At 36.0% G+C, this 72,089-nt stretch overlaps 1 protein-coding gene across 1 annotated transcript; it reads left to right on the top strand.

The window, feature by feature from the left end:
* The first annotated feature begins 24,073 nt into the window (after window positions 1-24,073).
* LOC139897635 (T-complex protein 1 subunit epsilon-like) lies at window positions 24,074-29,181 on the top strand. The gene is made up of 9 exons (XM_071880330.1): window positions 24,074-24,393; window positions 25,050-25,368; window positions 25,453-25,801; window positions 25,885-26,017; window positions 26,137-26,189; window positions 26,361-26,463; window positions 26,624-26,790; window positions 26,961-27,074; window positions 28,801-29,181. Exons 1-9 carry the CDS (start codon window positions 24,195-24,197, stop codon window positions 28,969-28,971), a joined length of 1,608 nt encoding a protein of 535 aa, XP_071736431.1. The 5' UTR covers window positions 24,074-24,194; the 3' UTR covers window positions 28,972-29,181.
* The last annotated feature ends 42,908 nt before the right edge of the window (window positions 29,182-72,089 follow it).

Below are 72,089 nucleotides of genomic sequence, written 5' to 3'. Positions count from 1 at the left end.
AGCTTCAAACATAGCCGCAGTACAGGCTGCGCTACATACCAACAATAACCTTGGATCTAGCAGTACAGGAAATCGTGTAGGATGCACCTACAAAGAATTCACTGCCTGCAAACCTTTGGAATTTGATGGAACCGAAGGACCGATCGGATTGTAACGGTGGACCGAGAAGGTCGAATCGGTGTTTGCCATAAGTAAGTGTACTGAAGAGGACAAAGTGAAGTACGCTACGCATACCTTCACAGGTTCTGCGTTAACATGGTGGAATACCTATCTAGAGCAAGTGGTTCAAGACGATGCGTACGCACTACCGTGGTCAGCATTCAAGCACTTGATGAACGAGAAATACCGTCCCAGAACCGAGGTCAATAAGCTCAAGACAAAACTTAGAGGGTTATGAACCCAAGGATTTGATATTACCACGTACGAAAGACGATTCACAGAATTGTGCCTATTGTGTTCGGGAGCATTCGAAGATGAGGAAGAGAAGATCGACGCGTTTGTGAAAGGATTACCGGAAAGAATCCAAGAAGATATAAGTTCACACGAGCCCGCCTCCATACAACAGGCATGTAGAACGGCTCACAAACTAGTGAACCAGATTGAAGAAAGAATTAAAGAACAGACTGCTGAAGAGGCCAATGTGAAGCAAGTCAAAAGAAAGTGGGAGGAAAACGGTGATAAGAATCACCAATACAACAACAACAGCAATTACAAAAATAATCGCAACAATTATCCCAAAAATCGCAACATCAATCGCAACTACAACAAACGGCCCAACAACAACAACAACAGCAACTACAACAATCATCCCAACAACAATAATAACCGCAACAACAACAACAATCAGAAGCAGCTATGCCAAAGGTGTGAAAAGTATCACTCGGGGTTCTGCACCAAATTTTTCAACAAGTGTAAAAGAAATGGTCATAGCGCGGCGAAGTGTGAGGTCTACGGACCAGGGGTTAATAGAACGAAAGGAACAAATGGTGTCGGAACGAGTAATGGCAGAGCAAGTAGTGTCGGAGCAAGTTATGCCAATGTAGTTTGTTATAAATGTGGAAAACCGGGCCACATTATTAGAAATTACCCGAACCAGGAAAACACGAATGGACAAGGCCGCGGAAGAGTTTTCAATATTAATGCGACAGAGGCACAGGAAGACCCGGAGCTTGTTACTGGTACGTTTCTTATTGACAATAAATCTGCTTACGTTTTATTTGATTCGGGTGCGGATAGAAGCTATATGAGTAGAGATTTTTGTGCTAAATTAAGTTGTCCATTGACGCCTTTGGATAGTAAATTTTTACTCGAATTAGCAAATGGTAAATTAATTTCAGCAGATAATATATGTCGGAATCGAGAAATTAAACTGGTTAGCGAAACATTTAAGATTGATTTGATACCAGTAGAGTTAGGGAGTTTTGATCTGATAATCGGTATGGACTGGTTGAAAGAAGTGAAAGCAGAGATCGTTTGTTACAAAAATGCAATTCGCATTATACGAGAAAAAGGAAAACCCTTAATGGTGTACGGAGAAAAGGGCAACACGAAGCTACATCTTATTAGTAATTTGAAGGCACAAAAACTAATAAGAAAAGGTTGCTATGCTGTTCTAGCACACGTCGAGAAAGTACAAACTGAAGAAAAGAGCATCAATGATGTTCCCATTGCAAAAGAATTTCCCGATGTATTTCCGAAAGAATTACCGGGATTACCCCCACATCGATCCGTTGAATTTCAAATAGATCTTGTACCAGGAGCTGCACCAATAGCTCGTGCTCCTTACAGACTCGCACCCAGCGAGATGAAAGAACTGCAAAGCCAATTACAAGAACTTTTAGAGCGTGGTTTCATTCGACCAAGCACATCACCGTGGGGAGCTCCTGTTTTGTTTGTCAAGAAGAAAGATGGTACATTCAGGTTGTGTATCGACTACCGAGAGTTGAACAAACTTACCATCAAGAACCGCTACCCACTACCGAGAATCGACGACTTATTTGATCAACTACAAGGCTCGTCTGTTTATTCAAAGATTGACTTACGTTCTGGGTATCATCAAATGCGGGTGAAAGAAGATGATATTCCAAAGACTGCTTTCAGAACACGTTACGGTCATTACGAGTTTATGGTCATGCCGTTTGGTTTAACTAATGCACCAGCTGTGTTCATGGACCTTATGAACCGAGTGTGTGGACCATACCTTGACAAGTTTGTCATTGTTTTCATTGATGACATACTTATTTACTCAAAGAATGACCAAGAACACGGTGAACATTTGAGAAAGGTGTTAGAAGTATTGAGGAAGGAAGAATTGTACGCTAAGTTTTCAAAGTGTGCATTTTGGTTGGAAGAAGTTCAATTCCTCGGTCACATAGTGAACAAAGAAGGTATTAAGGTGGATCCGGCAAAGATAGAAACTGTTGAAAAGTGGGAAACCCCGAAAACTCCGAAACACATACGCCAGTTTTTAGGACTAGCTGGTTACTACAGAAGGTTCATCCAAGACTTTTCCAGAATAGCAAAACCCTTGACTGCATTAACGCATAAAGGGAAGAAATTTGAATGGAATGATGAACAAGAGAAAGCGTTTCAGTTATTGAAGAAAAAGCTAACTACGGCACCTATATTGTCATTGCCTGAAGGGAATGATGATTTTGTGATTTATTGTGACGCATCAAAGCAAGGTCTCGGTTGTGTATTAATGCAACGAACAAAGGTGATTGCTTATGCATCTAGACAATTGAAGATTCACGAACAAAATTATACGACGCATGATTTGGAATTAGGCGCGGTTGTTTTTGCATTAAAGACTTGGAGGCACTACTTATATGGGGTCAAAAGTATTATATATACCGACCACAAAAGTCTTCAACACGTATTTAATCAGAAACAACTGAATATGAGGCAGCGTAGGTGGATTGAATTATTGAATGATTACGACTTTGAGATTCGTTACCACCCGGGGAAGGCAAATGTGGTAGCCGATGCCTTGAGCAGGAAGGATAGAGAACCCATTCGAGTAAAATCTATGAATATAATGATTCATAATAACCTTACTACTCAAATAAAGGAGGCGCAACAAGGAGTTTTAAAAGAGGGAAATTTAAAGGATGAAATACCCAAAGGATCGGAGAAGCATCTTAATATTCGGGAAGACGGAACCCGGTATAGGGCTGAAAGGATTTGGGTATCAAAATTTGGAGATATGAGAGAAATGGTACTTAGAGAAGCTCATAAAACCAGATACTCAATACATCCTGGAACGGGGAAGATGTACAAGGATCTCAAGAAACATTTTTGGTGGCCGGGTATGAAAGCCGATGTTGCTAAATACGTAGGAGAATGTTTGACGTGTTCTAAGGTCAAAGCTGAGCATCAGAAACCATCAGGTCTATTTCAACAACCCGAAATCCCGGAATGGAAATGGGAAAACATTACCATGGATTTCATCACTAAATTGCCAAGGACTGCAAGTGGTTTTGATACTATTTGGGTAATAGTTGATCGTCTCACCAAATCAGCACACTTCCTGCCAATAAGAGAAGATGACAAGATGGAGAAGTTAGCACGACTGTATTTGAAGGAAGTCGTCTCCAGACATGGAATACCAATCTCTATTATCTCTGATAGGGATGGTAGATTTATTTCAAGATTCTGGCAGACATTACAGCAAGCATTAGGAACTCGTCTAGACATGAGTACTGCCTATCATCCACAAACTGATGGGCAGAGCGAAAGGATGATACAAACGCTTGAAGACATGCTACGAGCATGTGTTATTGATTTCGGAAACAGTTGGGATCGACATCTACCGTTAGCAAAATTTTCCTACAACAACAGCTACCATTCAAGCATTGAGATGGCACCGTTTGAAGCACTTTATGGTAGAAAGTGCAGGTCTCCGATTTGTTGGAGTGAAGTGGGGGATAGACAGATTACGGGTCCGGAGATTATACAAGAAACTACCGAGAAGATCATCCAAATTCAACAACGGTTGAAAATAGCCCAAAGTCGACAAAAGAGCTACGCTGACATTAAAAGAAAAGATATAGAATTTGAAATTGGAGAGATGGTCATGCTTAAAGTTGCACCTTGGAAAGGCGTTGTTCGATTTGGTAAACGAGGGAAATTAAATCCAAGGTATATTGGACCATTCAAGATTATTGATCGTGTCGGACCAGTAGCTTACCGACTTGAGTTACCTCAACAACTCGCGACTGTACATAACACTTTCCACGTCTCGAATTTGAAGAAATGTTTTGCTAAAGAAGATCTCACTATTCTGTTAGATGAAATCCAAATCAACGAAAAACTTCAAGTCATCGAAGAACCCGTCGAAATAATGGATCGTGAGGTTAAAAGACTTAAGCAAAACAAGATACCAATTGTTAAGGTTCGATGGAATGCTCGTAGAGGACCCGAGTTCACCTGGGAGCGTGAAGATCAGATGAAGAAGAAATACCCGCATCTATTTCCAAAAGATTCGTCAACACCTTCAACAGCTTAAAATTTCGGGACGAAATTTATTTAACGGGTAGGTACTGTAGTGACCCGAACTTTTCCATGTTTATATATATTAATTGAGATTGATATTTACATGATTAAATTTTTCCAACATGTTAAGCAATCAAACTTGTTAAGACTTGATTAATTGAAATATGTTTCATATAGACAATTGACCACCCAAGTTGACCGGTGATTCACGAACGTTAAAACTTGTAAAAACTATATGATGACATATATATGGATATATATATATATATATATATATATATATATATATATATATATATATATATATATATATATATATATATATATATAGTTAACATGATACTATGATAAGTAAACATATCATTAAGTATATTAACAATGAACTACATATGTAAAAACAAGACTACTAACTTAATGATTTTTAAACGAGACATATATGTAATGATTATCGTTGTAAAGACATTTAATGTATATATATCATATTAAGAGATATTCATACATGATAATATCATGATAATATAATAATTTAAAATCTCCTTTGATATTATAAATATTGGGTTAACAACATTTAACAAGATCGTTAACCTAAAGGTTTCAAAACAACACTTACATGTAACGACTAACGATGACTTAACGACTCAGTTAAAATGTATATACATGTAGTGTTTTAATATGTATTTATACACTTTTGAAAGACTTCAATACACTTATCAAAATACTTCTACTTAACAAAAATGCTTACAATTACATCCTCGTTCAGTTTCATCAACAATTCTACTCGTATGCACCCGTATTCGTACTCGTACAATACACAGCTTTTAGATGTATGTACTATTGGTATATACACTCCAATGATCAGCTCTTAGCAGCCCATGTGAGTCACCTAATACATGTGGAAACCATCATTTGGAAACTAGCATGAAATATCTCATAAAATTACAAAAATATGAGTAATCATTCATGACTTATTTACATGAAAACAAAATTACATATCCTTTATATCTAATCCATACACCAACGACCAAAAACACCTACAAACACTTTCATTCTTCAATTTTCTTCATCTAATTGATCTCTCTCAAGTTCTATCTTCAAGTTCTAAGTGTTCTTCATATATTCTACAAGTTCTAGTTACATAAAATCAAGAATACTTTCAAGTTTGCTAGCTCACTTCCAATCTTGTAAGGTGATCATCCAACCTCAAGAAATCTTTGTTTCTTACAGTAGGTTATCATTCTAATATAAGGTAATAATCATATTCAAACTTTGGTTCAATTTCTATAACTATAACAATCTTATTTCAAGTGATGATCTTACTTGAACTTGTTTTCGTGTCATGATTCTGCTTCAAGAACTTCGAGCCATCCAAGGATCCGTTGAAGCTAGATCCATTTTTCTATTTTCCAGTAGGTTTATCCAAGGAACTTAAGGTAGTAATGATGTTCATAACATCATTCGATTCATACATATAAAGCTATCTTATTCGAAGGTTTAAACTTGTAATCACTAGAACATAGTTTAGTTAATTCTAAACTTGTTCGCAAACAAAAGTTAATCCTTCTAACTTGACTTTTAAAATCAACTAAACACATGTTCTATATCTATATGATATGCTAACTTAATGATTTAAAACCTGGAGACACGAAAAACACCGTAAAACCGGATTTACGCCGTCGTAGTAACACCGCGGGCTGTTTTGGGTTAGTTAATTAAAAACTATGATAAACTTTGATTTAAAAGTTGTTATTCTGAGAAAATGATTTTTATTATGAACATGAAACTATATCCAAAAATTATGGTTAAACTCAAAGTGGAAGTATGTTTTCTAAAATGGTCATCTAGACGTCGTTCTTTCGACTGAAATGACTACCTTTACAAAAACGACTTGTAACTTATTTTTCCGACTATAAACCTATACTATTTCTGTTTATATTCATAAAATAGAGTTCAATATGAAACCATAGAAATTTGATTCACTCAAAACGGATTCAAAATGAAGAAGTTATGGGTAAAACAAGATTGGATAATTTTTCTCATTTTAGCTACGTGAAAATTGGTAACAAATCTATTCTCACCATAACTTAATCAACTTGTATTGTATATTATGTAATCTTGAGATACCATAGACACGTATACAATGTTTCGACCTATCATGTCGACACATCTATATATATTTCGGAACAACCATAGACACTCTATATGTGAATGTTGGAGTTAGCTATACAGGGTTGAGGTTGATTCCAAAATATATATAGTTTGAGTTGTGATCAATACTGAGATACGTATACACTGGGTCGTGGATTGATTCAAGATAATATTTATCGATTTATTTCTGTACATCTAACTGTGGACAACTAGTTGTAGGTTACTAACGAGGACAACTGACTTAATAAACTTAAAACATCAAAATATATTAAAAGTGTTGTAAATATATTTTGAACATACTTTGATATATATGTATATATTGTTATAGGTTCGTGAATCAACCAGTGGCCAAGTCTTACTTCCCGACGAAGTAAAAATCTGTGAAAGTGAGTTATAGTCCCACTTTTAAAATCTAATATTTTTGGGATGAGAATACATGCAGGTTTTATAAATGATTTACAAAATAGACACAAGTACGTGAAACTACATTCTATGGTTGAATTATCGAAATCGAATATGCCCCTTTTTATTAAGTCTGGTAATCTAAGAATTAGGGAACAGACACCCTAATTGACGCGAATCCTAAAGATAGATCTATTGGGCCTAACAAACCCCATCCAAAGTACCGGATGCTTTAGTACTTCGAAATTTATATCATATCCGAAGGGTGTCCCAGAATGATGGGGATATTCTTATATATGCATCTTGTTAATGTCGGTTACCAGGTGTTCACCATATGAATGATTTTTATCTCTATGTATGGGATGTGTATTAAAATATGAAATCTTGTGGTCTATTATTATGATTTGATATATATAGGTTAAATCTATAACTCACCAACATTTTTGTTGACGTTTTAAGCATGTTTATTCTCAGGTGATTATTAAGAGCTTCCGTTGTCGCATACTTAAATAAGGACGAGATTTGGAGTCCATGCTTGTATGAAATCGGATATACGCCGTCGTAGTGAAACCGGGGGCTGTTTTGGTTTGGATAATTAAAAACTATGATAAAATTTGATTTAAAAGTTGTTCTTCTGGGAAAATAATTTTTCATATGAACATGAAACTATATCCAAAAATCTTGGTTAAACTCAAAGTGAAAGTATGTTTTTCAAAATGGTCATCAAGATGTCGTTCTTTTGACGGAAATGACTACCTCTTTAGTAATTGACATATAACTTAAATTTCCGACTATAAACCTATACTTTTTCTGTTTGTATTCTTAAATTAGAGTTCAATATGAAACCATAGTAATTTGATTCACTCAAAACGGATTTAAAATGAAGAAGTTATGGGTAAAACAAGATTGAATATTTTTGATCTTTTTAGCTACGGGAAATGTTTAACAAATCTATACAAATCATATCCTAGCTAACTTATATTGTATTATACATGTATTCTAATATATTATGTAATCTAGGGATACCATAGACACGTATGCAAATGTTTTGACATATCATATCGACCCATGTATATATATTATTTGGAACAACCATAGACACTCTATATGCAGTAATGTTGGAGTTAGCTATACAGGGTTGAGGTGGATTCTAAAAATATATATACTTTGAGTTGTGATCTAGCCTGAGACGTGTATACACTGGGTCGTGGATTAATTCAAGATAATATATATCGATTTATTTCTGCACATCTAACTGTGGACAACTAGTTTAGGTTACTAACGAGGACAGCTGACTTAATACACTCAAATCTTTAAAACATAATAAAAATGGTTGTAATTATATTTTGATCATACTTTGATATATATGTACATATTTGTATAGGTTCGTGAATCGATCTGTGGCCAAGTCTTATTTCCGAGGAAGGAAATATCTGTGAAAGTGAGTTATAGTCCCACTTTTAAAATCTAATATTTTTGAGATGAGAATACATGCAGGTTTTATAAATGATTTACAAAATAGACACAAGTACGTGAAACTACATTCTATGGTTGAATTATCGAAATCGAATATGCCCCTTTTTATTAAGTCTGGCAATCTAAGAATTAGGGAACAGACACCCTAATTGACGCGAATCCTAAAGATAGATCTATTGGGCCTAACAAACCCCATCCAAAGTACCGGATGCTTTAGTACTTCGAAATTTATATCATATCCGAAGGGTGTCCCGGAATGATGGGGATATTCTTATATATGCATCTTGTTAATGTCGGTTACCAGGTGTTCACCATATGAATGATTTTTATCTCTATGTATGGGATGTGTATTGAAATATGAAATCTTGTGGTCTATTGTTACGATTTGATATATATAGGTTAAACCTATAGCTCACCAACATTTTTGTTGACGTTTAAATCATGTTTATTCTCAGGTGAATACTAAGAGCTTCCGCTGTTGCATACTAAAATAAGGACAAGATTTGGAGTCCATGTTTGTATGATATTGTGTAAAAACTGTATTCAAGAAATATATGTCGATGGAATATATTTCTATTGTAAACCATTATGTAATGGTCGTGTGTAAACAATATATTTTAGATTATCATTATTTGATAATCTACGTAATATTTTTAGAACCTTTATTGATAAAATAAAGGTTATGGTTGTTTTAAAAATGAAAGCAGTCTTTGAAAAACGTCTCATATAGAGGTCAAAACCTCGCAACGAAATCAATTAATATGGAACGTTTATAATCAATATGAACGGGACATTTCAAAAGTTGCGCAAGCACGCATCTTTATGGTTCGAACATGTGAGGAAAGATAGGGTTGCTGCCCGAAAATCAAAAGTAGACACATGGGAGAAGATGAAAAAATTACTAAAACGAACATTTTTACTTGCAAATTTTAGGCTGGACACTTTCATTGAATATCACAACTTTCTCCAATGGTAGTTGAGCGTTGAAGAAACTATTCAAGAGTTCGAAAGATTGCGCATGAGATGTGATGCAAAGAAGGAGGAAGAACAAGTTATTGCACGATTTTTTGGAGTTCTCAACCCTGATATATCCAACGTTGTAAGCTTGCAACAATATTGGACATTCGAGGACGTTTGTAGCCTTGCTTTGCGGGTCAAAAAATAGCAGAAAAAAGGGAAAGCACGTGTTCCTTTCCCCATGCCACTGATGCAATCAGGCCCAGGGCTGCAATCTGACAAAGGGAAAACTGACCAACGTAACTCCTCGCATTAGATAGGCAGTAAAAGCAGGGGTCCGAAGTGTTTTAACTGTCAGTCCTATGGTCATTATTCATGTGATTGTCCTAACCGCATAACTGTGGCCATATGTGATGATGAGGAGGAACCAGTATATGATACCGAGGGCGAAAACAAATAGCAGGACAACAATGAGGTCATTCATGCTGATAAAGGAGAAGCACTCCTTGTCCATCGCGCACTTAGTGTTGCGGTTGATACAAGTGATGAAACTCCTGGCTCCGTAATAATATATTCCGAACAAAAGTAGCGACTAAGGGTAAAATTTGTTCGATGATAATTGATGGTGGGAGTTTCGAGAATGTAGTATCCACGGAGATGGTGGAGAAACTTGGACTAAAAACCGAGGAGCACCCGAAACCGTATAAACTCACTTTGCTCAAATGAGGTAATAATGTCAAAGTAAACAAACGATGTTTAGTGCAGTTTTTTATTGGTAAAAAGTATAGTGATGAAGTGTGGTGTGAGGTCATCCCCATGGACGCTTGTCACTTACTATTGGGACGACCTTGGCAATTCGATAGAAAAACGTGACATGATGGGTTTCGTAATACTTATAGTTTTTTTAAAGATGACGTAAATATCACACTTGCACCTTTGGCCCCGCGCAGGAAAACAGCCATCGACTCTAATGTATTTCTTAGTCGTACCGAATTCGAATACGAGGCAAAACCACCTGATCTTATAAATGCACTAGTTGTCGCATCAGGTGATGGTGAATTATGCAACTTTCCAACTGAAGTTAAACCCTTGTCCATGATGACGATCTTGACTAGGTCGAGTCTCTCTGAAGAGGGGGACGTTGATGCAGGTGCAATTAAGGATCGACAATATGGGTATGTTTACACATGTTGGGCCAAAATCCAGTAGAATGGGCCACAAGCTATTAATATGCTGCAATTTGGTAATGGGTCTGAATGAGATAACATCATTTTTGGGCTGCCTGTTAGCTGTGTGGATCCAGGCTGATTAGCAGCTTGAGGAACAAGCAAAAGATATTAGAATTTGAATCACTTTCTATTTTATGTTTGTGTATTTAAATAAGGACTTGATCCATCGTATTATTTCCTAATCAAATGTTTTATAATCCTATATATAAAGGACAGTAGAGTTTGTTTTTATTCAGTTTTTATCTTTGAATATCAAATAAAAGTTACAGGCCGAGGCCTTTTTTCTGGTTCAGTTTCACGTGTTCACTTTCATCTCATCATTCTTCTTGTTATTCTCTTTATATTCAATAAGACATTAGGTCCTGTGCATTAATCTCATATGAGATATGCATGAGGAGTACATGGAAGTTGATTAGGGTCTATCATAGGGATGAGAAGTGCTTCCTCCACAGGTGAACTTCACTAAGAACTTTCCTATTAGTTTGTAGGTTCGTCGATTCTGATGATGAAGCACATCACGCTGGATGGGTGACAGTAGGGAGATGAACAGATCGTCCTCTACACTTTCTTTAGGCCCGATTGTGCTCCATGCCGGTGTGTTTTCATCTTTAGTCACTTCGTTGAATGCTCTAACTGAATCATAGTTGATTGAAGAGGTGGTTAGATTATCAAGGTGTAATGCTTGAACATTCAAGTGCCTGAAGAGCTTGGTGAGACGAACTCCGTACGGAAGAGGAAGAGAATCATCATGAGCAAGTCCATTCATCCTATTTGCCATGAAGAATGCCATGTTGACCGGAATATGGTGCTTGAGACACCATAGGAGAGCAGCTTCACTGGCATGTACTTGAGGGAAGAGGCTTTCAGCTTTGCAAAACACATTCTTGCAGAACACATTCTTGCTTATCGAATGAATCAGAAACCGATGATGTTAGGTCGATTAGAAAGTGATCATTAGGAGATTTGTTTGAATGATTCATTGTGAAGGATATGATTGTGAAGAACTTGCATGTTAGTACCTTCCTTATAAAGAGAAGAGTCTTCTAATCATTTTTCCTTTTTGAAGTAACTGAATCTTTTAAGGAAATGAATCGTAGTTAAGAATGATAGTTTATGTTCATTGAAGTCAATTATGATTCAGCCTACTGATTGCACTCAAATCCTTGTTTGAGAATTTATTGTGCATTAAATTCTTCTCCAAAAGAAAGCACAAAAAGTTGACAGGTAGTCTGCGGCTCAGACTGCGGTCGACCATGATCTCGACCACACACTTTCTGTCTTTGTTCAAATCATTCATTCAAGTAATAACCGTTTATTGAAATAAACTATTGAATGTTTATAAGAACAATTAGTCATTACATTGATATAAATCATGATTTTACTATCTACGTCTTCGGCTTCTTTCTCCCACATGCCTTGAATATTTCACATCATTATTCCTTTGGCATGATATGTCCTTCATGACTTTCTTTACCAACTTATTAATCTTGGATTGGTATTTTTCAGCCTTGATTTGATTCAAATAAATTCTATCTAATTTTGAATCAGGGTCTAAGCCATAGAATGAGTCTCTTGACTCTTTCAAGATTTCTTCCTCATCACTATCTGATATGTTGTCCATATTGACACGAACATTGACCATTTCTTCATACACTTGCTCGATTACATCAGAATCATCATCTTCATCTATATGTCCTTCTGACTCATATCCCATTTTTGAGATTGTACTTCGGTTAAACGGTAGATGAGATGGAGGGTGTTGATCATTATAAGTGATCTTAAATTGAGCAAATAACTTGTTGAGATGCATCCCATATGGAAGGGCTCTAGAAGTATCCTTGGGAACATTGCTCATTCTTGTTTCCATGAGATAAGCCATGTCAATTTGTTCTCTGTTTTCCAGGCACCAGAGAAGAGCAACTTGAGTGGCATGGACATTTGCGTGATTTCCCAGTTTACAATAGATGTCGTAATCAATCTCTTTGTTCCAAATGTCATACCTTTGACGTAAGTGTCTCCCAAGAACTCCACGCTCAAGTATCTGTAACAACCCAAACCAAACCACGACAATTCCCGTTAAATTTTACAACAAAAAAAAAAAATTTCTGGCGCAGTTCAATTGCGCGGCGCGCCAGGTGGGTGCGCGGCGCGCCAAACCACCTGGACAGCCCGCTGTCCCCGGAAGTCAATTTAACGAAAATGTTCGACTAGTTCCCGACATTTTTAGCCAAAACGCTTTCAACCATGAATTCATATATATAAAACTAGCACGTTTAATTAATAAAATTAAGTTTACGGAGTGGGTCCGACATCGACCCATATTACCACCTTAAGTACCAAAAATACAATTTTCGACTTTAAGATTTTAATACAAAACAAAGCCGAGCATGGCGATCGGGAATACACTACCCAATCCTAAACAATCCAAAAGCAAGTCACTAAAGCAACTATGCAAGTCTTCTAGTCCTCGCGCTTACCCGAGCCACCATCCGCATGCAATCTATAAAAAGAGTCAACAACGAGAGGGTAAGCTAATGCTTAGTGAATGATAATATACTACATACATATATATGTATAAAATGAATACGCCACACAAAACAAATACCGCATACCGAAGCATCCAAGTATAAAGCATCTACACTAAGCATACCGTACGATCTAAGCAACGAGCTAAAGATACAACACAAAAGATAGTCCAACAACGACAAAGTAAACATCGCCAAATAGCTACACCCGGAGGGTTAGCTACAACACAACAACACATTAATATAATACAATAATAATAATACACAAGGTTAACCCCTTAACCTCAATCACACGAACATTGGCCGAACAACCCGAGCCTTGTGAATTCGCACAACCCGAAATTCACTTCTCAACCATAAGATGACCGAACAACCCGAGTCATCGTGAATCCGCACTACCCGAGATCCACTACCTCAATAAGGTGACCGAACAACCCGAGTCACCATGAATCAGCACTACCCGAGATTCATTTCTCATTACTAAAGCCCACGGTCACGGGATTATAAAATCCACCACATCGGGGTCATCCACAACACAACCATATCAACCCTTCGCCATTAGGGTTATAACAACCAAATCACAACCATGTGTGATAATGTGCACACAAAATGTGCACCTCGCCAAAGATGGTCAACCAAAACGCACAACCGTGCCAATTGGACTTATACACAAGTCCATCAAGTCCACCTATATGTGAAGTGAGCTCTATAACCGAGAATCACTTCACCCGACCCGCACCCATCCTACGCATACATATGCACATAAGATATTATCACTCACCTTAAAGTCTTGAAGAAAGCTTCCAAGTAATCCGCAACTCGTCAATGGAAAGTACCTATTCCATTATCACAAATATCACAACACAATTAGGATGGATTTACAAACCACCCAATTCGACCCTTAGTGCAATTTCGACCCAAATGCACTTCCAAGCACAAACCGTATCCGAACTAACCAATAATCACTAACACAAGTGAGAATGGTCATAATATGCTAAATAAACCCGAACTCAAGTGTTAAACACGTGTCATACCCATTTTGACACTTAAACCCTAAACCCATAAAGGTCAAAATCTCATCCTTTACAAGTTTGACACCAAAACACATTTAACTCGGTTTAATACTTCAACTTAATCCATTTTAAGTTTATAAACCTCATTAATTCGCCAATCGGGTCATAATTACCACCAAAATCTAATTTGACCCAAAGTCACAATTAGTCACCCAAATTACCCTAAATGGGTTCCAATACTTCCATAATCACTAATCCAAGTGATTAAACTCCAAACCAAAGCCTAATCAAGGCCAAAACGTCATCCAACCCAAAACCCGCCAAGTGACAAGAATAACTAGTCACCATAAACCCATTTCATCACCTAAGTGGGTTACTCAACAAATTAACTCAAAACCCTAAATTGAATATCAAGTTAAACAAATGAAATTCGGAGTTTGAGCTTACCAATACCACCACAACGTAGCTAGGAACGAGGAGAACAACTTTAAAACCCGAGACTTTGAACGATTCGAGCTTCTTCCTCACCAAAACCTTCAATCTCTCTCTAAGCCTCTCTCTCTCTCTCTAAGAATGGATGAAGATGATGAGTGGATGTGAATGGGATCCAAAACTGATCCAAACTAGCTCATAAGCCTCACAAATCCGGCCCCATGTGATTTTACCCTTTTACCCCTCATTAAAGCAATTAAAAATAAAGAGGGTTCTGTCAGCAGCAATCGGCGCGGCGCGCCCCAACCCTGCGCGGCGCGCAACACAGCTGAACCAGATTCCTTTGCATATTAATTCCATATAAATATTAAACGAAGCCCGATCTCATATGTCTTTTATAAACAAGTATACAAAATAAATATTCGGGTCTTACAACTCTCCCCCACTTAAACTCGATCACGTCCTCGTGATCCTCATCACTTGACCAAACGGACTCCACTTTACGGTCCTCAACATAAGTCCAATCCGACTTTCCTAAGCAATTTTTCCCAACGAATCGCCTTCCACAACTAAATCGTCACCCGTGATTTATCAAATCCACAATCCGAGCACTAACACCATGCTCATTCCCTAACACTGGGAAAAACCCAACCAATCTCATACTGAGATATTAATTCCTTAGTGTACTATTACCGAGTACAACGCTAAAAGCAACCAAGTCTCAACCTAAAGTCAACAATCCGAAACGATGAAGACCGAACCAAACGAATCCTTGCGGATAACACCAATCACTAGACATCCTTTGTAGTGCGCTATACGACCAATACGCCACTACTGTAACATCATAATCCAACGGTTAGAAACCGATAGCGTCCAAAACGACTATGGCAACGCTAAACCCGAAGGTGTACAAAATCAACTCTCGTCACACCCGTGACAACATGTGAGCGAAACACGGCTATCGCATCACTAATCACACAACATGGTCCTCACGACCCCACTACCGGCGTATAAAACAACCAATAGATCAAACCACACGGTCCTCATGACCCCACCATCGGTGTATAAAACAACCAATAGATCAAACCACACGGTCCTCATGACCCCACCATCGGTGTATAAAACAACCGATAGATCACAACTCAACATGGCCGAAACAACCCGAGCCAAAACACATATGGAGGATGGTCGAAACAACCCGAACCTTAGTGAATTCGCACAACCCAAAATCCACCAACCCAATCCATATATCTCACAACAGAATGACCGCACAACCCGAGTCATCGTGAATACGCGCAAACCGATATTCACTACCACTGCCACATAGTGTAACCGAGGATGGCCGTACAACCCGAGCCTTAGTGAATCCGAACTACCCGACATTCACTACCTCAAACTATGAGCCCAACCAACAGGGACAATCGTACTACCCGAAATATTGTGAATACGAACAACCCGATATTCACGTCCCACAACACAACTCTCTTGATGAAGTCAGCGGACCCCGAAGGTCATGCTCCACCAATCTCAATACCGGATGAAGTCAGCGGACCCGAAGATCATGCTTCACCGATCTCAACACCACGCTCATGACGAAGTCAGCAGACCCTAAAGATCATGCTCCATCAATCACGTACTCCCATGATGAAGTCAGCGGACCCTAAAGATCATGCTCCATCAATCAACCATACCATAATGAAGTCAGCGGACCCGAAGATCATGCTTCATTAATCGTCAATCCCATGATGAAGTCAGCGGACTCCGAAAGTCATGCTTCATCAATCACATACCATAATCGAGCAAGAACCACCTATATCAAGCATAGGTACCGAACAAGAATTCTCCAAAAGAGAACCCGACACACACCTTCCTTAACCGAAGGATTTCACCTTGCTCACCAAACACGTCCATTATCTCTCAATGAGATTTACCACATTACCACCTCGGTGGTAATTCCAATCCAAACCGAAAGGTACAATTTATCCGAAATCGTACCCTACCACAAATCGACCAAAACTAGGTCTCGACAAAAATTTCCGGATCTACCAAAAGCATCATCTGAAATATCACACTAAAACTTCCTCGTGCGGGAGTGCGACTCCCCCACTTGGAACCACGTTCCTATCTCACAACTCGTACAACCGTACAATGCTACCAAAGGTAGACTTTACCGACGATTGGGTACACACGACCCATCACTACACCTTGCTCCAACCTTGAGCATACAAAGGATTTCAATCAATCCTTAAACACTTCGAACGAAAAGTGTAGCACGATTACACAAACCATACCCTCGCAATTATCCAATTGCTTTAGTTTGTCAAGTTTCACTTAGTCACTCATGTACCTAAGGGTTTCTCCCGGGACCCTAAGTACAATGTAACCACAACACAATCGGAGTCGACACCATGCTAGTAGGTATAAAAGAGGCACCTAATGTCGTGTCATAAAGACTCCATTACCAACATACGTCAAGATTTTAAACACTCGATCTCAAAGGTTCCAATCACCCGACGAACCCCATGGTTCATCACTTCAACACAGAAGCGAACACGCGCTTAACAATCGAACACCAAATCCATTTCCGTGGCTTGGTAGTAACATTTCCCAAATACTAAGGAATGCTTGGTTGCACCAAGTCTTACGCCCTTCGTCCCAAAAATCAAACATCGTCACAGGGTACTTCCATTAGGAACGTCACCCTTAACAATAACATGCACAACACAATGCATCTAACAAATCCGAACCTAAACGCCACATAAATAAATATTCAAAAGACATATTTATTAAAACGAAACGTACCTCAACGTCTCCTTGCGGCATTCGCCGCCGCCAACTCGGGACAATCCGGCTTGCGATGTCCCTCTTTATGACAATAGTAGCACATTCCGTCATCACTTCTCGGCATTGTGCATTCCCACAACTTGTGACCCCTAACGCCACAATTGAAACACCTAGGCGCACGAGAATCCACCGCGCCCTTTACCACATTACTCGTACTCGCACTCGGACCCTTAGTCCTCTTACTCGGAGCACCATAAGAAATAACCCTTCTCTCACTTGAAGGTTCGGCCTTTTTCGATCGCGTATAAGACTCGAAACCTCTAGCCACCGCAAATAACTCCGCAAACGACTTCGCGTAACCCCGGCTAATTTTTCTTTTCAAGTCATCGCTCAAAGTTCGATAGAAATCCTCCATCAACAAACGATCGTTCCCCAAATATTCCGGGCAAAAACGAGCCTTCGACATAAAAGTCATCTTTAAAGTATTCAAGTCCATAGAACCCTGTTGCAAATTTCGCAACTCACAACACAATTCCGATAAATCGGCTGAAGTTCGGAACTCCTCGAAGAATTCCTCCTTAAATTCATCCCATGATAATGCCATAAACGTCTCACCACCGACAAGATCAATCTTGCCATCCAACCAATCCTTCGCCCTACCTCGCAACAAACTAGTAGCGAGTCTCGTCTTTTTCTCGGGTGGGCATTCCATAGTACGAAAACACCCTTCGACATCCGAAACCCAAGTCGTACTCACCAAAGGATCCGGTTTCCCATCATACATAGGGGGTTTAGTCCTCATGAAGCTCTTAAGACAACGCTCCATTTCACCCCTATTTTGGAATTCGGAATACTTCCCATCCATTTCTTCTCGAAACGCCCTCATTTGCTCCGCAACGGCGGCCGTAACTCTAGCGTTAAATTCCGTGTTGTTCGTCTCGGTCTCGTTTCGCGTCGTCATTCTAAAGAATGCAAAACGATTAGTCCACGCACGTATAAAACGACACGCACAACACCCTTCCATCTTGCTAAACACTCGTCGTACATCACTTGTTAGACACGATTTGCACCCGTAATAAGGTCTGCAAGTTCTTATTACGCACGCACGCTGCATCGACTCGTTAGTACAACGACCGCCTCGCTCGATGCTATAAACAAACACAAACAAAATTCTACGCGATAGAAGCACACGCGAGAATTACACCACAACACAAATAATATATTAATAATATCCGCATTACTAATATAAACGTCAGTCGACCTATAAACAAGGCACTAACTAAACCCGTTCCTGACCCGTAATCCTACAAGTCCCGCAACAAATTACGCGCACACAAAAGTCTAAGTCTAGGCACCTATCTCAAGTCACCTAAATCCCTTAGACCATGCTCTGATACCACTTGTAACAACCCAAACCAAACCACGACAATTCCCGTTAAATTTTACAACAAAAAAAAAATTTCTGGTGCAGTTCAATTGCGCGGCGCGCCAGGTGGGTGCGCGGCGCGCCAAACCACCTGGCCAGCCCGCTGTCCCCGGAAGTCAATTTAACGAAAATGTTCGACTAGTTCCCGACATTTTTAGCCAAAACGCTTTCAACCATGAATTCATATATATAAAACTAGCACGTTTAATTAATAAAATTAAGTTTACGGAGTGGGTCCGACATCGACCCATATTACCACCTTAAGTACCAAAAATACAATTTTCAACTTTAAGATTTTAATACAAAACAAAGCCGAGCATGGCGATCGGGAATACACTACCCAATCCTAAACAATCCAAAAGCAAGTCACTAAAGCAACTATGCAAGTCTTCTAGTCCTCGCGCTTACCCGAGCCACCATCCGCATGCAATCTATAAAAAGAGTCAACAACGAGAGGGTAAGCTAATGCTTAGTGAATGATAATATACTACATACATATATATGTATAAAATGAATACGCCACACAAAACAAATACCGCATACCGAAGCATCCAAGTATAAAGCATCTACACTAAGCATACCGTACGATCTAAGCAACGAGCTAAAGATACAACACAAAAGATAGTCCAACAACGACAAAGTAAACATCGCCAAATAGCTACACCCGGAGGGTTAGCTACAACACAACAACACATTAATATAATACAATAATAATAATACACAAGGTTAACCCCTTAACCTCAATCACACGAACATTGGCCGAACAACCCGAGCCTTGTGAATTCGCACAACCCGAAATTCACTTCTCAACCATAAGATGACCGAACAACCCGAGTCATCGTGAATCCGCACTACCCGAGATCCACTACCTCAATAAGGTGACCGAACAACCCGAGTCACCATGAATCCGCACTACCCGAGATTCATTTCTCATTACTAAAGCCCACGGTCACGGGATTATAAAATCCACCACATCGGGGTCATCCACAACACAACCATATCAACCCTTCGCCATTTGGGTTATAACAACCAAATCACAACCATGTGTGATAATGTGCACACAAAATGTGCACCTCGGCAAATATGGTCAACCAAAATGCACAACTGTGCCAATTGGACTTATACACAAGTCCATCAAGTCCACCTATATGTGAAGTGAGCTCTATAACCGAGAATCACTTCACCCGACCCGCACCCATCCTACGCATACATATGCACATAGGATATTATCACTCACCTTGAAGTCTTGAAGAAAGCTTCCAAGTAATCCGCAACTCGTCAATGGAAAGTACCTATTCCATTATCACAAATATCACAACACAATTAGGATGGATTTACAAACCACCCAATTCGACCCTTAGTGCAATTTCGACCCAAATGCACTTCCAAGCACAAACCGTATCCGAACTAACCAATAATCACTAACACAAGTGAGAATGGTCATAATATGCTAAATAAACCCGAACTCAAGTGTTAAACACGTGTCATACCCATTTTGACACTTAAACCCTAATTTTGACCCATAAAGGTCAAAATCTCATCCTTTACAAGTTTGACACCAAAACACATTTAACTCGGTTTAATACTTCAACTTAATCCATTTTAGGTTTATAAACCTCATTAATTCGCCAATCGGGTCATAATTACCACCAAAACCTAATTTGACCCAAAGTCACAATTAGTCACCCAAATTACCCTAAATGGGTTCCAATACTTCCATAATCACTAATCCAAGTGATTAAACTCCAAACCAAAGCCTAATCAAGGCCAAAACGTCATCCAACCCAAAACCCGCCAAGTGACAAGAATAACTAGTCACCATAAACCCATTTCATCACCTAAGTGGGTTACTCAACAAATTAACTCAAAACCCTAAATTGAATATCAAGTTAAACAAATGAAATTCGGAGTTTGAGCTTACCAATACCACCACAACGTAGCTAGGAACGAGGAGAACAACTTTAAAACCCGAGACTTTGAACGATTCGAGCTTCTTCCTCACCAAAACCTTCAATCTCTCTCTAAACCTCTCTCTCTCTCTCTAAGAATGGATGAAGATGATGAGTGGATGTGAATGGGATCCAAAACTGATCTAAACTAGCTCATAAGCCTCACAAATCCGGCCCCATGTGATTTTACCCTTTTACCCCTCATTAAAGCAATTAAAAATAAAGAGGGTTCTGTCAGCAGCAATCGGCGCGGCGCGCCCCAACCCTGCGCGGCGCGCAACACAGCTGAACCAGATTCCTTTGCATATTAATTCCATATAAATATTAAACGAAGCCCGATCTCATATGTCTTTTATAAACAAGTATACAAAATAAATATTCGGGTCTTACAGTATCTCACTTTTTGACACGTAATCAATCTCTTCAATTTTGATCATCCTTCATTCTGCAATTTTCCTTGTGCTTATGAATTTCCGATTATACATTGACCTTCTTTCATTCGGAGGAGGATTGTAGATTCCCTTTCCTTTGCTCGTCAATATAAAGTAGCACTTCAACTTAATTCAAAGTGTACGTACACATGACTCAATTGTGTAACAATGTTTTACAAACTTAGTTAATCAAAAGCACAAGAGTGTTTTAATGTTAACTTCATTCACATTCTCACCCTCTTTTGGTGGAAACATTTTTGCAAATGTATAAATGCTTATTTTCACAACGTTCATAAATGAGAATGATTTGCAAACTAGTTTATCATCAATACCTAGTGTTTTGATGTTAACATTCTCACCTAGGGAGTTTACTCCTTATTTATTCCATCCACCAATGTGGGACAAGTAACCATATCATTTTTCTATCAAAAATAAAACTAACAGGCCTAGGAAGGTCCATGGCGAGGAGATGAGAAAATTCTATGTTGAAACACTTCGATTTGGTTTCTTTGGTTTCCTCCGGGTGGGTTGGTTGTTATGTTTTGTTTTTTAGTAGTCGGTGTAGTTTTTCCCTTAATTTGGGTTTGTTAGTGTGAATTTCGTTCCAATTGTCAATTTTTCTTTTACTTTACTTTGGTAGTTTTGAAGTGATTTTGTCAGTAGTTTGATTTTGTGTGCTGTTCGTGTAGTGCTCGGTTCATTTGTATCTTGTCTTGCTTTCACCTTTATCCAAAAGATGAGGTGCGTTAGTTTATGAAAAGTTTAGTTTTTCCTAGGGGTGAGGGGTTGGGGCAAGTTGAGGCCAAAACCACACCCATAATCGTTATTGGGGTTAACTAATTTTTTTAACCTTTGGGTGCGGTTAAAAGCGGTTTCGTTAATTTGATTAACGATTAATTTTAAAATGGTTAATTTGGTTAACCATTTACGGAAAAAAATTAATTTAATATGTCTGTTTCTATACTACATAAATAACATTTTAGTATGAGACTAGGTCATTGTCTCATATTTCTAATAAAAAATAAGAGTAAATCAATGTCGTTTTTACACTTCAAATTGATGCAAAAGACAATAAATAATTAGACAAAACATAAGTTCACATAAATTTTTTAATAAATAAACTTTCTTTCAAACTTTATTCTCCCTCTATTCGAGAGTCATAGATCAAAGTGTCTTTCATTGATGTGTTTCCGTTTTGCATAATTTATATGTATGCTTAACTTTTCCTAACTTAAAAGTCAAAATATTGTTACACATTGATCTACAAGGTTTAATATTTTAACATGTTGATCATCTTCCATAAAAATGATCATATATAAAATATTAAATGGTGCGGGTGCGGTTAATTCGGTGCGAGTACCTATTATTTCCATAACCGACCCACAAAGTGCAGTTAATTCAAAAGTGTTAACCAAACAAGCCGTTATCCATTTGATTTGGTTATTTTGGTGCGGTATTATCGGTTAATATAATTACAGTTTGGTTAATGTGATTTTTTGCTCACCAGTAGTTTTTTCAAAAAAGAAAAATCATACGAATTTTAAGGGAAAAGTATATGAAAATGCATTGAACTTTCACCAAATTTCTATTGTATGCATCCAATTTTTAGATCTCATATTGTATGCATTCAACTTTTAAATTTCTGCTATTGTATGCATTTAACCTATTATAGCAGGTAACTTTTAGGTCACCACAATTTCAAAATTACATCTTTGGTCCCTCACGTTTGTCAAATATTACATCAATTATTTTTTCTAGACAAAATTACATCGTTGATCCTTCTTCACCTTTCTTCACATTCTTTCATCTTCTACCCTTCTTCATCCTCTTTCATTTCCATCCTTTTTTCCAACTTTTTTCCAAGATTATATAAAGAATCGTAAAATCAACTTCTTTACCAACTAAAAAATCTGAGGTACATTGATTTTATGATTCTAATTATAATTTTGGATACGTCTTCCATGGTGTTCAAAAGCCTCAACCACGTCACTAATTATGTCTTGCCCAATCTTCTTAAAAAGACAGTCACCATTACCATCTGTGGCGGAACTTGAATATATTTCTTGAAGGGGCGAAAGTGATTTTATGTGTAAAACTTATTTAATAAACAAAAGTATAATTATAATTACACGGAGTAATACATACATTATATTAATATACAGTTAACTCTATAATACTCTATAATCACACTTAGAAAAACATGGTTTTGAATCTGAAAGAGATTTTTTGAAATTTACCAGAAGCATTTTTGAACCCAAGAAGATGAAAATGGATGAAAATGAAAGAAGATGAAGAAGGGTAGAAAATGAAAGAAGATCAAAAATCACACTTAGATCAACGATGTAATTTTATCTAGAAAAACAATTGATGTAATATTTGACAACATGAGGGACCAAGGATGTAATTTTGTAATTGTGGTGACCTAGAAGTTACCTGTTATAATAGGTTAAATGCATACAGTAGTAGATCTAGTGAATGCATATTTGGTGAAAGTTCAATCCATTTTCATATATTTTTCCAAAATTTTAACACCCTGCTAAGTTTTGTAGAAATCGACCTGGCCCGAATATAACTTACGGGTAGTTTGAACCCACGCCAAGGGTTTAAATTTCGGGTGCTGATTCGTACACAAATTACTTTTAGCCCTACATAACCAAATTAATATTTTGAACCATTTTATCCTTCACAATCATACACTATCATTTTACCCATACATAACTAGGAGGGTAAAATAGTTCAAAATATTAATATTAATATTAATATGGTTATGTATGTCTGTACAAATCAATACCCTTAAATTTCTAGGGCAAACACCAGATACTTCTAGCGCGCGCACAAACACAGTCCCTCTGTGTGCCGATCTCACATTCCATTTTCACTCGATTTCATTTTATCGATCTAAAACCCTAATTAGGTCACATATTCACGAAAATGGCGCTAGCGTTCGATGAATACGGGCGGCCGTTCATCATACTGCGTGAACAAGAAAGCAAAAGTAGATTAAGAGGTATAGATGCTCAAAAAGCTAACATCGCCGCCGGCGTTGCAGTTTCTCGCATCCTCCGTACATCTCTTGGCCCTAAAGGCATGGACAAGATGCTTCAGAGTCCCGATGGCGATATCACTATCAGTATATATACTAATTCCTATATTTCATTATATATGTTTATACATTTATATTTTTTGTTTACTATGCGTGTGATTAGTATAGAATATAATGTTGTGATTTTGGTTTATGTGTTGGTATATTATTAGGTATTTGTTTGGTTTGATTGCGTTTGGATCTTATATTATTTGATAGGGTTCTAGAGCTTTATTTATGTATGTAGGTTTACCTGAAATTTAAATTGTTTGTTTTAAACTTTAAATCAGGCTATTACATGTATTCAGCTATCTGTTGTTTTAAGTGTATGTATGTATATTTATTGCCCTTAAAAAAGTGTATGTATATGGCTTCTTCTGACTCTTGAAATAGTGTTTTGAAGATGTGACATTTTATATGGTTGCCAATTCAACAACAAAATCATATATGTGATGAAAAAGTAACCGGATAATTGTGATAGTAATAACTGAAGTTCAATACATACAATAGTTAGTTTTCAAGTAGGATACGTACAATAGAATTCTGGTAATATATTACTTTACATTTAGAAACACTAAATTTATGATTTTGAGAGTGTACATATATACTTGGAGTACTTCAATGCCATCGAGTTTAATTTTATAGACTCTAAGTTAGAATCGACTATAGAATCATCGTTTAGTTTAACATATTTTCTTCTTTAGCAAATGATGGTGCAACAATATTGGAGCAAATGGATGTTGACAATCAAATTGGAAAACTTATGGTTGAACTTTCACGAAGTCAAGACTATGAGATTGGTGACGGTACAACTGGTGTAGTTGTTATGGCTGGGGCACTATTAGAACAAGCAGAGAAGCTGTTAGAACGTGGAATTCATTCGATTCGTGTTGCAGAGGGATTTGAAATATCTTCAAGGATTGCTGTTGATCATCTAGAACGTATAGCAGATAAGTTTGATTTCAGCACCACAAATATAGAACCTTTGGTTCAAACTTGCATGACTACCTTGTCCTCTAAAATGTATGTATGATTTCCTTTATTAATATTTATATTTATTTTAAATATTACTGCACTGTTTAATCTAATTGTGGTATATTTTCTCAGTGTTAACCGGTGCAAACGTAGCTTGGCTGAGATAGCTGTGAAGGCAGTTATGGCAGTTGCTGATTTAGAGAGGAAAGATGTTAATTTGGATCTTATTAAAGTGGAGGGGAAAGTAGGTGGCAAATTGGAGGATACCGAACTTATTTACGGAATACTTGTTGATAAAGATATGAGTCATCCACAAATGCCAAAGGAAATAAACGATGCAAAAATTGCCATTTTGACTTGCCCATTTGAGCCACCAAAGCCCAAGACAAAGCATAAGGTTGACATTGATACGGTTGAAAAGTTCCAAACTTTACGTAAGCAAGAGCAGAAGTACTTTGATGATATGGTTCAACAATGCAAGGTTAGTTGATATTGCAATGTTAAAGAACAATTTTTTAGATGTTTGTCTATGTGGTGAGTGATGCAGTTTTATTATATTTTCAGGATGTAGGGGCAACTTTGGTGATATGTCAATGGGGATTTGACGATGAAGCAAATCACTTATTGATGCATAGAAACTTGCCAGCTGTCAGATGGGTTGGTGGCGTAGAATTGGAGCTTATAGCAATAGCAACTGGTCTGTGCTTATTTTTTATCATCTTATTATAACAAAGATTGGTTTATATATAATGTGACTACAGGTTTAAAATGGTAACCGCTTCATTTATTTTTATTTTTCAATTTTGTCTTGTGCAGGTGGAAGAATTGTTCCGAGGTTTCAGGAACTTACACCTGACAAATTAGGAAAGGTAATTTTTAGCTCTTGTTTTGTCATTCATTTTTATACCATTTTTAAGCCTGTGTGTGTTCATGCTGTGACAGGTGATATCACTTCTACTTAACATGTGATTGTTGACATTTATTTTTACTTTTTCATTTCGTTATATATCATTATCATTACTTTTTCTTTTTATGGACAGGCTGGTTTGGTTAGAGAAAAGGCATTTGGTACCACTAAAGATCGGATGCTTTATATTGAGCATTGTGCAAACTCAAGGGCTGTAACAATATTTATTCGCGGGGGTAAGTTGTAACCTAGTGTATATATATTCATTTTTTTTTTCATCATATCATAGACTATGCTGGGTTGTTAGAACTTTTAACGTTTCTTCATGGCATTACGTTATTCAATCTATACATATATAAAAAAAAAATCTGTTTATATCGTTTTGTGATGAATCAGGTAACAAGATGATGATAGAGGAGACTAAACGCAGTCTCCATGATGCGTTGTGTGTAGCTAGGAATCTCATCCGCAATGACTCGATTGTATATGGTGGTGGTGCAGCTGAAATTTCATGTTCGATTGCTGTTGAAGCTGCTGCTGATAAATACCCAGGAGTTGAACAGGTACAGTTTGTAATTTCTATGTATGTATTGACGTGTGAAGAAATGAAGTTGTGAATGTGGGTCCCATGTACTTGGTGTATAGCTAGTGTCATATTGTTGATACTGTTTTGAAAGTTACTCATCTTATATATGTTAATATTTGCTGAATAATTGTCTATTTTTGTCGACAGTACGCTATCAGGGCTTTCGCAGATGCTTTGGATGCTGTACCTATGGCTCTTGCAGAAAATAGTGGTCTGCAACCCATTGAAACACTGTCTGCAGTGAAAGCTCAGCAAATCAAGGTACTGGCAGTTTTTAGTGTGGGTCAAATTGGTTGGGTCGATACTGATTTGTGTTGTTTGTCTATATATGAACCTAATATCAATATACAAGTAATGTATATATGTGTATATGTATATGCATATGTATATGTATTAATATTATTTAAGAAGCTAATTAAACCATCCAGGCATAGCCTGGGTGGCCACCAGGACTTCCAATGAAGCAAGAGGTCACGGGTTCGATTCCCTTCAAGGCAAATACCTTGGGGCGAGCTCCATTTAGTGACTGATTGACTAGAGGATGCTTTGCCTGGTAGCGGTGGAGGCCTGGCTTGCCGTTTACCCGGGGTTTACCAACTAGAGGGGAGCTATTATGGCTCGTCGCTAGGGGGGTTCCTCGTTAAAAAAAAAAAAAAAAAAAAAAAAAAAATCTAGTTCATATATCTAATGATGTGCATACTCACACGCTCCACATAAACGCATTACACGTGTCCTGCACGTGCATAATTCATGCTTACAACTTCACAATGCACCATAAGTAGGACGCGCCCATACCCGTTAGGTGCTAGTAGTGGGCACACCTACTAAGCTAACATTATCAGTGCCAAAATGGCAGAAGCCTGGATCAAGAACCACAATGTTCAGTTGCGAACAGTACCATGCATGGTTGGCACGATCCTAACATTTTACGATCTGCAGATGTTGATGGGACCGCTTCCACTTTTTCAGCTATAACCAATCAAATAGTACAACCTAGCAGGCACATGCTCCTTTTGTCCTATTACGTGACACTAAAGGACAAAGGGTTCGATATAAATAGGGCATCAAACCCTCATTACAACACACGTTACATTCATTACATTCCACACACACACACATTTGCACTTACGATTACATCATCATCACCATCATCAAAACTCTAATCAGCCATCGGAATCTTAACGACTTAAGCTTTCTTTAACGGTTACAGGGAACGTTCTATGAACATAAATCCTAACACCTCATTTGAGCCATCAATACCGGCTAGCGCGATGATGATGGGTCGACGTTTAACCACTTCTAACAGATATCATCATCTCACATTGGAGTTATTCACGGTACTCTGTACCGTAGAGTTAAACTCGAATAACCCATTAAATCCCCCTCTTTTGTTGACCGAGTGTAATCAGAACCCTAAGGATCTAATCTATGCCTGATCAATATCTTTATTTGACATGAATATGGAGTTTGGAGTACGTGATTACCAAGGTTGCAACTCAGGGATTAATTGGATCGTACATTTTATATAAGAAGCCCATAACATAAATTTTAACATAATAGTCTAAAAACATAAACATAATCGTTTATTTGTTCAATAACTTTAAAATTCTAGTGTTATTATAACTTCATATTAAAATTAAATTGTTGGCCCATTTTGACTTTGACTGACTTTGACTGACTGATTTTGACCTGTTCACCGACGTTGCCTGATTAAGTAAACAAATTTTGGTAAATTGGATCGGTCCATTCTTAAAAACGAGTAGTTAAAAAATAGTATTCGGGTAATAATTGGGGTTTTTTTACAGTAGTAGTGATTACACTTTTGCCAAGATTAAACTTCTAAACCCCATTCAATTCTCTTTTTTGTGTCTTTACCCCTAAGAAATACTTATGGTTTAGCACGTGGGTTCTTTCTTTCGAGTACATATTATTATGTTAAGTGGTTGCATTTGGTAGACACATTTAACATATCTGGTTGCATTTGTAGGAAAACAACCATTGCTGTGGTATAGACTGCAACGACACTGGCACCAATGATATGCGTGACCAGAATGTATTTGAAACCCTTATCGGAAAGCAACAGCAGATATTGCTTGCTACACAAGTTGTGAAGATGATCTTGAAGATTGATGACGTCATTTCTCCATCTGAGTATTGACATTAAGGTTGCTAGCACCAAGTTTTGGTTTGTTACGTAGAACATCGCAACGAATTTATTACTGTGAAACCTATTTCATGCATTTTGTAGTTGGGTGTAGTCTTGTTTTGCTGTGTGGTTTTCTGTTGCTGTTCTTTTTCGCTCATGTTCGTTTTATTTCGAGATAGGTACGTTTTATTGTTTTTTAAACAGGCAACTGTTTTCTATGCTTTGATATGTCATTGCTTATGCATCTGTTGCAATTGGTATAAAAGATCTTTACTTGTTTCTCCCTTGATATTAATTTGAGATATTATCTTTCCAATTAATTTAATATTGCACAAAGATGGTCTTTACCCCAAACATTCATACGTTTTATTTTTAAATTACACTAACCATATGTGAGTTACTTAGAAGTACATTGATCATCCCACTCATGACCGTTATAAAGTTCGTTAAGTCTGGTCATTTGAGTGTCTCCTCTTGCTAATTGTTGGGAAGATCAAGAAAGGCTTTGGAATCGTTACCACGGATTCCACTAGATGATGCCATTGCGTTGTAGGTACTAAGCTAAATATTTTTGTATATCCGGTTGATAAATTGATATACGGAGTATAACTTTTAGGTGTGAAACTTGAAGAATGGAAATTCAATTTCGCCTAGCAATCGTATGTTTTGTTATTTTCCCTCGGTTAGTGTCTTCTTACCTTACCATATAAAGCACCCGGAGTGGACAATGTGTCACCATCAAAATTACTTGGCGTCGCTGTTTTGGGTTGTCTCCCCAACTCCCGATAGCCATCATTGAATTTTGCCGGCTTGCTTGAAATATATATTTTTTTCTTTAAAAAAGAAGGAATGAAGGTTTGAAAATAGCTGAAGTGTTCAGGGTGAAGAAAATAATGGAATGTGCATGGTATTTTAGATTTAGAATGGACTTCCTGAAGTTCATTGGGCCATATTTTTATACAATGGGTTAATTATAATTCTAGGTATTCTGGGCTCATTATAAAATAACCGGCTCAAATGTGTAGCTTTTTAAATGAGCTTTTCACCTAAATGCCCGTTTTTTCAAATATTTTTTCCCTCGGAACCCACAAAATAAAAAACTTTTGAGATTTTACCCGCACAAGACGCAGGCGTGCTGATCATAATTTGAACCCCACAGCCTCTAGCACGCCTCTAGTGCGGCTTGTTGGTGGCACTGGATGTTGGCGTGCTACATATTTTCTTGTTTTTGATTGTTTCAATTCCTTATTTATTTTAAAGTATTTTTTATCCATTATTTCACTCAACTTCCAATCATATTTTAAAACATCTGATGAAACATGACTAGGAACTTCGAAATCAACAGGTTTAATTCACACAAAGGCGGAATTAGTGAATCAAATCATTCTAGTGAATATTGTGCTTTTTGGGATTAATTTAGTCAAACCACAACAATGGATTGTGTGATTAGATTAACACCTAGAGCTATTATTCACCTCTTGAGTGATTTGGGTTGAGAGAGAATCGGATAAGGCTACCAGATCTGAGTGATGTGTGTGTAATGAGAGGCTTGACCTAAAATGAAGAGCATAACACTTATATACCCCTGCTGTTGAGTCAACCGTGCGAGTCAGCCGTCACTCGTACGAGTGGGCTTCCTCAGCCGTACGGGTGATCACTCACTCGTGTATGTATACTCAGATTAGATTTGTGACTCAGCTCAGCTCAACCGTGCGTATGAGCTTGTCAGCCGTACGAGTGAGACTTCACTCGTCCGTCTGACAGAGTCTAATTATGTCGGACATCCTTATCGCGTTCCTGCAGTACCTGTAACCACATATAAACACAGATAGGATAATAACGAGCGACCATGGTAGCCCATAAACTAAAGTACTGTTCACAAACGTAAGCTAGATGTCTAGGGACTTACAGAAAATGCATCAACAACTCCCCCTAGGACCTAGAACATCGATTACAATAAAGTAAACGTTCGTGAAATACATAAAAGTCCAAAAGTAACATTAGTTTAACATCAATTACATATCCAGATTCTCCCTCTCGCATAAATACATCATCAAAAACAAAATACAAACTAGCAATACAGTATCCGACAGGATTCAGTTGGCCTGAGCTTGGTTTGAGCTTTGAGCATCACTTTCTCTGTTGAGGTATGCATAGTAGACATCGATCACACGTTGATATCTCATAGCTTCCTCCCTTTTATCATCTCTGAACATAATGTGATGGCGATGAAGTGTCTCCACATCAAATCTCGACAAGTTTCTCAGCCACATAGGATCTAGAATCCTCACATTGTCAAACTGTATGCTTCCATCTTCTTTCTCAATTGCAGTCAGGATCACTGCTTCTTCCGACAATTCGTCATAGAACCACCATATGAAGTTTTTACATATATCCTTGGGTAAGGGCATCAACGGAGATTGTTTCATGTACTTGGCTGGACGGAACTTAACAACGCGAACAGTTCCACCTTCTGAATTTAACTTTGTTGGGTGTATGGAAAACCTGGCGGCTGTTGACTTAAAGAAATCCCATTTTCCTGTCTTGTACTCATATATGAGTTTTCTCTTAAACAACCTGGAAAGGTCACTATCTTCAGCGTTCAACATCTTCAGCTTCGCAAGTTGCATGATCTCAAAGTAAGGTAGAGTTTTGAAGTGACTCGGTCTTGCCATATAATCAACTCCTCCTTCCCTCTTGATCGTAAAATAATTTATCTCCTTGAAGTAACCCCAGCTCAAAATTTTACCCTTGGAATACTTCTTGGTTCTCTTTCCCTTTTCATAGAAACTGAAAAACTTTGGCTCGAGTTCTGGCTTATTCATCTGATCAGGGTTAACAACGTTCTGTTTCCACCAACTCTGACGGATCTCATCTTCTTCAACGTTTCTGTTAACTTTAACCCTATTACGTTCGAACCACTTATTAATCTCATTCCATACCTCGGCTTTAGCTTGCTCGGCTCGGAGTTTCTTCTTCTTCAGCTCAGTCTCTTTTCTTTCTTTCTCAACGAGCAGTTTCTCATGTCGGATTCTCTTATTCCTTTCCATTAACACATCAACTTCCTTGATTTGCTCCTTGTATACCTTCCTCGCCTCTTCTAATTCATTTAACCTCTTTGTTTTCACCTCACTACTCAAATTGAAAAAGCCACTTAAGGTATTGAGTGACGGATTCGAGTAGGGCTCGAGCGAAGGCATAACAATGTCAACTTCTTCTTCTTCATCATCTTCTTCATCTTCATTCTCAGATTCTGTCACCAATTCATCTTCGGATTCAACAATCACATCCTCTTTCACATTATCCTTACCAACAGAATCTTCACTCTTTTCATCCGCAAACAAATTATCAAAATCACTTAAGTCAATATTTTGGATTGATTCGGGAGGGACATTAGCAGCTGGCTCTTCTTGTGGAGCCTTGACTTCAGCTTCAACTGTCTCTGCATCCTCTGTATCGTTTTCACTGTCGTATGCCAGAGCAGCAAGCTGTTCCACTGGAAAATCACTTGGAGGAACTCCCCCTTTTCCGCATCATCAAAAACATTTGAATAATTCATATAATATTCAGCAGTAAAGAACTCACCATATTCATTAAAGCTTCGAATATGTATCACTAACGGTATTTTAAAAGAGGGTCCTCCAGTTCCAGCATCTTCTTCATCATCTTTCTCGTCATCACCACCCAAATCAGAGGAATATTCTTCTCCTCTATCCTTAATCAACTTTGTTTTACCAGAGGTAAGTAATTCGATCTTATTGTTCATCTCCTTCAACTTCTCCTTGTTCTCACTCTTAATCGCCAATATCTTCTTCTTCAACTTCTCCGTCCTACCCTTCTGACGATTCATTCGATTCCATAATCTCTTGTTTTCTTCCACTAACGACTCAATCTTTGCTTCACTGATCTTCTTCTCCTCAGTGGCTTGATTCTCTAGATTGGTTATTTTTGTGATCAAATACAATAGTAGATTTTGCTGTGTCTTGAATTCGGATGACGTGACCTGAGGTGTTGTGGTGGAGGGTCTTGGTGAGGTAACAGCGGCTCTAGCGTCCTTCATGAAACCGGAAGGTTGTCTCTGAGCTTGTTGTTTAGAACCTCCCTAAGATGACCTCTGAGATGAGTCATAATTGTGTTTAGTTCTCTTCTCCTTCTTCTTGGGTTGTTCGGAAGTCATTGCTTCTTTCCCTTTCCTCTTTCTTTGGATCAAACTAACATCCTCTTCTGTTGCTTCATCATCATCACCATCATTAACATCAACATTATCATCATTTCCTCTTTGAGCTTCACCAGTTGCTCTTTGAGTATCACCTCCACCTTCCTCCTCATCAGTAACTTCATAGTTAGAGTCGGAATCGTCATTTCTCCAAGCATTAACAGCTGGACATCTATAATTCTCCTTGATGAGATGGCAAACAAGCTTTCTGTTAAAATCAGGTTTCAAACCCTCGTTTCTTGTTTCCTCCATTCTCCGAAAAGTTATCGGATTCATTGGTTTAAGGTGAATTATATCCTCTTCAAGCTTTGGTAAATCTGGTGCAGCGTCATTTATAATCATTTGAAGAAAACGAGCATAGATAAGATATCTCTGAGTAGAACTGAAAAGATTCTCTTTGAAGTAGTAGAAGACGAATCCTGAGAAATCGTATGGAGCCCTTAGGACAAGTGCCACAAACATACTCTGCACTTTCTCGTTCAACTTATCAAACCCAGCTTTGCGTCCACTCAAGCAATGCATGATCACATGAGCAAGATATCGAAACTGTGGAGGCAGAAGTGTCTTCATCAGTTCAGACTTACCAGCAATGTAGCCAGAATAGGCGCATCTCTTAAAGCATCCGTGAATTCTCTCACGATTGATTGTCATGTGGGAGCAGTTCTCATCGTCAAAACCCAAAATCTTCCTTATCACAGTCTTAGAGACAATGATCTCATGCCATTGAACGGTACTGACTATCTTAGTCTCATCTTCCGATACATCAAGTGCCGCATTTCTCCAGAATTCTCTTTGATGACTGTAGTAAGCCGTGCAATGAGTAGAAATAGCAGTATGTATCCTTGATCGCTGAAGAAAAGCTATAATCTCTTTAAAATGATCACCTCTCTCTAGAGTAGTGTCATAGAGGGCGACTTGATTGTTGAGCTCTCCCTTCTCTAGAATAATCTCTTGTTGAGCAGGTGGGTTAACGGGATTCACTTGAGGATTTACTTGCTCCCCCTGTCCTTCTAGGTTCACAACTGGGACATTGACTTGGTGTTCTGCCATTGATGATTTCTTAACAAACTGAAATAGCAGCAGAAATGTTAGAAATACAACCCATATATCATAAAACATCAAAGCATTTGCATCAAAGTGTCAGAAACTTGTTAATAGGACAAACAATGCGAGTGATACTGTCACACGTGTGGCTGAGGGATTAGACGTGCGAGTAACAGTCACTCGTGCCACTGTTGACTCGTTTGAGCAGTAATATGGTTTCAGACAAGGTACACGGTTGAGGCAACATTTATAAGCGAGTGAGTCAACCGTGTGGTGAATCGTGTGGTGACTCGTGGGGCTAAGCACACGTGTCAGCTCAGTCAAGCGAGTGAGCAACCAAATCAAATCGAACGAGTGAGCTCAAAGGTTCACATGGTTGATCATCAACCGCGTACTGACTCGTGCGAGTCATGTCTCACGCGTGCGAGTGATGTCACTCGTGCATGTCTGATGAAACCGATATTAAATGCATTATTTAAATCACTGAGATTACATGTTTGATCGTTTTAGGAGCCGATTTACATCACAATAGCAAGTGTAGGTTCCGATTAACACAAAATAATAACAAATAACGATCAATACACACTTCAATTTGACAAAATTCAACTTATAAACCCTTAGGGTTTTGATACATTCAAACAATAAATTAACATACTAAAACTTGATGAAATTATACCTAGATGATGGCGCTGTGGTCGGCTTAATGTGCTTAACAAACGCTGCGGTGGAAAACTGAATTGGTGATGATCGATTTTAGAGAGAAAAAGTGGGTGGAGAGTGCAAGAGTGAGCGACTGTGCTCAGCTCTCCCTATTTATACTCTCGTTATCAACCGTACGGTTGATCACACGATTCATCATCATCCGCGCGTCTCACATAATCACTCGTGCGTGTGACCCAGATGTCTTAGGACATTTTAGAACAAGGTCATCTGTACGGTTAACCTCACACGTGTGGTTACTCGTACGGTTCACACATCAGTTGTGCGAGTGAGCCACTTAGGCAATTTCAAATTTTCAAATTTTCACTAACTTAGGATTTCGACTCGATTGGAAATCTTAGAGCTAACTAGCACTTTCAATTTGAGTCATAAATCACTAACCCATCAAGAAATGATCATTAACACTTAGGTATATCAAAAATCTTAACCACAACAAGGTTATTACTCTAAACATTCTGTTTCACATGAGTAAGTCCTACAGTGTAATGTCATCTTAAGTTCACTAATACCTTAAATCATTAAAATCCTTCAAATAATCACTAGCTCTACAAACTTCTATCTTGTGGATTTGGTTGCCAAAAATATCTTGATCTCGACAAGGTTCTTTCAGATGTTATTTTGCATTCAGAGGATAATCAGAAAACAAAAGAATGAATGAAATCTTTATAAATTTTCTGAGATATAATGTCATGCAACTAAAAATATGCAAATAAAAGACATTCTACCATGAAGTGCAATAACATGCAAAACCAAAATCTTTTTGTTGTTTTACAGTTTTCAATGCAAGCTATTTAATAAACAGATAAGCAAGGTATACAAATCCACATTCTTTTTGTGAGCAAGATGATTAACAATTTAAAAATGGATCAGAACTGACATATTGAATCAACTTCTGTTGTTCATTCCTAATTATCCAGTCTATGTCTATTATCATGCAATTACTGATATCAATCCTCATTAAACATGAACATATTCATTCCGGACACTTCGACAATCATGTTGGCATTAATTACTTGAATACTATAAAGCAGTGATTTTTGAGATCACGCTAAGTTCATTGATCCTTGATTATTTCATCACTTATGATTTTGCGTTTTTATTAGGTTGTCAATTCATTACGCATAACTTTCCGTTATCTCTTTCCATGTACTTCATTCAAATTGAACAGGATGGTTCTCACAGCATTTTGAATAACACTGTCAGCCTTTGGCTTCTACCAATGTGTTGACAATCTTCAATCTAGTTGGTTCGGCAGATCTTAGGATATATTGGATTATCCGAATAGGCGCATTATTTACCGTGGGGATTGGTCTACAGTTAAAGCAGACTTGCCTGATGACCAGTCGTCACACGAAATAAATCTCAAGGCCCTTAACTTCTTTATGTTCAAGTTGACATGGAAAACGGAATCGAAAGTTAAACTTTCATATATATGTTATTTAGAGTATATCTAGATAAGTATCTTTTCAACTTACAGTCTTAATAGGTATAACTCTAAATTGCAGACGACAAGAATCTTGATAGTTCAGTGTGAACATCGTGATTAAACAATTCAAGCTGCACGGGGGCGTCACACTAAGAATGATCTGAGTTCTTTATGAGCACATCATGAATCAGCATTCTTCATACTTTCAGGACTTTGCCATCTTGATACGCCAATTATTTTTGACTTTGATTTTCTTTTGATATTTCTTTTTCAACATATCACTGTCTTTTGATATATTGATTTTGAACGCCATCATGAATGGATTTTCCATTGTTATGCATGAACTCATGTTTCTTTGTTGTGTGCTCAGATCACTCGGAGGTGTTCTCCCTTAAATGCTTGAACGGTCCGCAATAAGGAGTTATACTTTTCAACCTTAAGCGAGAAGGGACACTTACTTTGACATAAACTAATTTTCTCTGATATTTTTGGGGTTTAGTTTCGATTATAAAGTCTTAGGCCCGTGACAACGTGGTATGCACCAGCCAAACAGATAATCCTCAACCTTAAATCCACCCCCAACCTATCCTAGTGATTATTAATTATGATAGGGGATACCCTCAACCGACTGTTGAGTTCCTCAACAATTATCATTAGATACAGTTTCGGAGATAATTAGGTGACTACCTTCAAACGCTACAGATCGTTCATGACTTCTGAATCTTAGATGATCGTTGTTCTTATTATGATTGTCTAATCCAAAGAATTCATAAGTCACATCTATCAGTACATCACACAACAGATAGATATAAACGTTCAAATCAGTCCTTACTAATCAAATATATCAATTCTCAGTACAGTAATTTCTTCATCTCCCACATATTAATCAAAACAAGCTCATTTTCGGAATTTTTCAACTTTTTAGGGTTTTCTGATGAGGCGTTTTACACTTTTTAGATATTTTCTGTTGAAACATATACTCCCCCTAAAATACTAAAACATAAAATCTTTTTGTCTTTTAACATTTTAACAAAAGAAACAGAAAATAACTACATACTAGCATGCAAACATGAAAGAAATCATGCGGAGAAATGCAGACAGGAAGCAAAACTATGCAATACAGATAATAAGAAACTAAAATCTATATGTCATGCATCCTACATGCAAAGTCTAAAAGTTTGATTAACCCTCACAATCAACATCCGAAATTACTTTGTCTCGATCAACAATGCATTCATCTCTAAAAGTAGCAAGAACCTAGGTTTATCGAAAGCCTTAGTGAAAAGGTCAGCCCTCTGGTCCTTAGTACCTATTCTCTTAACCTCAATTATCTTTTTCTCATGACAATCTCTAAGAAAATGATATTTAACACCTATGTATTTAGTTTTAGAATGTTGCACAGGATTCTTAATAATTGCAATAGCAGCAGTATTATCAATATAAAGAGGATAGAAAGAGATTCTTAGTCCGTAATCGCGAAGTTGTTGTTGAATCCAAACAACTTGCGAACAGCAACTAGCAGCAGCGATATATTCAGCTTCACACGTGGAAAGCGCAATTGCAGTTTGTTTCTTGCATTGCCAGGTCACCAGCCTTTCACCTAAAAATTGACATTCTCCTGATGTAGATTTGTTGTTGATTTTGCAACCTGCATAGTCTGAATCACTGTATGCTACAAGATCAAACTTGTCTTCGTTCGAATACCAGATGCCGAGATTTGGAGAATGTAACAGATAACGAAGAATTCTTTTGGTAGCTGTAAGATGTAGTGACCCGAACTTTTCCATGTTTTTATATATTAATTGAGATTGATATTTACATGACTAAATGTTTCCAACATGTTAAGCAATCAAACTTGTTAAGACTTGATTAAATGAAATAAGTTTCATATAGGCAATTGATCACCCAAGTTGACCGGCGATTCACGAACGTTACAAAATTGTAAAAACTACATGTTGTGGTATATATAGACATATATATATGGTTGACTAAAGATTATGATGAGTAAGTATCTCACTAAATATATTAACAATGTGTGATATACATAAGAAATGAGATTACTAAGTTAAGAAACTCGAAATGATATATATAACGATTATCGTTATGGTAACGTCTACTAAATACATATGTATCATATTAAGATATTGATACACTATATTTAACATGATAAAATGATATTTAAATATATCATTGTGTTAACAATGAACTACATATGTAAAAACAAGACTACTAACTCAAGAATTACGAAACGAGACTTATATGTAACGATTATCGTTGTAACAATATTTTAATGTATATATCATATTAAAAGATATTCATACATCATAATATCATGATAATATAATAATTTAACATCTCATTTGATATAATAAACATTGGGTTAACAACATTAATTGAGATCGTTAACTTAAAGGTTTCAAAACAACACTTACATGTAACGACTAACGAAGACTTAACGACTCCATTAGAATGTATATACATGTTGTGTTTTGATATGTATTCTTACACTTTTGAAAGACTTCAAGACACATATCAAAGTACTTCTACTTAACAAAAATGCTTACAATTACATCCTCGTTCAGTTTCATCAACAATTCTACTCGTATGCACCTGTATTCGTACTCGTACAATACACAGCTTTAAGATGTATGTACTATTGGTATATACACTCCAATGATCAGCTCTTAGCAGCCTATGTGAGTCACCTAACACATGTGGGAACCATCATTTGGAAACTAGCATGAAATATCTCATAAAATTATGAAAATATTAGTAATCATTCATGACTTATTTACATGAAAACAAAATTACATATCCTTTATATCTAATCCATATACCAACGACCAAAAACACCTACAAACACTTTCATTCTTCAATTTTCTTCATCTAATTGATCTCTCTCAAGTTCCATCTTCAAGTTCTAAGTGTTCTTCATAAATTCCATAAGTATAGTTTCATAAAAATCAAGAATACTACCAAGTTTGCAAGTTTACTTCCAAGCTTTCTAATCCATTCCAAGTAATCATCTAAGATCAAGGAACCTTTGTTATTTATAGTAGGTTATCTTTCTAATTCAAGATAATATTCATATTCAAACTTTGATTCAATTTCTACAACTATAACAATCTTATTTCGAGTGGAAATCTTACTTGAACTGTTTTCGTGTCATGATTCTGCTTCAAGAACTTTCAAGCCATCCAAGGATCCTTTGAAGCTAGATCCATTTTTCTCATTTCAAGTAGTTCTATCTAGAAAACTTGAGGTAGTAATGATGTTCATAACATCATTCGATTCATACATATAAAGCTATCTTACTCGAAGGTTTAAACTTGTAATCACTAGAACATAGTTTAGTTAATTCTAAACTTGTTCGCAAACAAAAGTTAATCCTTCTAAGTTGAATTTTAAAATCAACTAAACACATGTTCTATAGCTATATGATATGCTAACTTAATGATTTAAAACATGGAAACACGATGAACACCATAAAATCGAATATACGCCGTCGTAGTGAAATCGGGGGCTATTTTGGTTTGGATAATTAAAAACTATGATAAACTTTGATTTAAAAGTTGTTCTTCTGGGAAAATGATTTTTCATATGAACTTGAAACTATATCCAAAAATCTTGGTTAAACTCAAAGTGAAAGTATGTTTTTCAAAATGGTCATCAAGATGTCGTTCTTTCGACGGAAATGACTACCTCTTTAGTAATTGACATGTAACTTAAATTTCCAACTATAAACCTATACTTTTTCTGTTTGGATTCTTAAATTAGAGTTCAATATGAAACCATAGCAATTTGATTCACTCAAAACGGATTTAAAATGAAGAAGTTATGGGTAAAACAAGATTGGATATTTTTGATCTTTTTAGCTACGGGAAATGTTTAACAAATCTATACAAATTATATTCTAGCTAACTTATATTGTATTATACATGTATTCTAATATATTATGTAATTTTGGGATACCATAGACACGTTTGCAAATGTTTTGACATATCATATCGACCCATGTATATATATTATTTGGAACAACCATAGACACTCTATATGCAGTAATGTTGGAGTTAGCTATACAGGGTTGAGGTTGATTCCAAATATATATATACTTTGAGTTGTGATCTAGCCTGAGACGTGTATACACTGGGTCGTGGATTGATTCATGATAATATATATCGATTTATTTCTGTACATCTAACTGTGGACAAATAGTTGTAGGTTACTAACGAGGACAGCTGACTTAATACACTCAAATCTTTAAAACATAATAAAAATGGTTGTAATTAAATTTTGATCATACTTTGATATATATGTACATATTTGTATAGGTTCATGAATCGATCCGTGGCTAAATCTTATTTCCGAGGAAGGAAATATCTGTGAAAGTGAGTTATAGTCCCACTTTTAAATCTAATATTTTTGGGATGAGAATACATGCAGGTTTTATAAATGATTTACAAAATAGACACAAGTACGTGAAACTACATTCTATGGTTGAATTATCGAAATCGAATATACCCCTTTTTATTAAGTCTGGTAATCTAAGAATTAGGGAACAGACACCCTAATTGACGCGAATCCTAAAGATAGATCTATTGGGCCTAACAAACCCCATCCAAAGTACCGAATGCTTTAGTACTTCGAAATTTATATCATACCCGAAGGGTGTCCCGGAATGATGGGGATATTCTTATATATGCATCTTGTTAATGTCGGTTACCAGGTGTTCACCATATGATTGATTTTTATCTCTATGTATAGGATGTGTATTGAAATATGAAATCTTGTGGTCTATTGTTACGATTTGATATATATAGGTTAAACCTATAACTCACCAACATTTTTGTTGACGTTTAAAGCATGTTTATTCTCAGGTGAATACTAAGAGCTTTCGCTGTTGCATACTAAAATAAGGACAAGATTTGGAGTCCATGTTTGTATGATATTGTGTAAAAACTGCATTCAAGAAACATATGTCGATGTAATATATTTCTATTATAAACCATTATGTAATGGTCGTGTGTAAACAGTATATTTTAGATTATCATTATTTGATAATCTACGTAATGTTTTTAAAACCTTTATTGATAAAATAAAGGTTATGGTTGTTTTAAAAATGAATGTAGTCTTTGAAAAACGTCTCATATAGAGGTCAAAAACTCGCAACAAAATCAATTAATATGGAACGTTTATAATCAATATGAACGGGACATTTCAGTTGGTATCCGAGCATTGGTCTTAGAGAACCAGAAAATTTGCATTAGTGTGTCTTATCGAGTTTGTTAGGATGTATTAGTGAGTCTGGACTTTGACCGTGTTTTCTTTAAAAATGATTGCTTAACATTTTTGTTGGAAACTATATATTATTAACATGTAAATATTATGTGATATATTAATCTCTTAACATGTTTGATATTGTGTGATAGATGTCTACCTCTAGCACAAATCCCATTGACTCACCTAATAATAACGAAGAGTCGAATATATATTGGCAAGATTCACAAGTACCCAAAGAACCGGAAGAAGAGGAAACGGAACCGGAAGAAGAGGAACCGGAAGAAGAGGAACCGGAAGAAGAAGAGGTTCCGGAGGGGGGAATAGTAGGAACCATAGAAAACTAGTCAAATAAAAGAAAATCCTCAACCAATGGACCAAAGTTAATAATGGTCAATGGTGTTTCCGCTAAGGAAGCAAAATATTGGGAAAATTACCAATTTTCCGATGAATCGGATCCTGATGAGGATTCCGATGATGTTATAGAAATTACCCCGACCCAATTTAATGAGGCAAAAGAAAATAATAAGGGAAAAGGCATCAAAATAGAGAAATCTGATTCTGACCCCGATGAACTTTATATGTACCGTCAACACCCGTATTTTCAATATCGTAACAATAACCCGGGAACCTCTAAACCACCAGGTTTTTCTAAACCAATGTGAAAAACGACGACTCATATTAGAGGAACATCATATATCCCTAGAAGATTAGGAAAAGAACCAAGTCTGAAGAAGAAGAAACCAGTGATTCAGATTAGAAGGGTGTGAGCATGTTGTGTAATAAATATATTGTAGTGTACTTGTACTTTTATGTTCTATGTAAAAATTTCTTGTATTATTTGTTATTACGAATCTAATCCTTGTCTATTTTAATGTATAAAAACAAAATGGATGTTAAGGGTAGACAACCGAATATTTTAGAAGACCTACCAGAGGATATGATTGAGGAAATCTTGTCTAGAGTCAGTCAAAATTCATCAGTACATTTAGTTATGGTGAAATTAACTTGTCAAACATTTGAAAGACTTTCCAGAAATGCCTTAGTTTATAAAAGGCTTTCCTTTGATAGGTGGGGTATATCACATTGGGGAGACTTTAAGTTACGCCGTGTTTTTTTAAAGCGTTAAATGCGGGGAACCCAAATGCAATTTTACGCTACGGGTTAAGAACCTATTTTGACTCAACATATCCCAACATAGGATTTCGTGAATTAGAAAGAGCTTCTAACATGCAACATAAAGCAGCATGTTATGCTTACGGGTTAGTGATGTTCGCTTCTTACCAAAGTGAGAAAAAGAACATCGGATTGCAGCTTTTAAATAAAACTTTCCCACAAGTGACGGATTCAGTAGTTGGGGTGAGAAACAAGGTTTTTAGATTATTACGGGGCTGTTGGACATTACGAAACCCTCGTCCTTTTGACGACATTACAACATGCTGCCTAGCCAATGGTCATAACGGTTATTTTCCACAAGACCAAGGATGGGAAGTCGTCTTAGTAACACCAGAATACATGACTTGTTTCTGGACTTATGAATTACGTGTCTTTATTTCCCTTGCTGAACAACTTGCGTATTAACTAGATTTATCTTCAAAACTGTCCTGTATCATAGTGTACTATATTTCATGTTATATGTAATATAGCGAAGTTGTAAGTTTGAAGAATATTTGTATGTGATATATTATTATAATCAGTTTTTCATATGGAATTGTAGTAGTTGAATTGTATATTAGCTACTAAGTATGAACTTAACGGGTAGGTAGTACCCGAATTTAAACTTATAAAACGCTAATATGAAGAAAAAGCTTTTATAAATGAGTTCATATTATGCTACGAGATACTATTGACTACTCTTAATATTCTGTATGATTAACTTGTTTCATTTGACTATTTTGAAGGAAATGACACCGACTACTCGACACATCTTGAAATGAGCGAAGAGGAATTTCGTGCCTTTCTTGCTTCAAACATAGCCGCAGTACATGCCGCGCTACATACCAACAATAACTCTGAATCTAGCAATACAGCTAACGGCGCAAGAAATCGTGTAGGATGCTCCTACAAGGAATTCACTGCCTGCAAACCTTCAGAATTTGATGGGACCGAAGGACCAATCGGATTGAAACGGTAGACCGAGAAAGTTGAATCGGTGTTTGCCATAAGTAAGTGTGTTGAAGGAGACAAAGTGAAGTACGCTACGCATACCTTCACAGGTATTGCGTTAACATAGTGGAATACCTATCTAGAGCAAGTGGGACAAGATGCTGCTTACGCGCTATCGTGGTCAGCATTCAAGCATTTGATGAACGAGAAGTACCGTCCCAGAACCGAGGTCAATAAGCTCAAGTCAGAACTTAGAGGGTTACGAACACAGGGATTCGATATTACTTCGTATGAAAGATGATTCACAGAATTGTGCCTATTGTCTCCGAGAGCGTTCGAAGATGAGGAAGAAAAGATCGACGCGTTTGTGAAAGGGTTACCGGAGAGAATCCAAGAAGATATAAGTTCACACGAGCCTGCCTCCATACAAAAGGCATGTAGAATGGCTCACAAACTAGTGAACCAGATTGAGGGAAGAATTAAAGAACAGGCGGCCGAAGAAGCCAACGTGAAGTTAGTCAAAAGAAAGTGGGAGGAAAACGGTGATAAGAGTCACCAAAACAACAACAACTATCCCAACAATCGCAACATCAATCGCAACTACAACAAACGACACAACAACAACAACAGCAACTACAACAATCATCCCAACAACAATAATAACCGCAACAACAACAACAATCAGAAGCAGCTATGCCAAAGGTGTGAAAAGTATCACTCGGGGTTCTGCACCAAATTTTGTAACAAGTGTAAAAGAAATGGTCATAGCACGGTGAAGTGTGAGGTCTACGGACCAGGGGTTAATAGAACGAAAGGAACAAATGGTGTCGGAACGAGTAATGGCGGAGCAAGTAGTGTTGGAGCAAGTTATGCCAATGTAGTTTGTTATAAATGTGGAAAATCAGGAAACATTATTAGAAATTGCTCGAACCAGGAGAACACGAATGGACAAGGCCGCGGAAGAGTTTTCAATATTAATGCCGCAGAGGCACAGAAAGACCCGGAGCTTGTTACGGGTACGTTTCTTATTGACAATAAATCTGCTTACGTTTTATTTGATTCGGGTGCGGATAGAAGCTATATGAGTAGAGATTTTTGTGCTAAATTAAGTTGTCCATTGACGCCGTTGGATAGTAAATTTTTACTCGAATTAGCAAACGGTAAATTAATTTCAGCAGATTATATATGTCGGAATTAAGAAATTAAACTGGGTAGCGAAATATTTAAGATTGATTTGATACCAGTAGAGTTAGGGAGTTTTGATGTAATAGTTGGCATGGACTGGCTGAAGGAGATGAAAGCAGAGATCGTATGTTACAAAAATGCAATTCTTATTGTACGAGAAGAAGGAGAACCCTTAATGGTGTACGGAGAAAAGGGCAACACGAAGCTACATCTTATTAGTAATTTGAAGGCACAAAAACTAATAAGAAAAGGTTGCTATGCTATTCTAGCACATGTCGAGAAAGTACAAACTGAAGAAAAGAGCATCAATGATGTTCCCGTCGCAAAAGAATTTCCCGATGTATTTCCAAAAGAATTATCGGGACTACCTCTACATCGATCTGTTGAATTTCAAATAGATCTTGTACCAGGAGCTGCACCAATAGCTCGTGCTCCTTACAGACTCATACCCAGCGAGATGAAAGAACTGCAAAGCCAACTGCAAGAACTATTAGAACGTAGTTTTATTCGACCAAGCACATCACCATGGGGAGCTCCTGTTTTGTTTGTCAAGAAGAAGGATGGTACATTTAGGTTGTGTATTAACTACAGAGAGTTGAGTAAACTTACCATCAAAAACCGTTATCCAGTGCCGAGAATTGACGACTTATTTGATCAACTACAAGGCTCGTCGGTTTATTCAAAAATCAATTTACGTTCTGGATATCATCAAATGCGAGTAAAGGAGGATGATATTCCAAAAATTGCTTTTAGGACGCGTTATGGTCATTACGAGTTTATGGTTATGCCGTTTGGATTGACTAACGCACCAGCTGTGTTCATGGACCTTATGAACCGAGTGTGTGGGCCATATCTTAACAAGTTTGTCATTGTTTTCATCGATGACATACTTATTTACTCAAAGAATGATCAAGAGCACGAAGAACATTTGAGAAAAGTGCTAGAAGTATTGAGGAAAGAAAAACTGTACGCTAAGTTTTCAAAGTGTGCATTTTGGTTGGAAGAAGTTCAATTCCTCGGTCACATAGTGAACAAAGAAGGTATCCAGGTGGACCCGACAAAGATCGAAACCGTTAAAAAGTGGGAAACCCCAAAAACTCCGAAGCATATACGTCAATTTTTAGGATTGGCTGGTTACTACAGAAGATTCATCCAAGATTTCTCCAAAATAGCAAAACCCTTGACTGCATTAACGCATAAAGGGAAGAAATTTGAATGGAAGGATGAACAAGAGAAGGCGTTTCAGTTATTGAAGAAAAAGCTAACTACGGCACCTATATTATCATTGCCTGAAGGGAATGATGATTTTGTGATTTATTGTGACGCATCAAAGCAAGGTCTCGGTTGTGTATTAATGTAACGAACGAAGGTGATTGCTTATGCGTCTAGACAATTGAAGATTCAAGAGCAAAATTATACAACTCACGATTTGGAATTGGGTGCTGTTGTTTTTGCATTAAAGACTTGGAGGCATTATTTATATGGGGTCAAAAGTATTATATATACCGACCATAAAAGTCTCCAACATATATTTAATCAGAAGCAACTGAATATGAGATAACGCAGGTGGATTGAACTGTTGAATGATTATGATTTTGAGATTTGATACCACCCGGGGAAGGCGAATGTGGTAGCCAACGCTTTGAGTAGAAAGGACAGAGAACCTATACGGGTAAGAGCTATGAATATAATCATTCGTACTAACCTTACTACTCAAATAAAGGAGGCGCAATAGGGGGTTGTAAAAGAAGGAAAGTTGAAGAATGAGATACCTAAAGGATCAGAGAAACATCTTAATATTCGGGAAGACGGAACCCGATATAGGGCTGATAGAATTTGGGTACCAAGGTTTGGAGATGTGAGAGAAATGGTACTTAAAGAAGCACATAAAACCAGATATTCAATACATCCCGGAGCGGGGAAGATGTATAAAGATCTCAAGAAACACTTTTGGTGGCCGGGTATGAAAGCCGATATTGCTAAATATGTAGGAGAATGTTTGACGTGTTCTAAGATCAAAGCTGAATATCAGAAACCATCAGGTCTACTACAACAAAATGAAATCCCGGAATAGAAATGGGAAAACATTACCATGGATTTCATTACTAAATTGCCAAGGACTGCAAGTGGTTATGATACTATTTGGGTAATAGTTGATCGTCTCACCAAGTCAGCACACTTCCTGCCAATGAGAGAAGATGACAAAATGGAGAAGTTGGCACGATTGTATTTGAAGGAGGTTATCTCCAGACATGGAATACCCGTCTCTATTATCTCTGATAGGGATGGTAGATTTGTTTCAAGGTTCTGGCAGACGTTGCAACAAGCATTGGGGACTCGTCTAGACATGAGTACTGCCTATCATCCACAAGCTGATGGGCAGAGCGAAAGGACGATACAAAAGCTTGAAGACATGCTACGAACATGTGTTATTGATTTCAGAAACAGTTGGGATCGACACCTACCGTTAGCAGAATTTTCCTACAACAACAGTTATCATTCTAGTATTGAGATGGCGCCGTTTGAGGCACTTTATGGTAGAAAGTGCAGGTTTTCGATTTGTTGGAATGAAATGGGGGATAGACAGATTACGGGTCCGGAGATAATACAAGAAACTACTGAGAAAATCATCCAAATTCAACAACGATTGAAAACCGCCCAGAGTCGACAAAAGAGCTACGCGGACAGTAAAAGAAAAGATATAGAGTTTGAAATTGGAGAAATGGTCATGCTTAAGGTTTCACCTTGGAAAGGCGTTGTTCGATTTGGTAAACGGGGGAAACTAAATCCAAGGTACATTGGACCATTCAAGATTGTAGATCGTGTCGAACCAGTAGCTTACCAACTGGAGCTACCTCAACAACTCGCGGCTGTACATAACACTTTCCACATCTTGAATTTGAAGAAATGTTTTGCTAAAGAAGATCTCACTATTCCATTGGACGAAATCCAAATCAATGAAAAACTTCAATTCATTGAAGAACCCGTCGAAATAATGGATCGTGAGGTTAAGAGACTTAAGCAAAACAAGATACCGATTGTTAAGGTTCGATGGAATGCTCGTAGAGGACCCGAGTTCACCTGGGAGCGTGAAGATCAGATGAAGAAGAAATACCCGCATCTATTTCCAGAAGATTTGTCAACACCTTCAACAGCTTAAAATTTCGGGACGAAATTTAATTAACGGGTAGGTACTGTAGTGACCCGAACTTTTCCATGTTTTTATATATTAATTGAGATTGATATTTACATGACTATATGTTTCCAACATGTTAAGCAATCAAACTTGTTAAGACTTGATTAAATGAAATAAGTTTCATATAGACAATTGATCACCCAAGTTGACCGGCGATTCACGAACGTTACAAAATTGTAAAAACTACATGTTGTGATATATATAGACATATATATATATGGTTGACATAAGATTATGATGAGTAAGTATCTCACTAAATATATTAACAATGTGTGATATACATAAGAAATGAGATTACTAAGTTAAAAAACTCGAAATGATATATATAACGATTATCGTTATGATAACGTCTACTAAATACATATGTATCATATTAAGATATTGATACACTATATTTAACATGATAAAATGATATTTAAATATATCATTGTATTAACAATGAACTACATATGTAAAAACAAGACTACTAACTCAAGAATTACGAAACGAGACTTATATGTAACGATTATCGTTGTAACGATATTTTAATGTATATATCATATTAATAGATATTCATACATCATAATATCATGATAATATAATAATTTAACATCTCATTTTATATAATAAACATTGGGTTAACAACATTAATTGAGATCGTTAACTTAAAGGTTTCAAAACAACACTTACATGTAACGACTAACGAAGACTTAACGACTCCATTAGAATGTATATACATGTTGTGTTTTGATATGTATTCTTACACTTTTGAAAGACTTCAAGACACATATCAAAGTACTTCTACTTAACAAAAATGCTTACAATTACATCCTCGTTCAGTTTCATCAACAATTCTACTCGAATGCACCCGTATTCGTGCTCGTACAATACACAGCTTTTAGATGTATGTACTATTGGTATATACACTCCAATGATCAGCTCTTAGCAGCCCATGTGAGTCACCTAAAACATGTGGGAACCATTATTTGGCAACTAGCATGAAATATCTCATAAAATTACAAAAATATTAGTAATCATTCAGGACTTATTTACATGAAAACAAAATTACATATCTTTTATATCTAATCCATATACCAACGACCAAAAACACCTACAAACACTTTCATTCTTTAATTTTCTTCATCTAATTGATCTCCCTCAAGTTCCATCTTCAAGTTCTAAGTGTTCTTTATAGTGACCCGAACTTTTCCATGTTTATATATATATATATATATATATATATATATATATATATATATATATATATATATATATATATATATATATATATATATTAAATGAAATTGTTAGTTACATGATTAAGTGTTTCTAACATGTTAAGCAATCAAACTTGTTAAGACTTGATTAATTGAAATAGGTTTCATATAGACAATTGACCACCCAAGTTGACCGGTGATTCACGAACGTTAAAACTTGTAAAAACTATACGATGACATATATATGGTTATATATATAGTTAACATGATTTTATTATAATTATGTATCTCATTAGGTATTTTAACAATGAGTTATATACATAAAAATGAGACTATTAATTTAAGAAACTCGAAAACGATATATATAACGATTATCGTTATAACAACGTCTTACTAGGTACATATGAATCATATTAAGATATTGATACACTTGATTAATTATGTTAAATGATAAGTAAATATATTATTAAGTGTATTAACAATGAAATACATATGTAAAAATAAGACTACTAACTTAATGATTTTGAAACGAGACATATATGTAACGATTATCGTTGTAACAACATTTAATGTATATATATATCATATTAAGATATATTAATACATCATGATATCATGATAATGTAATAATTTAACATCTCATTTCATTTAATAAACAATGGGTTAACAACATTTAACAAGATCGTTAACCTAAAGGTTTCAAAACAACGTTTACATGTAACGACTAACAATGACTTAACAACTCAGTTAAAATGTATATACATGTAGTGTTTTAATATGTATTCATACACTTTTGAAAGACTTCAAGACACTTATCAAAATACTTCTACTTAACAAAAATGCTTACAATTACATCCTCGTTCAGTTTCATCAACAATTCTACTCGTATGCACCCGTATTCGTACTCGTACAATACACAGCTTTTAGATGTATGTACTATTAGTATATACACTCCAATGATCAGCTCTTAGCAGCCCATGTGAGTCACCTAACACATGTGGGAACCATCATTTGGCAACTAGCAAGAAATATCTCATAAAATTATAAAAATATGAGTAATCATTCATGACTTATTTACATGAAAACAAAATTACATATCCTTTATATCTAATCCATACACCAACGACCAAAAACACCTACAAACACTTTAATTCTTCAATTTTCTTCATCTAATTGATCTCTCTCAAGTTCTATCTTCAAGTTCTAAGTGTTCTTCATAAATTCCAAAAGTTCTAGTTTCATAAAATCAAGAATACTTCTAAGATTGCAAGTTTACTTCCAAGTTTTCTAAATCCATTCCAAGTAATCATCCAAGATCAAGAAACCTTTGTTACTTATAGTAGGTTATCTTTCTAATACAAGGTAATAATCATATTCAAACTTTAATTCAATTTCTATAACTATAACAATCTTATTTCGAGTGGAAATCTTACTTGAAATTGTTTTCGTGTCATGATTCTGCTTCAAGAACTTTCAAGCCATCCAAGGATCCTTTAAAGCTAGATCTATTTTTCTCATTTCCAGTAGGTTTATCCAAGGAACTTGAGGTAGTAATGATGTTCATAACATCTTTCAATTCATACATATAAAGCTATCTTATTCGAAGGTTTAAACTTGTAATCACTAGAACATAGTTTAGTTAATTCTAAACCTGTTCGCAAATAAAAGTTAATCCTTCTAAATTGACTTTTAAAATCAACTAAACACATGTTCTATATCTATATGATATGCTAACTTAATGATTTAAAACCTGGAAACACGAAAAACACCGTAAAACCGGATTTACGCCGTCATAGTAACACCGCGGGCTGTTTTGGGTTAGTTAATTAAAAAAAACTATGATAAACTTTGATTTAAAAGTTGTTATTCTGGGAAAATGATTTTATTATGAACATGAAACTATATCCAAAAATTATGGTTAAACTCAAAGTGGAAGTATGTTTTCTAAAATGGTCATCTAGACGTCGTTCTTTCGACTGAAATGACTACCTTTAAAAAAACGACTTGTAACTTATTTTTCCGACTATAAACCTATACTTTTTCTATTTAGATTCATAAAATAGAGTTCAATATGAAACCATAGCAATTTGATTCACTCAAAACGGATTTAAAATGAAGAAGTTATGGGTAAAACAAGATTGGATAATTTTTCTCATTTTAGCTACGTGAAAATTGGTAACAAATCTATTCCAACCATAACTTAATCAACTTTTATTGTATATTATGTAATCTTGAGATACCATAGACACGTATACAATGTTTTGACCTATCATGTCGACACATCTATATATATTTCGGAATAACCATAGACACTCTATATGTGAATGTTGGAGTTAGCTATACAGGGTTGAGGTTGATTCCAAAATATATATAGCTTGAGTTGTGATCAATACTGAGATACGTATACACTGGGTCGTGGATTAATTCAAGTTAATATTTATCGATTTATTTCTGTACATCTAACTGTGGACAACTAGTTGTAGGTTACTAACGAGGACAGCTTACTTAATAAACTTAAAACATCAAAATATATTAAAAGTGTTGTAAATATATTTTGAACATACTTTGATATATATGTATATATTGTTATAGGTTCGTGAATCAACTAGTGGCCAAGTCTTACTTCCCGACGAAGTAAAAATCTGTGAAAGTGAGTTATAGTCCCACTTTTAAAATCTAATATTTTTGGGATGAGAATACATGCAGGTTTTATAAATGATTTACAAAATAGACACAAGTACGTGAAACTACATTCTATGGTTGAATTATCGAAATCGAATATGCCCCTTTTTATTAAGTCTGGTAATCTAAGAATTAGGGAACCGACACCCTAATTGACGCGAATCCTAAAGATAGATCTATTGGGCCTAACAAACCCCATCCAAAGCACCAGATGCTTTAGTACTTCGAAATTTATATCATATCCGAAGGGTGTCCCAGAATGATGGGGATATTCTTATATATGCATCTTGTTAATGTCGGTTACCAGGTGTTCACCATATGAATGATTTTTTTCTCTATGTACGGGATGTGTATTGAAATATGAAATCTTGTGGTCTATTGTTACGATTTGATATATATAGGTTAAACCTATAACTCACCAACATTTTTGTTGACGTTTAAAGCATGTTTATTCTCAGGTGAATACTAAGAGCTTCCGCTGTTGCATACTAAAATAAGGACAAGATTTGGAGTCCATGTTTGTATGATATTGTGTAAAAACTGCATTCAAGAAACTGATTTCGATGTAACATATTTGTATTGTAAACCATTATGTAATGGTCGTGTGTAAACAGGATAATTTAGATTATCATTATTTGATAATCTACGTAAAGCTTTTTAAACCTTTATTTATGAAATAAAGGTTATGGTTTGTTTTAAAAATGAATGCAGTCTTTGAAAAACGTCTCATATAGAGGTCAAAACCTCGCAATGAAATCAATTAATATGGAACGTTTTTAATCAATAAGAACGGGACATTTCATTATATATACCGACCACAAAAGTCTTCAACATATATTTAATCAGAAACAACTGAATATGAGGCAACGTAGGTGGATTGAATTGTTGAATGATTACGACTTTGAGATTCGTTACCATCCGGGGAAGGCAAATGTGGTAGCTGACGCCTTGAGCAGAAAGGACAGAGAACCCATTCGAGTAAAATCTATGAATATAATGATTCACACTAACCTTACTACTCAAATAAAGGAGGCGTAACAAGGAGTTTTAAAAGAGGGAAATTTAAAGGATGAAATACCCAAAGGATCGGAGAAGCATCTTAATATTCGGGAAGACGGAACCCGGTATAGGGCTGAAAGAATTTGGGTACCAAAATTTGGAGATATGAGAGAAATGGTACTTAGAGAAGCTCATAAAACCAGATACTCAATACATCCTGGAACGGGGAAGATGTACAAGGATCTTAAGAAACATTTTTGGTGGCCAGGTATAAAAGCTGATATTGCTAAATATGTAGGAGAATGTTTGGCGTGTTCTAAGGTCAAAGCTGAACATCAGAAACCATCAGGTCTAATACAACAACCTGAAATCCCGGAATGGAAATGGGAAAACATTACCATGGATTTCATTACTAAATTGCCAAGGACTGCAAGTGGTTATGATACTATTTGGGTAATAGTTGATCGTCTCACCAAGTCAGCACACTTCCTGCCAATAAGAGAAGATGACAAGATGGAGAAGTTAGCACGACTGTATTTGAAGGAAGTCGTCTCTAGACATGGAATACCAATCTCTATTATCTCTGATAGGGATGGCAGATTTATTTCAAGATTCTGGCAGACATTACAGCAAGCATTGGGAACTCGTCTAGACATGAGTACTGCCTATCATCTACAAACTGATGGGCAGAGCGAAAGGACGATACAAACGCTTGAAGACATGCTACGAGCTTGTGTTATTGATTTCGGAAACAGTTGGGATCGACATCTACCGTTAGCAGAATTTTCCTACAACAACAGCTACCATTCAAGCATTGAGATGGCGCCGTTTGAATCACTTTATGGTAGAAAGTGCAGGTCTCCGATTTGTTGGAGTGAAGTGGGGGATAGACAGATTACGGGTCCGGAGATAATACAAGAAACTACCGAGAAAATCATCCAAATTCAACAAAGATTGAAAACCGCCCAGAGTCGACAAAAGAGCTACGCGGACAGTAAAAGAAAAGATATAGAGTTTGAAATTGGAGAAATGGTCATGCTTAAGGTTTCACCTTGGAAAGGCGTTGTTCGATTTGGTAAACGGGGGAAACTAAATCCAAGGTACATTGGACCATTCAAGATTATAGATCGTGTCGGACCAGTAGCTTACCAACTGGAGCTACCTCAACAACTCGTGGCTGTACATAACACTTTCCACGTCTCAAATTTGAAGAAATGTTTTGCTAAAGAAGATCTCACTATTCCGTTGGACGAAATCCAAATCAATGAAAAACTTCAATTCATTGAAGAACCCGTCGAAATAATGGATTGTGAGGTTAAGAGACTTAAACAAAACAAGATACCGATTGTTAAGGTTCGATGGAATGCTCGTAGAGGACCTGAGTTCACCTGGGAGAGTGAAGATCAGATGAAGAAGAAATACCCGCATTTATTTCCAGAAGATACGTCAACACCTCCAACTGCTTAAAATTTCGGGACGAAATTTATTTAACGGGTAGGTACTGTAGTGACCCGAACTTTTCCATGTTTATATATATATTAAATGAAATTTTTATTTACATGATTAAGTTTTTCCAACATGTTAAGCAATCAAACTTGTTAAGACTTGATTAATTGAAATAGGTTTCATATAGACAATTGACCACCCAAGTTGACCGGTGATTCACGAACGTTAAAACTTGTAAAAACTATACGATGACATATATATGGTTATATATATAGTTAACATGATTTTATTATAAGTATGTATCTCATTAGGTATTTTAACAATGAGTTATTACATAAAAATGAGACTATTAATTTAAGAAACTCGAAAACGATATATATGACGATTATCGTTATAACAACGTCTTACTAGGTACATATGAATCATATTAAGATATTGATACACTTGGTTAATTATTTTAAATGATAAGTAAATATATTATTAAGTGTATTAACAATGAAATACATATGTAAAAATAAGACTACTAACTTAATGATTTCGAAACGAGACATATATGTAACGATTATCGTTGTAACGACATTTAACTGTATATATATCATACTAAGATATATTATATATCATAATATTATGATAATATAACAATTTAACATCTCATTTGTTATAATAAACAATGGGTTAACAACATTCAACAAGATCGTTAACCTAAAGGTTTCAAAACAACGTTTACATGTAACGACTAACGATGACTTAACGACTCAGTTAAAATGTATATACATGTAGTGTTTTAATATGTATTCATACACTTTTGAAAGACTTCAAGACACTTATCAAAATACTTTTACTTAACAAAAATACTTACAATTACATCCTCGTTCAGTTTCATCAACAATTCTACTCGTATGCACCCGTATTCGTACTCGTACAATACACAGCTTTTAGATGTATGTACTATTAGTATATACACTCCAATGATCAGCTCTTAGCAGCCCATGTGAGTCACCTAACACATGTGGGAACCATCATTTGGCAATTAGCATGAAATATCTCATAAAATTACAAAAATATGAGTAATCATTCATGACTTATTTACATGAAAACAAAATTACATATCCTTTATATCTAATCCATACACCAATGACCAAAAACACCTACAAACACTTTCATTCTTCAATTTTCTTCATATAATTGATCTCTCTCAAGTTCTATCTTCAAGTTCTAAGTGTTCTTCATAAATTCCAAAAGTTCTAGTTTCATAAAATCAAGAATACTTCCAAGATTGCAAGTTTACTTCCAAGTTTTCTAAATCCATTCCAAGTAATCATCCAAGATCAAGAAACCTTTGGTACTTACAGTAGGTTATCTTTCTAATATAAGGTAATAATCATATTCAAACTTTAATTCAATTTCTATAACTATAACAATCTTATTTCGAGTGGAAATCTTACTTAAAATTGTTTTCGTGTCATGATTCTGCTTCAAGAACTTTCAAGCCATCCAAGGATCCTTTTGTAATGACCCGGAATTTTCCGACCAAATTATACTTATGAGATTAATATTTACATAAATTAAACTATACCAACATGATAAGCAATCTAAATTGTTGAGACTTGTGTTTTTGAAAAGAGTTTTACACAACGTTTGACCGTCCAATATGACCGATGATATCACGAACTATATAATATACGATAATTATACGTTTGTGTATATATATGTATTTATATATATTTAACATAATCTAATTATGGTTTAACATCTCATTGTGTACTAATGACAATGAGTTATAAGTATATTTTGAAACTACTAACTTAAGTTTTCAAAACGATAACTATACGTAACATTCTTTGATATATATACTTATAATCTATAATGATTATACATGTATCGTATATATAATGTACTTAATCACTTTTTAAGGACTTAAATACATAAAACAATATAAGTATATTCACAAAAGATAGCTATATTTGAATTCTCGTTCCGTTTCCTCAAGATTTCTATATGTATATCTAGGGTATATGTACCCGTATCATACCCAGCTTCTATATGTATTTACTATTGGTATATACACATCAAATCAACATCTTAATCAACATTATTACTGCTCTAGATATGAGGTAACTAGAATTTGTCAAGTAGTATGAATTATTAGTAAGAAAACAAAATTAGGAATCCTTTTCTTTCTTTATAAACTAAAAATGTTTTTATAAATGAACACCATTTCTTCACTCCATTTTCTCATACCTACACCCTCATTTCTCTCTCAAAATACTCCTAACTTCATACTTGATCATCTCCAAGCATTTTCCCCATAATTTAGCTTCAATTACAAGCCTTAAACACTATAAGAAAACTCTTTCAAGAACATATCAAAATAACCACCCATTTGAAGAAGTTTACTTCCAACCTTTTGATCTAACTCCACCACTCTTTGATTCCAAGATTATTTCTTATCTTTTGCAGTAACTTTGTCCAAGTAACTTGAGGTAGTAACCTTGTTCATAATCTTATTCAATTCATATTCATATAGCTATCTTATTTTGTGGTATAAAGTTTTAACAACAAGAACATAGTTTGAATGAAATCAAACTTGTTCGCAAACTAAATAGATCCTTCTAACTTGACTTTTAAAACACTTCAAGACCTGTAATATATCATAATGATATGCTAACCTAACAAGATATAACTTGGTTTTACAAAGAATATCTTAAAAACTGAATCTACGTCGTCGGAGTGCAACCGGGGGCTGTTTTGGGTTGGATAATTAAAAACCATCTTGAACTTTGAATTGAAAGTTCATGTTCTGGAAAAATGATATTTCTTATGAATATTTTAACACATAAAAATTTCATGGTTTAACTCAAAGTGTAAGTATTTTTAGAAAAATGATCATTAAATGTTGTTTTTATGATGGAAAATGATCACTTTCATAAGTTTCACCAAAGTTTGACCTATAACCTATGATTTCGAATACAAACTAAGGTATTTTCAGTTCATATTCTTAAAATTTGACTCGATCCAAGGAAGTGGCAAGTTGAACCAACAAAAACGGAGTTGTAATGAAGAAACTACGACTAAAACAAGATTGGGTATCGGAAGCTAGTTTAGCTACGAAAATATTTGGAAAAAAAGTAAATTAATCTTATCTTTTCTAATTAATATGATATTTTATATATAATTACCTATGATTTGATTTTATATATTTCAAGACCACCCGTAAACAACACGAGAAGATTAATCATAAGACCTCATGATTGTACGCAACACGTCATTTGACAACACGGTACTTTATGTATGCAACACGTCATTTGACAACATGGTACCATGGGTCGAGATTAATTCTGATCAATACAAATACGATGGGGTCTTTATTTATTTTATTTAAGCAACTAATTGTGGACCACTAACATCGGACTGCTAACTACGGACTAAGAAAATATTAAAAGTATATATATATGTAACGATTACTTAAAAAGAAAATATGTTGATATATTATATATATGGTTAGGTTCGTGATATCTATCGGAGACCAAGTCGAATTAAATACCTTCAAGGCAAAAGTGAGTTTCATTTGCTCCCTTTTTAATTGCTTTTGCAATATATATTTTTGGGCTGAGAATACATGCGCTGCTTTTATAAATGTTTACAAAATAGACACAAGTACTTAAAAATATATTCTACGTTGAGTTGTACCACTGGCATATTTCCCTGTAGCTTGGTAACTACTATTTACATGGGTATTGTAAACGCGAATCCTGTTGATAGATCTATCGGGCCTGACAACCCCAACCGGACTGGACGACCAGTATTCAACGGTTGCACAGTACTTCGTTTTGGTGACTACACTTGGTACGGTGTAGCGAGATTTCATAATAAAGGGAATATGCGACGTTGATTAAATTTTAAGTATGGTTACCAAGTGCTCAACCACTTAGAATGCTTTACATACACTTCCGAGTGTATTAGTTTGTGATTATGAAATCTTGTGGTCTATTAACATATTGAAATGATTGTTATGATAAACCTATGAACTCACCAACCTTTTGGTTGACACTTTAAAGCATGTTTATTCTCAGGTACGAATTAAGTCTTCCGCTGTGCATTTTCTCAATATAAGGACATTACTTGGAGCCGATCATCGCAATGGGACCAAATGTTGATGACTTCGTCCAGGTGGATTAGGACGGGCCCTTTCAGTTGGTATCAGAGCGGTGGTCGTAGCGAACCAGGTCTTGCATTAGTGTGTCTAACTAGTAGTTGTTAGGATGCATTAATGAGTCTGGACTTCGACCGTGTCTACATGTCAAAAGTTTAGCTTATCATTTCTTGTCGGAAATCATCTGCTTATCATCCTTAGAAAATTACCTGCTTATCATTCATAAATCTAGACACGTTTTACTACATTTACTGCATTGATAGTGTATAGACGAATTCTTATCTTAGCATATCTGTTATTGCGAACTTTGACTGATATCTTTTAAAAGATTCTCCGTAATTTTCGGGATTTTGGTATTATATATACATATGTAAATTATGTATTGAAGAGTACCAAATCTAACTCCTATAATCTATTCCATACCAATAATTCATTTTCCCCATTATACAAGATGAATTCCGCATCTAGTTCGAATTCTTCAGATTCCGACAGTTATGCCGATATGGATTTTCATTCGGGCTCCGAAAGCAGCGTCACCGGAATGGATCAACCAATTTCCCATCATCTATTCTGGATGAATTGGGGATGGGTTCGTAATATACTAAATCACTGAAGACAAGAAGAAGGTGATCCATTCCATCCACCAAATTGCCCTCTTGGCCATGAACCTGAAGCACTTACCGGCGAACCTATTCGAAACACCATTTTCTCTCTCATTTCTAGAGTATCTCGTCACGATTATATACTATCCCATATTACAAATCTTGTTCATTCGCTCGCTCCAACCGCCAATCATCCCGGTGTACTAGCAGAAGTTAACGAACTTTGCGCTCGCGTGACGGCTTTGGAGAACATGGTGCGAAGGTTGCAAACACCAGCAGCAGCACCAGCAGCATAATCAGCACCACCATCAATAACATCAACAATACCATTATCACCACTAACAAACAACATCCGCATCACACGTCTCGACATCATAATCTGTCCCACAAACATCAACATCATACGCACCATAGATACCAAGGAGTACCAACAATAATGAACGATGAAGTATTGATCCATAACTTCATTGATATTCTACGAAGAATATGTAGTTTCAAAAAGTTTTAGAGATTTCTTATTCTAGCTCAAACCGAAAAGCAAATGAGATTAAATCATATTAACTCATTAAATTCATGATTTCATCTGAAGAAAATATATATGTATATATGTTTTCATAAAGATTGTAATTAAAAGTTCTTTTGTACAAAATAATAATGGTGAATTTTTTTTTTTTAACTGGTAGGTAATACCCAAGGAATAATTTGATTTCATCTTAATAAGTTACATTGTACATTCGTCGAAGCTGATTCAACAGTCATTTACTACCCTACTTACAACCACCGATATACGTATCCGTTCACCGCAGAATAAACATTTTCATTCAATTTCATATTTGGATTTTGACTTCCCAGAATCCAACAAGTGGCATAAGAAGAAAACATATGACAAAATAAAATCTGTTAGAAACAAACAAATTAACTATGAAATTTTTTGTTAAGAATCCACGCTAACTGTTCCAGCTAACTGTTCCTAGCTAACTGATTACATTTTATTTATCGCAGTTTATTTATCGCAATTTAATTATCACACTTTTATTTATCGTCATTTAATTTCTGTAATTATTTTACGCACTTTAAATATCGGGACACGTATACAATGTTTTGACATATCATATCGACGCATCTATATATATTATTTGGAATCACCATAGACACTCTATATGCAGTAATGATCGAGTTCTCTATACAGGGTTGAGGTTGATTCTACAATAATATATATAGTTTAAGTTGTGGTCGAGTCTGAGACGTATACGGGTCACGACACGTATTAATTAATTCGTATATTATATATTAAACTATATATGAATTATTGGACTGTTACTGTGGACTATCGACTGTGGACTAATGACATTGGACAATTAAAATGAATTAAAATATTGATTATAACATATGAAACTAAATATTTCTTCAAGATTGCCACTTGATTTCATCTTAAACCTCATTGTATCTCGACGATTACAATCAACGTTCAAATCAATCATGATTCTTAAAAACACCTCAATCGAGAGGATAAACCAACCGCAGTTCATCTACGGAAGAAAATATTGATGCATATAGTTATGCACCTGAAAAACCCTCGGAAACTGAGTAAACGTTTGACACGTATCTGTTCTAGTTCCTTTGACATTGTTATTACCGAAGATTGTTTTGCAATCTCTTTCCAAAGTAGCTAATTTTGTCACAGCTCCAGCAAGTCAACTCCGACTTTTCATCCGAAACAACTTTATTATAACCGCGATATATATGCGTACTCTTTATTGTTACTGGGGAACCTTTTATATTCCACAATATTACCATCATCGATTAATCATTCTAAAAAAACACAATTCTCCTGAAACTACCTCGGTTTGATAACCGATGACTCAGATCAGTTAACTTTGAAAATGCTGACGAAGCAGCATGTTGTAGATGATCTTAATGGCCAAAAGTTTGATGATAAAGAAAGGAGTGTTAGGAGCGCTCGATAGAAAATTTAGTACCGAAAAGCGGATTATGCTAAACTATGAAGAAAGCTGTGGACAAATTGAAATGTCCCATTCTTATTGATTAAAATCGTTCCATATTAATTGATTTCGTCGCGAGGTTTTGACCTCTATATGAGACGTTTTTCAAAGACTGCATTCATTTTAAAACAAACCATAACCTTTATTTCATCAAGAAAGGTTTAAAAAGCTTTACGTAGATTATCAAATAATGATAATCTAAAATATCCTGTTTACACACGACCATTACATAATGGTTTACAATACAAATATGTTACAACAAAATAAGTTTCTTGAATGCAGTTTTTACACAATATCATACAAGCATGGACTCCAAATCTCGTCCTTATTTAAGTATGCGACAGCGGAAGCTCTTAATAATCACCTGAGAATAAACATGCTTAAAACGTCAACAAAAATGTTGGTGAGTTATAGGTTTAACCTATATATATCAAATCATAATAATAGACCACAATATTTCATATTTCAATACACATCCCATACATAGAGATAAAAATCATTCATATGGTGAACACCTAGTAACCGACATTAACAAGATGCATATATAAGAATATCCCCATCATTCCGGGACACCCTTCGGATATGATATAAATTTCGAAGTACTAAAGCATCCGGTACTTTGGATGGGGTTTGTTAGGCCCAATAGATCTATCTTTAGGATTCGCGTCAATTAGGGTGTCTGTTCCCTAATTCTTAGATTACCAGACTTAATAAAAAGGGGCATATTCGATTTCGATAATTCAACCATAGAATGTAGTTTCACGTACTTGTGTCTATTTTGTAAATCATTTATAAAACCTGCATGTATTCTCATCCCAAAAATATTAGATTTTAAAAGTGGGACTATAACTCACTTTCACAGATTTTTACTTCGTCGGGAAGTAAGACTTGGCCACTGCTTGATTCACGAACCTATAACAATATATACATATATATCAAAGTATGTTCAAAATATATTTACAACACTTTTAATATATTTTGATGTTTTAAGTTTATTAAGCCAGCTGTCCTCGTTAGTAACCTACAACTAGTTGTCCACAGTTAGATGTACAGAAATAAATCGATAAATATTATCTTGAATCAATCCACAGCCCAGTGTATACGTATCTCAGTATTGATCACAACTCAAACTATATATATTTTGGAATCAACCTCAACCCTGTATAGCTAACTCCAACATTCACATATAGAGTGTCTATGGTTGTTCCGAAATATATATAGATGTGTCGACATGATAGGTCGAAACATTGTATACGTGTCTATGGTATCTCAAGATTACATAATATACAATACAAGTTGATTAAGTTATGGTTGGAATAGATTTGTTACCAATTTTCACGTAGCTAAAATGAGAAAAATTATCCAATCTTGTTTTACCCATAACTTCTTCATTTTAAATCCATTTTGAGTGAATAAAATTGCTATGGTTTCATATTGAACTCTATTTTATGAATCTAAACAGAAAAAGTATAGGTTTATAGTCGGAAAAATAAGTTACAAGTCGTTTTTGTAAAGGTAGTCATTTCAGTCGAAAGAACGACGTCTAGATGACCATTTTAGAAAACATACTTCCACTTTGAGTTTAACCATAATTTTTGGATATAGTTTCATGTTCATAATAAAAATCATTTTCTCAGAATAACAACTTTTAAATCAAAGTTTATCATAGTTTTTAATTAACTAACCCAAAACAGCCCGCGGTGTTACTACGACGGCGTAAATCCGGTTTTACGGTGTTTTTCGTGTTTCCAGGTTTTAAATCATTAAGTTAGCATATCATATAGATATAGAACATGTGTTTAGTTCATTTTAAAAGTCAAGTTAGAAGGATTAACTTTTATTTGCGAACAAGTTTAGAATTAACTAAACTATGTTCTAGTGATTACAAGTTTAAACTTTCGAATAAGATAGCTTTATATGTATGAATCGAATGATGTTATGAATATCATTACTACCTTAAGTTCCTTCGATAAACCTACTGGAAAAGAGAAAAATGGATCTAGCTTCAACGGATCCTTGGATGGCTCGAAGTTCTTGAAGCAGAATCATGACACGAAAACAAGTTCAAGTAAGATCATCACTTGAAATAAGATTGTTATAGTTATAGAAATTGAACCAAAGTTTGAATATGATTATTACCTTGTACTAGAATGATAACCTACTGTAAGAAACAAAGATTTCTTGAGTTTGGATGATCACCTTACAAGATTGGAAGTGAACTAGCAAACTTGAAAATATTCTTGATTTTATGTAACTAGAACTTGTAGAATATATGAAGAACACTTAGAACTTGAAGATAGAACTTGAGAGAGATCAATTAGATGAAGAAAATTTAAGAATGAAAGTGTTTGTTGGTGTTTTTGGTCATTGGTGTATGGATTAGATATAAAGGATATGTAATTTTGTTTTCATGTAAATAAGTCATGAATGATTACTCATATTTTTGTAATTTTGTGAGATATTTCATGCTAGTTGCCAAATGATGGTTCCCACATGTGTTAGGTGACTCACATGGGCTGCTAAGATCTGATCATTGGAGTGTATATACCAATAGTACATACATCTAAAAGCTGTGTATTGTACGAGTACGAATACGGGTGCATACGAGTAGAATTGTTGATGAAACTGAACGAGGATGTAATTGTAAGCATTTTTGTTAAGTAGAAGTATTTTGATAAGTGTATTGAAGTCTATCAAAAGTGTATAAATACATATTAAAACACTACATGTATATACATTTTAACTGAGTCGTTAAGTCATCGTTAGTCGTTACATGTAAGTGTTGTTTTGAAACCTTTAGGTTAACGATCTTGTTAAATGTTGTTAACCCAATGTTTATAATATCAAATGAGATTTTAAATTATTATATTATCATGATATTATCATGTATGAATATCTCTTAATATGATATATATACATTAAATGTCTTTACAACGATAATCGTTACATATATGTCTCGTTTAAAAATCATTAAGTTAGTAGTCTTGTTTTTACATATGTAGTTCATTGTTAATATACTTAATGATATGTTTATTTATCATAGTATCATGGTAACTATATATATATATCCATATATATGTCATCATATAGTTTTTACAAGTTTTAACGTTCGTGAATCACCGGTCAACTTAGGTGGTCAATTGTCTATATGAAACATATTTCAATTAATCAAGTCTTAACAAGTTTGATTGCTTAACATGTTGGAAACATTTAATCATGTAAATATCAATCTCAATTAATATATATAAACATGGAAAAGTTCGGGTCACTACAGTACCTACCCGTTAAATAAATTTCGTCCCGAAATTTTAAGCTGTTGAAGGTGTTGACGAATCTTCTGGAAATAGATGTGGGTTTTTCTTCTTCATCTGATCTTCATGCTCCCAGGTGAACTCGGGTCCTCTACGAGCATTCCATCGAACCTTAACAATTGGTATCTTGTTTTGCTTAAGTCTTTTAACCTCACGATCCATTATTTCGACGGGTTCTTCGATGAATTGAAGTTTTTGGTTGATTTGGATTTCATCTAACGGAATAGTGAGATCTTCTTTAGCAAAACATTTCTTCAAATTCGAGACGTGGAAAGTGTTATGTACAGCCGCGAGTTGTTGAGGTAACTCAAGTCGGTAAGCTACTGGTCCGACACGATCAATAATCTTGAATGGTCCAATATACCTTGGATTTAATTTCCCTCGATTACCAAATCGAACAACGCCTTTCCAAGGTGCAACTTTAAGCATGACCATCTCTCCAATTTCAAATTCTATATCTTTTCTTTTAATGTCAGCGTAGCTCTTTTGTCGACTTTGGGCGGTTTTCAACCGTTGTTGAATTTGGATGATCTTCTCGGTAGTTTCTTGTATAATCTCCGGACCCGTAATCTGTCTATCCCCCACTTCACTCCAACAAATCAGAGACCTGCACTTTCTACCATAAAGTGCTTCAAACGGCGCCATCTCAATGCTTGAATGGTAGCTGTTGTTGTAGGAAAATTCTACTAACGGTAGATGTCGATCCCAACTGTTTCCGAAATCAATAACACATGCTCGTAGCATGTCTTCAAGCGTTTGTATCGTCCTTTCACTCTGCCCATCAGTTTGTGGATGATAGGCAGTACTCATGTCTAGACGAGTTCCTAATGCTTGCTGTAATGTCTGCCAGAATCTTGAAATAAATCTGCCATCCCTATAAGAGATAATAGAGATTGGTATTCCATGTCTGGAGATGACTTCCTTCAAATACAGTCGTGCTAACTTCTCCATCTTATCATCTTCTCTTATTGGCAGGTAGTGTGCTGATTTGGTGAGATGATCAACTATTACCCAAATAGTATCAAAACCACTTGTAGTCCTTGGCAATTTAGTGATGAAATCCATGGTAATGTTTTCCCATTTCCATTCCGGGATTTCGGGTTGTTGAAGTAGACCTGATGGTTTCTGATGCTCAGCTTTGACCTTAGAACACGTCAAACATTCTCCTACGTATTTAGCAACATCGGCTTTCATACCCGGCCACCAAAAATGCTTCTTGAGATCCTTGTACATCTTCCCCATTCTAGGATGTATTGAGTATCTGGTTTTATGAGCTTCTCTAAGTACCATTTCTCTCATATCTCCAAATTTTGGTACCCAAATCCTTTCAGCCCTATACCGGGTTCCGTCTTCCCGAATATTAAGATGCTTCTCCGATCCTTTGGGTATTTCATCCTTTAAATTTCCCTCTTTTAAAACTCCTTGTTGCGCCTCCTTTATTTGAGTAGTAAGGTTATTATGAATCATTATATTCATAGATTTTACTCGAATGGGTTCTCTGTCCTTCCTGCTCAAGGCATCGGCTACCACATTTGCCTTCCCCGGGTGGTAACGAATCTCAAAGTCGTAATCATTCAATAATTCAATCCACCTACGCTGCCTCATATTCAGTTGTTTCTGATTAAATATGTGTTGAAGACTTTTGTGGTCGGTATATATAATACTTTTGACCCCATATAAGTAGTTCCTCCAAGTCTTTAATGCAAAAACAACCGCGCCTAATTCCAAATCATGCGTCGTATAATTTTGTTCGTGAATCTTCAATTGTCTAGACGCATAAGCAATCACCTTCGTTCGTTGCATTAATACACAACCGAGACCTTGCTTTGATGCGTCACAATAAATCACAAAATCATCATTCCCTTCAGGCAATGACAATATAGGTGCCGTAGTTAGCTTTTTCTTCAATAACTGAAACGCTTTCTCTTGTTCATCATTCCATTCAAATTTCTTCCCTTTATGCGTTAATGCAGTCAAGGGTTTTGCTATTCTGGAAAAGTCTTGGATGAACCTTTTGTAGTAACCAGCTAGTCCTAAAAACTGGCGTATGTGTTTTGGAGTTTTTGGGGTTTCCCACATTTCAACAGTTTCTATCTTTGCCGGATCCACCTTAATACCTTCTTTGTTCACTATGTGACCGAGGAATTGAACTTCTTCCAACCAAAATGCACACTTTGAAAACTTAGCGTACAATTCTTCCTTCTTCAATACTTCTAACACCTTTCTCAAATGTTCACCGTGTTCTTGGTCATTCTTTGAGTAAATAAGTATGTCATCAATGAAAACAATGACAAACTTGTCAAGGTATGGTCCACACACTCGGTTCATAAGGTCCATGAACACAGCTGGTGCATTAGTTAAACCAAACGGCATGACCATAAACTCGTAATGGCCGTAACGTGTTCTAAAAGCAGTCTTTGGAATATCATCTTATTTCACCCGCATTTGATGATATCCGGAACGTAAGTCAATCTTTGAATAAACAGACGAGCCTTGTAGTTGATCAAATAAGTTGTCGATTCTCGGTAGTGGGTAGCGGTTCTTGATGGTAAGTTTGTTCAACTCTCGGTAGTCGATACACAACCTGAATGTACCATCTTTCTTCTTGACAAACAAAACAGGAGCTCCCCACGGTGATGTGCTTGGTCGAATGAAACCACGCTCTAAAAGTTCTTGTAATTGGCTTTACAGTTCTTTCATCTCGCTGGGTGCGAGTCTGTAAGGAGCACGAGCTATTGGTGCAGCTCCTGGTACAAGATCTATTTGAAATTCAACGGATCGATGTGGGGGTAATCCCGGTAATTCTTTCGGAAATACATCGGGAAATTCTTTTGCAATGGGAACATCATTGATGCTCTTTTCTTCAGTTTGTACTTTCTCGACGTGTGCTAGAACAGCATAGCAACCTTTTCTTATTAGTTTTTGTGCCTTCAAATTACTAATAAGATGTAGCTTCGTGTTGCCCTTTTCTCCGTACACCATTAAGGGTTTTCCTTTTTCTCGTATAATGCGAATTGCATTTTTGTAACAAACGATCTCTGCTTTCACTTCTTTCAACCAGTCCATACCGATTATCACATCAAAACTCCCTAACTCTACTGGTATCAAATCAATCTTAAATATTTCGCTAACCAGTTTAATTTCTCGATTCCGACATATATTATCTGCTGAAATTAATTTACCATTTGCTAATTCGAGTAAAAATTTACTATCCAAAGGCGTCAATGGACAACTTAATTTAGCACAAAAATCTCTACTCATATAGCTTCTATCCGCACCCGAATCAAATAAAACGTAAGCAGATTTATTGTCAATAAGAAACGTACCCGTAACAAGCTCCGGGTCTTCCTGTGCCTCTATCGCATTAATATTGAAAACTCTTCCGCGGCCTTGTCCATTCGTGTTCTCCTGGTTCGAGCAATTTCTAATAATGTGGCCCGGTTTTCCACATTTATAACAAACTACATTGGCATAACTTGCTCCGACACTACTTGCTCCGCCATTACTCATTCCGACACCATTTATTCCTTTCGTTCTATTAACCCCTGGTCCGTAGACCTCACACTTCGCCGCGCTATGACCATTTCTTTTACACTTGTTGCAAAATTTGGTGCAGAACCCCGAGTGATACTTTTCACACCTTTGGCATAGCTGCTTCTGATTGTTGTTGTTGTTGTGGTTATTATTGTTGTTGGGATGATTGTTGTAGTTGCTGTTGTTGTTGTTGTTGTTGGGCCGTTTGTTGTAGTTGCGATTGATGTTGCGATTGTTGGGATACTTGTTGCGATTATTGTTGTAATTGCTGTTGTTGTTGTATTGGTGATTCTTATCACCGTTTTCCTCCCACTTTCTTTTAACTTGCTTCACATTGGCCTCTTCAGCAGTCTGTTCTTTAATTCTTTCTTCAATCTGGTTCACTAGTTTGTGAGCCATTCTACATGCCTGTTGTATGGAGGCGGGCTCGTGTGAACTTATATCTTCTTGGATTCTTTCCGGTAATCCTTTCACAAACGCGTCGATCTTCTCTTCCTCATCTTCGAATGCTCCCGGACACAATAGGCACAATTCTGTGAATCGTCTTTCGTACGTGGTAATATCAAATCCTTGGGTTCGTAACCCTCTAAGTTCTGTCTTGAGCTTATTGACCTCGGTTCTGGGACGGTACTTCTCGTTCATCAAGTGCTTGAATGCTGACCACGGTAGTGCGTACGCATCGTCTTGTCCCACTTGCTCTAGATAGTTATTCCACCATGTTAACGCAGAACCTGTGAAGGTATGCGTAGCGTACTTCACTTTGTCCTCTTCAGTACACTTACTTATGACAAACACCGATTCGACCTTCTCGGTCCACCGTTTCAATCCGATCGGTCCTTCGGTTCCATCAAATTCCAAAGGTTTGCAGGCAGTGAATTCTTTGTAGGTGTATCCTACACGATTTCCTGTACTGCTAGATCCAAGGTTATTGTTGGTATGTAGCGCAGCCTGTACTGCGGCTATGTTTGAAGCTAGAAAAGTACGGAATTCCTCTTCATTCATATTCACGGTGTGTCGAGTAGTCGGTGCCATTTCCTTCAAAATAGTCAAATGGAACAAGTTAATCATACAGAATATTAAGAGTAGTTAATAGTATTTCGTAGCATAATATGAACTCATTTATAAAAGCTTTTTCTTCATATTAGCGTTTTATAAGTTTAAATTCGGGTAGTACCTACCCGTTAAGTTCATACTTAGTAGCTAATATACAATTCAACTACTACAATTCTATATGAAAAACTGATTATAATAATATTTCGCGTTCAAACTTTTACACAATATTTTACAAACTTACAATACCGCTTATTTTACATATAGCATGAAATATAGCACACAATAAATTTGATACAAGATGGTTGTGAAGATAATTCTAGCTAGTACACAAGTCGTTCAGCAAAGGCAATAAAGACACGTAATTCAAACGTCCAGAAACAAGTCATGCATTCTGGTTTTACTCGGATTACTTCCCATCCTTGGTCTTGTGGAACATAACCGTTATGGCCGTTGATAAGACAGCGTGTTGTAACGTCGTCAAAGGGACGAGGGTTACGTAATGTCCAACAGTCCCGTAACAATCTAAAAACCTCATTTCTTACCCCGATTACCGACTCCGTCACTTGTGGGAACGTTTTGTTTAATAGTTGTAGCCCGATGTTCTTGTTCTCACTTTGGTGAGAAGCGAACATTACTAATCTGTAAGCATTGTGATGCCCCGTACAAAACCATCGTGTACGAATCATCAACAACAGGATCATTACAAGGTTAAGTACTATATGCTGTAATTAAAGAAGTTGCATTCACGATAAAAAGGTGATGTCATAACCGACATCAAATGTTTTACATTTCAAAAGCATGCTTCACTAAGTAGAAGCAAATAATAAGTGTATGTGACCACAATGGTTGTTACAAGTCATAGTTCAAAAGTACGAATGTTTGAATGCAAAGTAAAGTAGTTCATGCGTGGACAACTCTAAGCAGCGGGTGTCTACAGCACAACAAGTAAGACAGCGGAAGCAACCTCAAGCACCTGAGAAATACATGCTTAAAAACGTCAACACAAAGGTTGGTGAGCTATAGTTTAAGTATAACAGTAATGTAAGTAGGCCACGAGATTTCAGTGCTACAACGAGCGTTTCAAAAGTATGATAAAGTATATGTTAACCGTGGGCACTTGGTAACTAACTTAACGTTTATACCCCCTGAAAGTACACTTGGCAAGTGCGTATGTCTACGAAGTATTAAACACTCGTTAAATGCTAGCACTACTAGCCCGAGTGGGGATGTCAAACCCTATGGATCCATATCTAAGATTCGCGTTCATGGTTCAAAAACCAATGATTAAACATTACCGAGCTAAAGGGAATGTTTATGCCGTTGTATAACTGATGTGGTAGCGTGGGGGTACGTGATAGTACTATATTTTACTACGAAATACGTTACAAATTACACAAGTTTTAATTATTTATTTACAAATGGGATATACCTAAACCTTGCTACAACACTATAGGCAGTGTACCTAATCGTAGAGTAGTATAGTTTTTAGTAAGTCCGGTTCGTTCCACAGGGAGCTGGCTTATTTCACACTATATTTTAAACAATTATATTCGTACAAAATATATTATATTAATAATGTATAAAAGGGGTTTTTACCGTTTAATGACCAGTTTGTCGATTTTTTATTTTAAGCGAAGCGTAAAGTAAATGACGATATTTAACTAAAAATATAAAATAAATAACAATAATTAAAATGACAATAAATAAAAGTACGAGGAAAATGAAATAAAATATATTATGCTTATTTAAACTTCCGTAATCATGATGTTTGACGTGTTGATTTTAGTTTTATGCCCATGGGTTAATTGTCCTTTGTCCTGGATTATTTAATATGTCCGTCTAGTTTTTGTCCATAACAGTCCATCGGTCATAAATTTAAAGTGCGAGTGTCCTCGTCAAATTATCCTTATACCCGAAGTCAAATATTCCAACTAATTGGGGACTTAAACTGTAACAAGGTTTTAATACTTTGTTTAATAATTACACCAGGTTATCGACTGCGTGTAACCCAAGGTTTTAATACTTTGTTATCAATTATGCCAAGTGTCCTTGTACATAATTTCACCCCTGTTTTAATAATTCCATAGACTATTAATCCATTTCCGTATCCGGTTAAATGAACGATTATTCGTACATATAAATATCCTGCCCATCGTGTCCGATCGAGTGTATGTGGTTATTTATAGGTACGTCCAATTGTAAATCTTTATATTAAAATTAACAAACTATCATTTAGTTAAACAAATATAAAGCCCATTAATAGCCCATAGTCTAATTTCCACAAGTGTCGTTCTTTTGTCCAAACCCCAATTATGGTACAAAGCCCAATTACCCCGTCTTTAATATTTAGTCCAACATCATGATTACTTTGGCTCAAATAAGCATAATAATAACTTAAGTACGAGACATTAATTTAAAAAGGAGAACATAACTTACATTGAGTATTTATCGCGTAGTGTTACACGGACAGAATTTCGACTTCAAAAACCCGTAAAAATAACTTTTACATAACCCGAACTAATCTAATATAAAACTACCCTATACTATATATATTATATATATATATTTATTTATTTATTACAGAGTATTATTATTATTATTTATTATCTATAAACTCGGCAGAATGCATGGCCTTTTATAGGCGTTTTGATTTCTGACAGCTCCGCGAGTCGTGGAGTTTTTGGCCTTCAAACTCCGCGAGTCGTGGAGTTTGAAAATCCAGCTCAGGATCCTTTGTCTCATAGCTTGTCGACATGATTATATATATATTTATAATATATAAATAATTTATATAATTATTTATATATTATATTTTATTCTTATGCATAGTTGACTCATAATTTTTGGTCCATTGCGTCGGGCGTTGATAGTTGACTCATGTCCCGGTTCCGGATTTTCGAACGTCCTTGCGTACAATTTAATATCTTGTACTTTGCGTTTTGTAACTTGTACTCTTTTCATTTTTAGACGTTTTTCATCAA

The sequence above is a fragment of the Rutidosis leptorrhynchoides genome, chromosome 3 (genome assembly GCF_046630445.1).
Source record: "Rutidosis leptorrhynchoides isolate AG116_Rl617_1_P2 chromosome 3, CSIRO_AGI_Rlap_v1, whole genome shotgun sequence".
Lineage (NCBI taxonomy): Eukaryota > Viridiplantae > Streptophyta > Magnoliopsida > Asterales > Asteraceae > Rutidosis > Rutidosis leptorrhynchoides.
This window is presented reverse-complemented; position numbering and strand designations above follow the sequence as displayed.

Excerpts from the sequence above, each read along its gene's own strand:
- LOC139897635 (XM_071880330.1), top strand. The coding sequence starts at position 24,195 with ATGGCGCTAGCGTTCGATGAATACGGGCGGCCGTTCATCATACTGCGT. Across the intron at positions 26,190-26,360 it reads CACCTGACAAATTAGGAAAG|GCTGGTTTGGTTAGAGAAAA; the intron begins GTAATTTTTAGC and ends TTTTATGGACAG. Across the intron at positions 26,464-26,623 it reads AACAATATTTATTCGCGGGG|GTAACAAGATGATGATAGAG; the intron begins GTAAGTTGTAAC and ends GTGATGAATCAG.